Source organism: Ranitomeya variabilis, chromosome 3, assembly GCF_051348905.1.
Source record: "Ranitomeya variabilis isolate aRanVar5 chromosome 3, aRanVar5.hap1, whole genome shotgun sequence".
NCBI classification, from domain to species: domain Eukaryota; kingdom Metazoa; phylum Chordata; class Amphibia; order Anura; family Dendrobatidae; genus Ranitomeya; species Ranitomeya variabilis.
This window is the reverse complement of record NC_135234.1, coordinates 694,835,113-694,907,201: the sequence shown is the minus strand read 5'-3', so window position 1 is coordinate 694,907,201 and position 72,089 is coordinate 694,835,113.

Here is a 72,089-nt window from a genome sequence, read left to right as displayed (position 1 = left end):
CTTGTGTTACATTCATCTTGGCCAAAAAGAGCACTGCTGTTCACCCTGCTAGACCTATGCTACAAGGAGAACTTTGCATCTCTTCTTCATGAGGTGGAGAGGTTTTCTAAAATGGTGCTATACCAAAAGGCCATTGTGGACAACATATAGAAAAAAATCCCATCAGACAATGCTAGCGGCAGGAATCAAGCTTCCCTGCCCAACCAAGGAGGAGAGGCAAGGGAAACACACACCTGATACAGTAGAGCCAAGGGTACACTGTTAAACGACTGTGCTAATTTCATTACACCCTCCCAGCATCCATACCCTGATGGCTGGGTATTTTTGACAAGGAGAGAAAGTTTTTAAAGATGGTGAAGATATGCCTGGCCGACGAAGCCATAATTCCTCTGTGACCTTCAGTTATTGTAGTTGTTGTGTTGCCCTGCCACTTGTGTCTTGTCTAAGAGGGTTCTTAGTGCTACCGGGGGGTCATAGCAGACAGGCGTTTTCACCTGTAAACAGAAAGTGTTGACTGGTTTACTCTGATAACAATGAATAAAGTCGGGATTAGACCTGACTTTTCCATACCACCAGATGAAAGCAGAACATAAAGTGTTTTTAATGTTCAATATGTGAATGAGGCCCAACAATTGTTGCCTTTTAGGGTCTATGGATAACTGGATGATCCTACTTATAAAATGTGTCCTGACTTTGCACTTTATGCAAAGCCTTTATGAGTGTAGAAATATGTCAGCTACACTTTCTTAATTTTTTAATGAGGCACTCGAGTTGGTGCCTTCAAGAGTGTAATGAAATAATTATTGGCAAGCTTTGCAGTATGCACATAGCTTTTATGAGTGTAAGAATAACACAACTACACTTTGTTCACAATATTTGAATAAAGTACTACAGTTGGTGCCCTCAAGGGTGTATAGATGACTCTGCTTGTAATTTTTGGTAGGATTTGTACTTAGTGTATAGTGTGATGCCCCAGGGTCCAGGCCGTCACAGTGGCATTGCTTTCCCCACGGGGAGAGTGGTGTCACGCTTGGAGGCGATGAAGGATATCTTTCACCAGGTAAACACTACATACAACACGTTCACACTCCAGACCAGAAGAGGGAGCTCTGAATCCGGATTCAGGGTGAACTTCCCTTGATAGATTCTGGTTTTGGAGGGAAAGTAGGCAGTTCGTCCCAGACAGCAGACAGTGCAGACTGTCAGGGGACCTGAAGAGATCAGATGGGCTGTGAGTGCCAGAAAGTCTGAAGGGGCCGTGTAGTCCAAGGTACTACAGTTCCTGGAGGAAGAAAGAAACAGAAAGGAAGAAACAGCTTGTAGAAAGCGTGCAGGATGGAGAAAGCACAGGAGTACAACACCAGTGGAGCAGAGCTGAGAAGTGGCTACCTCCCTGGCTAGTGCCTATTCCGGGAGCAGGAAGACCGTGGCCGTGCTGAACTCTATAGTGGCATAGCTGAAACTGGCAGGACAGCTGGATTGTACATCACCTATCTGCATTGATACCCAGGAGACACAGTGATATCTATAGGGTCCGGGTCATGATAGAGACCCTGTAGAAAGTCCCAGTTCACCTGTCATACGGGTTGTGTCCTAACCTTTATGGGGGACAGAGAGGAACTGTGAGGACCTTATTGGAAGCCTTAGGAAGTAAGGGACTACAACACCACCACACTTGGAGGAAGGCTTTGATCTCCCCCTGGTAAGTGAGACTCTGGATTTGCTTCCAAGCCGGCCAGACCCTGCCTGTACCTGTTGTCTGGTGCCTTGGACTGCGGTTGCCTGAAGCCTACAGTAAACCAGGTAAAGATATTGCAAACCTGTGTCCTCGTTCTTCATCGCACCACCCACCATACACCGGGAGCCCTGGGGACCTACTTCACCTGTGGGAAGTTATACCATCTAGCTGCCATACCATCACCCCAGAGGACCCCTTTAAGCAGCGTTGGTCCCTACTGACCAAATACCACAGGTGGCGTCACGAGCTTTATTCATTAAACCCCTAAAAGACTTTTCCTTTAATTGGGCGCCCAGGGCCACGGACCAGGTCGCAGCCACCGTGACATCCCCTTTAAATACTGGACCCGGAACCGAGTACCCCACTGCCCAGGCGGGCGACTCATATAGCATTTATGAGTCTAGGAGTAGCACTACATTACAATTTGAACAAAATGTAATGAGGCCTTCCTTTATGTCTAATACAGGGTGTATCTGAGTCCCTCTGAGTCCCTAATTTTTGGCAGTCCTTGCTTCATAAAATGACACTGAAATTTCCAAATTTTTAATAAAAAATTTAATTTTGGTTTGCTTAAATTATATTTTTGTAAAAAAAATGTTTAAAGTTTGATTTATGTACAAGTCATTATACAGGAAAGAAATGGTTTCATAACATATTTTTCCTGCAAACTCCAATTTCTCGTTGATTTTGAATGTTTTATTGTCAGTCCTTAAAGTGACGTAAAAGTGTGATCAGAGATGCCTCCAGGGGTCTTCCTCATCCTGTTCTCATTCCATTCAGCACTTTTTCCATCCAGTTCAACATTTTTATTGCCTCATAAGACCTATCCTTTCAGGGTCTGCTGGAAAAATGCTTTGATTTCCCTTTGACTCCCATTATACTCGTTACGCAAAAGGAGAAATTGCTCAGTTAGAGTAACGAGCATCCGAGCATTTCAGTGCTCTCTCTTCTCTATTAATTTTCTCATGTCTAAATGCGGATGATTGTCCAGAAATCTGGAACAGGTTATAGTTCCAATCACACTCAAACATCACATCACAGCATAATTAATTTTTCTAGAGGTTTTCATCTGCAGGATATAAGTAAGAAACAAAGTATATGTGTAAGCAGGTGGTCAGAATGTAACAGCGGTGATGCCATGCTGGCAAGCAATTATTTTGTTTACTTAACAGAATTATAGGAGGGAATCACACAGATACACTATTCACAAATTTACTGGAAAACAATTATATAAACTGAGATATGTTAATTAATGCACAATAAAGAGATTCTATAATAGCACACGGTCCAACTTAGTTCAAGCTGAGAGGGGAACAAACTTGACGGTGACAGTCTGTAGGAACTTCAGCAGCTTTTGGCTCCATCAGCCTCACGTTTGTCACATCCTCACCAGGATGGCTATATGGGGGCCATGATAGATATATGGGGGAGGGGACAGCATGGATATATGGGGCACCAGGACAAAAGACCAAGATGGATCTATGGGGGAGCCAGTACAGATATATGGGCGGCAGGGTGGATATATGGGGGGCAGGGTGGATATATGGAGGGGCAAGATCATATATGGGAGGGCCGAGATGGATATATGGGGGGTCAAGATGGATATGTGGCGGAGACAGGATGGATATATGAGGGAGCATGGATGGATATATGGGGGAGCCAGGATGGATATATGGGGTGGTTAGGATGGATATATAGGTAGCCAGGATGGATATATGGGGGGACCAGGACAAGGAACCAGGATGGGTATATGGGGGAACCAGGATGGATATATGGAGGAGCCAGGATGTATGTATGGGGACAGGACAAGGGGCAAATGGGGGCCAGGATGAATATATGCGAGGGCCTGGACAAGTGACATATGAGGACCAGGATGGATCTATGGGGGGCAGGATGAACATATGGGGGACAGGCTAGACAAGGGACATAGGGGGCCAGGCTGTGGAATATTATTAAATAAAGGGGGACAAGCTAGATGAGATTATTAAATAAAAGGGGCCAGGATGAGGGACTTAATTACTGTTTGGAGTCCGGAATGAGGAACATGCTATATTAGTTTATGGTGCCAAGTGAGGAACATAATTTCTTTATGGTCCAATTAGGGAATTTATTGCTACTGTATTATAATTTACTTTTTAGGAAACTATTTTCCATGGATGGAACAAAAGGGGGCTCCTGTTACTGTGCAGGCCAGCACCACGTCGCCTTTTCTCTTCATCTAATTTAGTGTAGAAGTCAGAGAAAAAGTAGGGAAAGTGCTCTGGAAGTGATCAGCTGTTGATGACTGTGTGTTATTTTCTGAAGAAACAAGTCCTGGCTGGAAGATGTGATGGTGGTCTGTGCCAGATAAAGAAAAAAGCAAAGATGAAGGACTTCAACTACAGACATCACTGGTGAGTCAGTGTATTACATGTACATGCACACTATACACTACATGCTATATACAGAGCTCCTATATACAATTTCACTGGTGATTCTTGTATTACCTGTACACTATACACTATATACAGAGGTCCTGTGTGTAATGTCACTGGTGAACACTGTATTACCTGTACACTATACACTATATTCAGAGCTCCTGTGTATAATGTCACTGGTGATCACTGTATTATCTACACCCAATATATAGAGCTACTGTGTATAATGTCACTGGTGATCACTGTATTACCTATACACTATATGCAGAGCTCCTGTGTAAAATGTCACTAGTAATCACTGTATTACATGTACACTTATCTTACACTATACACTGTGTACTATATATAGAGCTCTTGTGTATAATGTCACTGATGGTAATAACAGTGTTGTTAGTATTGTTGTTTTGTATTCATGATCAGTATTGTAGTGTTCGGTCACTATGTGTTGGTAAATTGTGGTCTGGTCATGGTATGGCTGTATTTGTCCCTTGTATGTGGTATTATTCAGTCACTATGTGGTGGAATAGGTAGACCAGTCATGGTAGGGCAGTATTTATCCTTGTATGTGGTATTATTTGGTGACTATGTGGTGGTAATTTGTGGTTTGGTCATGGTGTGGCGGAAATTGTACCTTGCTTGTGGTCTTATTCGGTCACTATTCGGTCACTATGTGGTGGAAGAGGTAGTCCAGTCATAGTGTGGTGGTATTTCTCTTTGTATGTGGTATTTTTCAGTCATTATGTGGTAGTAATATGTGGTCTGGTCATGGAGTGGCAGTATTTGTCCTATGTAAGTGGTATTATTTAGTCACTATGTGGTCTGGTCATGGTGTGGTGGTATATGTTCCTTGTATGGGGTATTATTCACTCACTACGTGGTCTGTTCATGGTATGGTGGTATTTGTTCCCTGCATGTGGTAGTATTGGTCTTGGTATAGTGGATTGTGTTGTTTATGGTGGTCAATTGTTCTCTCTGATATTAATTAGGAGAAGATTCTTTATTTCCATTAGAGATTAAATACTTGGGTTCTCCTGTCAAAAAAGTAATCACCTCTCCACAGGATAAGTGATAACGTATTGATTGGTGGGGATCTGATTGCTTGGGCCGAATTGGCAGAATGTGGAGCTTTTATTCCCATTAGACTGGAGTAACATGTGCAACTTGACGAATGATCCATTAATTCTTTCAGTGACTGATCACTCCACTTATTTTTTCTTTGGAAGCCCCAAAGAGAATATGTGCATCTGCGGATCCCACCTGCCGCTGCATTTTCGATTGTGAATAAGTGTTGTATCAGGGATAAAACTTCCCCTTCTTCTGATCAGTGCAGTTTCTAATCATCGGACCTAAACGATCACCTATCCTGTGGATCCCATAGATTGGTGATAACTAGGGTTGAGCAACTTTCATTTTTTTAAGATCGAGTCGGGTTTTGCGAAACCCGACTTTGTCCAAAGTCGAGTCGAGTGAAGTCGGCCGATTATCGCGAAAAGTCGGGGATCGACCGAAACATGAAGCCCAATGCAAGTCAATGGGGAAGCATAGTCGGCAGTGAGTGGAGGCCAGGAAAACACCTACAGTGCCCATTTTAATGCCAAAAACATCCATTCTTGTTTCTGAAGCTTGTCAATCTTAATTAACTTTATAATAATAGTTGGGCATTGGAAATTGGGGGTCATTTGGCAAAAGTTGTGGGGGGTAGGGCTGGTTCAAGGTTTTAGTGGGCCCAGGAAACGTGGACTACGTCACAGCGGTGGAGCAGTGAGAGGTAAGTATTTCAACTTTGCAAGTGCTGTGATCCTGAGCAAGCAGGGAGGCCCACTCGTTCGCATTGGCACTGGCACAGGGCCCCTCAAAGTACGGCGGTGTGTTTGCACGGCGGGGGCCCCTCCCACCGGCAGCGACACTTTTGCGTACTCTGAGGGGCCCTGTGCCTGTGACGTCGCCAACGAGTATGCCCCCCTACCTGTTGAAGAAACCTGCACTTTCATCTGCACCTTCCTCTTTGTCCCTGTGTAAGGTGGTATAGTATGCGGGAAGGGTAACCTGACTTTCAGCAGGGTCAGATTGTGGCTGTGTAGCATGCAAGGGGAATGTAGTGGTCTGGGTCAAAGTACCACAAGACTCATCTATCACCGGCTGGGCAATGGGCAGGATGAGAACGAAACACTGATATAGGCCCAAATAATAAAGTTGGTAAAATGCAGTTCAAAATTGGTAACAGGACTGTTATGATCCTTAGTGGCTGAGTATCACAGAATGAACTAGCTAAGTTACTGAACATAGAACGAGCTCTAGGGAGGTGGTAACTGGACTGACCGCAAAACCTGATCCTAACCAAACACACTGAAGGTAGCCGGTGAACGTGCCTAAATTCCTGGACGTCTCGACGCAGCCTGAGAAACTTGCTACCCCTATAGAGAAAGTAAGACCTCACTTGCCTCAGAGAAATGACCCCAAATATATAGTAAGCCCCCAACAAATATTAACGGTGAGGTAAGGGGAAAATACAAAACGTAGAAATGAAAACAGATTCAGCAAATGAGGCCCACTAATACTAGATAGCAGAAGACAGGCAGGGAACTATGCAAAATATCCACGCTGAGAATACAAGAACCCCCACACCAACTAACGGTGTGAGGGGAGAAACTCAGCCCCCTAGAGCTACCAGCAAGCAAGGAAATCACATATTAGCAAGCTGGACAAGGACAAGTAAATAACCAAGAAAATATTGAACACTAATGAGCAAAAAATAACCAAACAGAAAACTTAGCTTCTCTTGGAGAGACTGATAGCGAAGGAATTCAGGAGGATCAAGATAGCACTGAATACATCGACAGCAGGCAAACACTGAAAGTCCAGGTGAGCTAAATAGGAAACCAGCTAACAGATAACGAGACAGCTGATCCACCTCAGACCTGCAGAAAGACACAAAGAGCCACCAGAGAGAGCCCAAAGACAGCACTCACACAGTACCACTTGTGACCACAAGAGGGAGCCCAAAAACAGAGTTCACAACACAGGACTAACCAGGTGGCATTGCTTAGTTCAGTGGAGTAGAAAACCCAGGAGCGGCAGACACCGTTAGTAGGGCCGAACCACACTAGTAGGCCCTATGCAGTTTAATATTACAAATGAAGGCCGAAAGCCTGAAGATTAAAGGTCAGGAAAATAACACAGGACAACACCAAGGTGCAGCACACACCGTTACTAGGCCCCAACCACCAATTTTTACCAACAAATACTTAATGAGAGCCAGAAGGTTGAAGCTCAGACAAGGAAACCTGGAGGAGAACACCCAGGAGGAGGAGAACACCCAGGAGGAGGAGAACACCAGGGTGCGTCAGACACCGTTAGTAGGCCCCAACCACCAATTTTTACAAACAAATACTTAATGAGAGCCTGAAGGTTGAAGCTCAGACAAGGAAACCTGGAGGAGAACACCAAGGAGGAGGAGAACACCAGGGAGCGGCAGACACCGTTAGTAGGCCCCAACCACCAATTTTTACAAACAAATACTTAATGAGAGCCTGAAGGTTGAAGCTCAGCTTTATACAGTGGAGGACAACACCAGGGAGCGGCACACACCGTTACTAGGCCCCAACCACCAATTTTTACCAACAAATACTTAATGAGAGCCAGAAGGTTGAAGCTCAGACAAGGAAACCTGGAGGAGAACACCCAGGAGGAGGAGAACACCAGGGAGCGGCAGACACCGTTACTAGGCCCCAACCCAGGTAGCAGGGCAACTGCAGTGTTACATTTAAAAATACTTAATGAGAGCCAGAGGGTTGAAGTTCAGACAAGGAAACCAGGAGGAGAACACCCAGGAGGAGGAGAACACCCAGGAGGAGGAGAACATCCAGGAGCGTCAGACACCGTTAGTAGGCCCCAACCACCAATTTTTACAAACAAATACTTAATGAGAGCCTGAAGGTTGAAGCTCAGACAAGGAAACCTGGAGGAGAACACCAAGGAGGAGGAGAACACCAGGGAGCGGCAGACACCGTTAGTAGGCCCCAACCACCAATTTTTACAAACAAATACTTAATGAGAGCCTGAAGGTTGAAGCTCAGCTTTATACAGTGGAGGACAACACCAGGGAGCGGCACACGCCGTTAGTAGGGCCCAACCAAAGTTGAAGGCCAAATGCAGTTTAATATCTGCTACTATAGGCCGAAAGCCTAAAGGTTGAAGCTCAGCTTTATACAGTGGAGGACAACACCAGGGAGCGGCACACACCGTTACTAGGCCCCAACCATCAATTTTTACCAACAAATACTTAATGAGAGCCAGAAGGTTGAAGCTCAGACAAGGAAACCTGGAGGAGAACACCCAGGAGGAGGAGAACACCAGGGAGCGTCAGACACCGTTAGTAGGCCCCAACCACCAATTTTTACAAACAAATACTTAATGAGAGCCTGAAGGTTGAAGCTCAGACAAGGAAACCTGGAGGAGAACACCAAGGAGGAGGAGAACACCAGGGAGCGGCAGACACCGTTAGTAGGCCCCAACCACCAATTTTTACAAACAAATACTTGATGAGAGCCTGAAGGTTGAAGCTCAGCTTTATACAGTGGAGTACAACACCAGGGAGCGGCACACACCGTTAGTAGGGCCCAACCAAAGTTGAAGGCCAAATGCAGTTTAATATCTGCTACTATAGGCCGAAAGCCTAAAGGTTGAAGCTCAGCTTTATACAGTGGAGGACAACACCAGGGAGTGGCACACACCGTTACTAGGCCCCAAACACCAATTTTTACCAACAAATACTTAATGAGAGCCAGAAGGTTGAAGCTCAGACAAGGAAACCAGGAGGAGAACACCCAGGAGGAGGAGAACACCAGGGAGTAATTTGAAATCCAGGAGTGGTTTATTTTAATTAAGGTTAGATCATCAACATTTTGGGTAGCCAGACGAGTCCTTTTTTCGGTTAATATTGAACCAGCAGCACTGAATACTCTTTCTGATAGCACACTAGCTGCTGGGCAAGCAAGCTCCTGCAATGCATATTCTGCCAATTCTGGCCAGGTGTCTAATTTTGATGCCCAGTAATCAAATGGGAATGAGGGTTGAGGGAGAACATCGATAAGGGATGAAAAATAGTTAGTAACCATAGTGGACAAATGTTGTCTCCTGTCACTTTGAATAGATGCTGCAGTACCTGTCCTGTCTGCGGTCATTGCGAAATCACTCCACAACCTGGTCAGAAAACCCCTCTGTCCAACGCCACTTCTGATTTGTGCACCTCTAACACCTCTGCCCTGTAGCCCCCTGCAGCTCGTGTGAGAACCATCACCGGCGCTGTGTGCTGGGAATGCCTGAATCAAACGGTCTACAAGAGTTGCTTGTTTGGTTACTAATATTTGTTCGAGGTTCTCATGTGGCATAATATTTTGCAATTTGCCTTTATAGCGAGGATCAAAGAGGCAGGCCAACCAGTAATCGTCATCGGTCATCATTTTAATAATGCGTGGGTCCCTTTTGAGGATACGTAAGGCATAATCCGCCATTTGGGCCAAAGTTCCAGTAGTCAAATCTGCGGTTGTGCTGGTTTGAGGGGCAGTCACAGGCAAATCTACGTCACTTGTCTCCCTCAAAAAACCTGAACAAGGCCTTGCCACACCAGCAATTTCCATTGGCCCAGGAGAAGCTTCCTCATTTAAAAAATACTCATCCCCATCATCCTCCTCGTCCTCCTCCTCTTCGCCCGTTACCTCATCCTGTAGACTGCCCTGACCAGACAATGGCTGACTGTCATCAAGGCTTTCCTCTTCCTCGGCTGCAGACGCCTGCTCTTTTATGTGCGTCAAACTTTGCATCAGCAGACGCATTAGGGGGATGCTCATGCTTATTATGGCGTTGTCTGCACTAACCAGCCGTGTGCATTCCTCAAAACACGGGTATGTGTATCCTCCCATAAATACATAACAGCACGCCGCTGTTCGCACAGTCTCTGAAGCATGTGCAGTGTTGAGTTCCACCTTGTTGCAACATCGATGATTAAGCGATGCTGGGGAAGGTTCAAAGAGCGCTGATAGTTCTGCATACGGCTGGAGTGTATGGGCGAACGGCGGATATGAGAGCAAAGTCTGCGCACTTTGAGGAGCAGGTCGGGTAACCCCGGATAACTTTTCAGGAGGCACTGCACCACCAGGTTTAAGGTGTGAGCCAGGCAAGGAATGTGTTTCAGTTGGGAAAGGACTATGGCAGCCATGAAATTCCTTCCGTTATCACTCACTACCTTGCCTGCCTTAAGATGTACAGTGCCCAGCCATGACTGGGTTTTTTTCTGCAAGAACTCGGACAGAACTTCTGCGGTGTGTCTGTTGTCGCCCAAACACTTCATTGCCAATACAGCCTGCTGACGCTTGCCACTAGCTGTCCCATAATGGCACACCTGGTGTGCAACAGTGGCAGCTGCGGATGGAGTGGATGTGCGACTGCGGTCTGTGTACGAGCTCTCGCTTCTGCAGGAGGAGGAGGGGGGGCGAACACCTACAGCCAACTAAACCGAAAACGCCCTCTCAGCCAGCAGAGGGCCTACCTCTAAGCCGCAACATATAAACCTATAAAAAACACCTGCTAGGTTGCAAAATCAAAAACCCAAATGTGAATGAAAATTCACAACCACACAGAAGAGGTAACAAAGAACAAAATGATTTTATTAAGATGACATATACATAATAATACAATACTAAATATGGACAAAAATGGTGAAGGGAGGACATGCCACTAATACCACCAGCAAAAAGAGATGTTGATGGGTTGCTGGGGGTGGACACAACACGTTCAGGCACCCTGACTCCACAACCACGCTGGGGAGTGCCCAAGAAAAAGACCAATGGCAGGCAGTGATATACTTAAATAGTTAAAACCTCCAAATGGATAAAGTGAAAATAGTTCAGGTTAAAATAACCCATAAATCCATGGAATGGATCCATTAAGGATGGTATACAACCATATGTGTAGTATTAAATGACAAAATCACTGCACCAGGTCAAAGACAGGACAAGAAGATGTAACTAGCACCGGTAACTCCAAGTCTGAGGGAGAATGTATGCATGCTAAAGATGGTAAAGGACATTACCTTGAGACATGGTAGCAACCGGGCACCGGCGTGGTGTGGGCAGGAGGAGACCTCGACGTACGTTTCGCCTTAAGGGGCTTCGTCAGGAGGCGTGCTTTCTTTTTTTTTTTTTTTTTTTTAAAAAACCGACATCTAATGGATTTATGTGCTCAAATGTTCGTTAAAACATATATACAGTATATATATGTCATTGAGACACATATATATATATTCTGTATTTATATTTAATTCTGCGCGATATATGTGAAAAGCCGGTAATTCAATTGCCGGCTTTTCATTTCTCCTTCCCAAACCCGACAGGATATGAGACATGGTTTACATACAGTAAACCATCTCATATCCCCTTTTTTTTGCATATTCCACACTACTAATGTTAGTAGTGTGTATGTGCAAAATTTGGGCGCTGTAGCTGCTGAAATAAAGGGTTAAATGGCGGAAAAAATTGGCGTGGGCTCCCGCACAATTTTCTCCGCCAGAGCGGTAAAGCCAGTGACTGAGGGCAGATATTAATAGCCTAGAAACACCTAAACCGAAAACGCCCTCTCAGCCAGCAGAGGGCCTACCTCTAAGCCGCAACATATAAACCTATAAAAAACACCTGCTAGGTTGCAAAATCAAAAACCCAAATGTGAATGAAAATTCACAACCACACAGAAGAGGTAACAAAGAACAAAATGATTTTATTAAGATGACATATACATAATAATACAATACTAAATATGGACAAAAATGGTGAAGGGAGGACATGCCACTAATACCACCAGCAAAAAGAGATGTTGATGGGTTGCTGGGGGTGGACACAACACGTTCAGGCACCCTGACTCCACAACCACGCTGGGGAGTGCCCAAGAAAAAGACCAATGGCAGGCAGTGATATACTTAAATAGTTAAAACCTCCAAATGGATAAAGTGAAAATAGTTCAGGTTAAAATAACCCATAAATCCATGGAATGGATCCATTAAGGATGGTATACAACCATATGTGTAGTATTAAATGACAAAATCACTGCGCCAGGTCAAAGACAGGACAAGAAGATGTAACTAGCACCGGTAACTCCAAGTCTGAGGGAGAATGTATGCATGCTAAAGATGGTAAAGGACATTACCTTGAGACATGGTAGCAACCGGGCACCGGCGTGGTGTGGGCAGGAGGAGACCTCGACGTACGTTTCGCCTTAAGGGGCTTCGTCAGGAGGCGTGGCTAAATGCTGGGTAAGTTGGGGATTATATAGGAGTGAAAGATAATACAACATCCAATCGGCGCGCACCCATCATGATGCGGAAGTCCCCGGCCGGCGGATGCAGCGGCGCACCATGGGGTGTGGGCGGGAGGACGAACGTCATCTCCGCCCATCCCCATGGCAACGCCGAAAACACCCGACCCGGCCGGGGGCGCCGCAGCGCATGCGTGGGGCGCGCTCAGGATAGAAAAACCGATGCCGCCACTATAATGATGCAGCGGACTAGGTGGGAAGAGGTGGAGAGGATGGGGGAAGGTATGATGTCAGCTCGGCGCACATCCATCATGATGTGGAAATCCCCGGTCGGCGGATGCAGCAGCGCACCATGGGGCATGGGCGGGAGGACTGACGTCATCTCCGCCCATCCCCACGGCAACGCCGCAAACACCCGACCCCGCCGGGGGCACCACAGCGCATGCGTGGGGCGCGCCGAGGGTAAAGAGCCGATACCACCACTGAAATGCAGCGGGCTAGGTTGGAAGAAGTAAAGGGAGTGGCATACTATCAGATCCATCATGGTGTGGAAAAACCTCGGCCGGTGGATGCAGCAGCGCACCATGGGGCGTGGGCGGGAGAGCAACGTCATCTCCGCCCATCCCCACGGCAACGCCGCAAACACCCAACACAGCCGGGGGCGCCACAGCACATGCGTGGAGCGTGCTCCAGACCGAGAGATAGATAAATAAGGCTAACACCATAAATAATGAAGCGAGCTATACGGGCAAAGAAGATACACAGACACGCCACTACCGAGTGGCAATTAATGGACCCACAAGGTGAAATATATTGCAATTACAAAATGATAATATACTTAAGGTATGCCCTGCCTAACACGGGATTGCAGAGTGTGAACAAAATATGAAAACCAATAAAAAATGAAGATAGAAATAGTGCCAAAATTTTTACACTCTGCAGAGCCGTGCATCACAGTATCAAAAAACTGTAACAAAAATAAACTAAAATGCAGAAAATACAAAACATTAGTGTACTACTAAATAGGTGGCATACAAAACAGCATAATGATACTGATGGTAATGGCACCACTAATTATAACCCGATTAGTAAGTTAAATAAAGTCCGTAATAAATCATGAACCATTAGAATAGAATGGGACCAAGACGATAGTTGATAAGAGGTAATAGTCCCAAATGGAATTCTTCTTTTTCCAATAGGTACGGCATCCCACTCGACAAAATCCACCACGAAATCCCACCGTATAGAGCAGATCACGAACAGAGAACAGGTAAGTGTCTAAATAAATATAAAAATGTAACACTCAATACCAGTATAAGACACACAAAAATAGCTTCAAAAGAGCAAACATAAAAAAACACATAAAAAAACCCAACACATATGAAAGAAAATAAAATTGAGATTAAAAACAGCCAACTGTTTCCTAGACCGTGGGCTAGGCAGAACTGTCCCAATATTGCTGTCCCCTGTGGACCCTGCATCTACCACATTCACCCAGTGTGCCGTGATGGACACATAACGTCCCTGGCCATGCCTACTGGTCCATGCATATGTTGTCAGGTGCACCATTGTAGTCACAGATTGCCTGAGTGCATGGACGATGCGCTCTTTAACATGGTGGTGGAGGGCTGGGATGGCTTTTCTGGAAAAGAAGTGTCGACTGGGTAACTCGTAGCGTGGTACAGCGTAGTCCATCAGGGCTTTGAAAGCTTCGCTTTCAACTAACCGGTAGGGCATCATCTCTAACGAGATTAGTCTAGCAATGTGGGCGTTCAAACCCTGTGTACGTGGATGCGAGGATGAGTACTTCCTTTTTCTAACGAGAGTCTCATGTAGGGTGAGCTGGACTGGAGAGCTGGAGATCGTGGATCTAGCGGGGGTGCCGGTGGACATGGCCGGTGCCCTACATGCAGTGTTTCCTACTACGAACCTGGTGATTCCCTGACTGCTTTGGCCTAGCGACGAAACCTGCACAGATACTGCAGGTGGTGCGGGAAATGGTGGGCTTACAGTGACGGAAGGGATGTAGCGTTGCTGACTAGCTTCATTCGCCGAGGGTGCTACAACCTTAAGGGACGTTTGGTAGTTAGTCCAGGCTTGCAAATGCATGGTGGTTAAATGTCTATGCATGCAACTTGTATTTAGACTTTATAGATTATGACCTCTGCTTAAGGTAGTTGAACATTTTATACAGATTACTTTGCGCTGATCATTTGGATGTTGTTTAAAAAAATGCCAGACTGCACTCTTTCTACTATGGGATACCTTTTCAGGCATTGCAGACTGAGCTTCTTTAACCGGATGGCCACGCTGTCCTACAACTGGTTTTGCCTTTGCCACGCGTTTTTGGCCAGATACGGGCACGGCAGATGGAACCTGTTGCGATGTTGATGCCTGCTGCGTCTCCTCCTCCTCCGCTTCAGAACTACTGCCGCCTGCACCCTGTTCCCCCAATGGCTGCCAATCGGGGTCAACAACTGGGTAATCTATGACCTCCTCTTCTATGTTGTGTGCAACTTCGTCTGTGTCACCGTGTAAGCCGGTGGTATAGCGTTCGTGACGGGGCACCATAGTCTCCGCTGGGTTTGATTCTGGCTCAGTACACTGCGAGGGCAATGTTCTGGTCTGAGTCAAAGGAACAGCATAGTAATCTGGCTGTGGCTGTGCATCTGTGCACTCCATGTCCGATTCAACTTCTAATGGGCATGGCCTGTTAACTGTTTCACTGTCTAACCCAGGAACGGTATGTGTAAAGAGCTCCATGGAGTAACCCGTTGTGTCGCCTGACGCATCCTTCTTTCTTGTTCTGGGTGAAGAAGACAAGGAAGCGACTTGTCCCTGACCGTGAACATCCACTAACGACGCACTGCTTTTACATTTAGCACTTTCAGAAGAGGAGGCAAAAGAGCTAGAGGCTGAGTCAGCAAGGAAAGCCAAAACTTGTTCTTGCTGCTCCGGCTTTAAAAGCGGTTTTCCTACTCCCAGAAAAGGGAGCGTTCGAGGCCTTGTGTAGCCAGACGATGAACCTGGCTCAACAACTCGAGACTTAGGTGCTGTACTGCTTTTACCATGACCACCTGATGCTCCACCACCACTACCATCATTACCAGCTGACATTGACCGCCCACGGCTACAACCTCTTCCACCAGACTTCCTCATTGTTTGCAAAACGTAACCAAAGTAACGGTATTTGTTACTGTAAAACAACTTATAAGGTGAACTCAAAAAAATGGCCCAGTATTACACACTAGGTTTTCTGTGGCACACAATGAGAGACAGATGCCACACACAGCACTGGCACAGAGGCAGACTTGCCAATCTTTATCTCCCACTATTTATTTTTTTTTTTCAGGGAGAATTAAAAAAAAAAAAATGGCCCAGTATTACACACTAGGATTTCTGTGGCACACAATGAGAGACAGATGCCACACACAGCACTGGCACTCAAGCAGAAATGCCAATCTTAATCTCCCACAATTTTTTTTTTCAGGGAGAATTTAAAAAAAATAAAAAAATTAACAGTATGACACACTAGGTTTTCTGTGCACCAATAATTTGAGACAGATGGCACACACAGGACCGGCACTCAAGCAGAAATGCCAATCTTAATCTCCCACTATTTTTTTTTTTTCAGGGAGAATTAAAAAAAAAAAAAAATGGCCCAGTATTACACACTAGGTTTTCGGTGGCACACAATGAGAGACAGATGCCACACACAGCACTGGCACAGAGGCAGACTTGCCAATCTTTATCTCCCACTATTTATTTATTTTTTTTCAGGGAGAATTAAAAAAAAAATAAAATGGCCCAGTATTACACACTAGGTTTTCTGTGGCACACAATGAGAGACAGATGCCACACACAGCACTGGCACAGAGGCAGACTTGCCAATCTTTATCTACCACTATTTATTTATTTTTTTCAGGGAGAATTAAAAAAAAAAAAAATGGCCCAGTATTACACACTAGGTTTTCTGTGGCACACAATGAGAGACAGATGCCACACACAGCACTGGCACAGAGGCAGACTTGCCAATCTTTATCTCCCTGCAGTAATCTCAGAAAAGTATGGCAGGCAGCTATAAAAAGGACAGCTGCACACAAAAGTGTGGACATACAAACAAGATAGCTGTGCAGAAAGGAAGGAACAACAGGATTTGTGCTTTGAAAAAAGCAGTTGGTTTGCACAGCGGCGTACACACACAGCAACGCAGCTATCAGGGAGCCTTCTAGGGCAGCCCAATGAGCTACAGCGCTGAGGAAAAAAAAATGTAGCTTCCACTGTCCCTGCAAACAAAAGGTGGTGTTGGACAGTGGAAATCGCTACAGCACAAGCGGTTTGGGGGTGAATGTACCCTGCCTAACACTATCCCTGCTTCTGACGAAGCGGCAGCAACCTCTCCCTACGCTCAGATCAGCAGCAGTAAGATGGCGGTCGGCGGGAACGCCCCTTTATAGCCCCTGTGACGCCGCAGAAAGCAAGCCAATCACTGCAATGCCCTTCTCTAAGATGGTGGGGACTGAGATCTATGTCATCACGCTGCCCACACTCTGCGTCCACCTTCATTGGCTGAGAAATGGCGCTTTTAGCGTAATTGAAACGCGACTTTGGCGTGAAAGTCGCGTACCGCATGGCCTACCCCACACAGGGATCGGGTCGGGTTTCATGAAATCCGACTTTGCCAAAAGTCGGCGACTTATGAAAATGACCGATCCGTTTTGCTCAACCCTAGTGATAACTTGTTTTTGCCAAAGATCTCCTTTAATGCAAACTACCGTAAATGTACATCCTGTTATGTTGGTGCACAGTCGTTGTGCTGGTGTTGCCTATGATTTACAGTTGATGCACCACAATAATGGGAATAATGGCTAACAGGTATTTGCATATAGCTGTGGGGAGGGCTGCTAAGTTCGATTCCTCATGTGGGCCCCAGACACCCCAGTCTGACCCTGGTGCAATCTATATGATTTTGGGAAGCCTTTTTGTTAGTGGTGGTGCAGTGGTGATTCTTGGCAAGTCTGGTAGAGAGCAGTAAACATAGAAGTGACTCTCTAACAGCGTCTAACATAAGCCACAAGGATGCCAAAAGAATTTCTTTAGCCTTTTAGCAAACCTGGCCTTTGCACTCCCTTGTCAAGTCTCTGCGAGTCATAATGGCCTATGGACCCACTTTACAAGGTCTAGAAGGCATATGCTTACATTCAAATATGGGATAGATGTGGGAGGTGCGACCATCAGTGGCACTCCTGGAAAAATCCCGAAAAAAAGAATTACTGCACCATCAAACAGTAATAGCTTAGCTATGTAAAGGGGTGCATAATTGGCACTGTAAGTTATCTTTTAGAGCTGTGCTTTTAGTGCTGTACCAAACTTTTTTCTGTCATCTCCAGACTAATTCATGTCTAATTTCCATTGTCATACCTGTGAGTTAATTTAGTTTAACCTAATCATTTCTTCCCTTTTCATGTACTCTTTCAAGGCTCACATCTGGTATTTTTCCAGTCAGTTGTGGCATTACTGACTAATTGTTCCAGTATATAATCATATAACAAAAATGTCATCTGAAACACAATGTAATGCCAAACATCTTAATTTAAATTATTGGGTAGTGTGTCAACCAAGTTATGAATTTGCCAAATTTTGTAATGACATTGTTAGGTAAGGTTTACCACATATTTAAGGAGAAGTAAATTAAAATTCAGCATTCAGTTACAGACATATTTGCTCATGGGTTACAGTGGAGAAAATAAGTATTTGATCCCTTGCTGATTTTGTAAGTTTGCCCACTGACAATGACATGAGCAGTCTATAATTTTACGGGTGGGTTATTTTTAACATTGAGAGATAGAATATCAAAAATAAAATCCAGAAAATCACATTGTATAAATTATATAAATGTATTTGCATTTTGCAGTGGGAAATAAGTATTTGATCGCTCTGGCAACAAAGACTTAATACTTGGTGGCAAAACCCTTGTTAGCAAGCACAGCAGTCAGATGTTTTTTGTAGTTGATGAGGTTTGCGCACATGTCAGGAGGAATTTTTTTCCACTCCTCTTTGCAGATCATCTCTAAGGCTACGTTCACATTAGCGTTAAGCTAATGTGCGTCGGGTTTGCGTCGGCGACGCAGCGGCGACGCATGCGTCATGCGCCCCTATACTTAACATGGGGGACGCATGCGTTTTTTTTGTTGCGTTGTGTGACACATGCGTCTTTTTTGCCGCAAGCGTCGGACCAAGAAAACGCAACAAGTTGCATTTTTCTTGCGTCCGATTTTCGGCAAAAACCGACGCATGCGTTGCAAAACGCAGCGTTTTTGCGTGCGTTTTGACGCGTTTTTGCGTGCGTTGTGCGTTGCGTCGCCAACGCAATGGCGCACAACGCTAGTGTGAACATAGCCTAAATCATTAAGATTTTGATGCTGTCGCTTGGCAACTCGGAGCTTCAACTCCCTCCATAAGTTTTCTATGGGATTAAGGTCTGGAAACTGTCTGGGCTACTCCATGACCTTAACATGCTTCTTTTTGAGACACTCCTTTGTTGCCTTGGCTGAAAGTTTTGGGTTATTGTCTTGCTGGAAGGCCCAGCCACGACCCATTTTTAATGTCCTGATGGAGGGAAGGAGGTTGTCATTCAGGATTTTATGGCATATGGCTCCATCCATTGTTCCATTGATGCGGTGAAGTAGTCCTGTGCCCTTAGCAGAGAAACAGGCCCAAAACAGAATGTTTCCACCTCCATGCTTGATAGTGGGACAGTGTTCTTTGGGTCATAGACAGCATTTCTCTTCCTCCAAACAAGGCGGGTTGAGTTACTGCCAAAGACCTCAATTTTTGTCTCATCTGACCACAGCACCTTCTCCCAATCAGTCACAGTATCATCCAGGTGTTCATCGGCAAACTTCAGACAGACCTGCACATGTGCCTTCTTGAGCAGGGGGACCTTGCAGGCACTGCAGGATTTTAAACCTTTATGGCATAATGTGTTACCAATGGTTTTCTTGATGACTGTGGCCCTAGCTGCATGGAGATCATTAACAAGTTCCCCCATGTAGTTTTAGGCTGATCTCTCACCTTCCTCATGATCAAGGATACCCCACGAGGTGAAATTTTGCATGGTGCCCCAGATCAATGTCGATTAACAGCCATTTTGTATTTCTTCCATTTTCTTACTATTGCATCAACAGTTGTCTCTTTCGCACCCAGCGTCTTATGTATAGTTTTGGAGCCCATTCCATCTTTGTGCAGGTCTATGATTTTGTCCCTGACATCCTTAGTAAGCTCTCTGGTCTTGCCCATGTTGTAGAGGTTAGAGTCTGACTGATTAATTGAATCTGTGGACATTAGTGTTTTATAAAGGTGACTATGTAAGACAGTTGTCTTTAACCCCTTAGTGATAGAGCCAATTTGCTGCTTAATGACCAAGCAATTTTTACAATTCTTTCCACTGTCACTTTATGTGGTTATAACTCTGGAATGCTTCAATGGATCCCACTGATTCTGAGACTGTTTTTTTCGTGACATATTGTACTTCATATTAGTGCTAAAAAAAATTTGATAAGACTTACATTTATTTATGAAAAAAATGGAAATATGGCCAAAATTTTTAAAATTTTGCAATTTTCAAACTTTTAATCTTTATGCCCTTAAATCAGAGTGTGTCACACAAAATACTTAATGAATTACATTTTCCACATGTCTACTTTACATCAGCACAATTTTGGAACCAAATTTTTTTTTGTTAGGAAGTTATAAGGGTTAAAAGTTGACCAGCGATTTCTCATTTTTCCAACAAAATTTACAAAACCATTTTTTTTAGGGACCACCTCACATTTAAAGTGACTTTGGGGGTCAATATAACAGAAAATACTCAAAAGTGACAACATTCTAAAAACTGCACCCCTCAAGGTGCGCAAAACCACATTCAAGAAGTTTATTAACTCTTCAAGTGCTTAACGAGAACTAAAGCAATGTGGAAGGAAAAAATGAATATTTTACTTTTTTCACAAAAAATTTATTTTGGAACCAATTTTTTTATTTTCACAGGGGTATCAGGAGAAAATGAACCAGAACCTTTGTTGTGCAATTTCTTCTGAGTATGCCGATACCCCATATGTGGGGGAAAGCCACTGTTTGGGTGCATGGCAGAGCTCAGAAGGGAGGGAGCACTGTTTGACTTTTTGAATGCAAAATTGGCTGATCTACCTAAACAGTGGAAACCCCCAAACCCTAACTCTAAAACACCCTTAACCCTTATAGCAACCCTAACCATAACCCTAACCACAAACCTAACCCCAACACACCCCTAACCCCAATTCCAAACCTAACCCTAACCCTAAACCTAGCCCTAACCCTAACCCTAGCCCTAACTTTAGCCCAACTCACTTTAGCCCAACTCTAACCCTAATTGAAAAATGGAAATATATTTATTATTTCATTATTTTTCCATAACTAAGAGGGTGATAAAAGGGGGATTTATTAACTTTTTTTTATTTTGATCACTGTGATAGTATCTATCACAGTGATCAAAATGAATCAGTAGGAAAATTTTCCTATTGTTGCTGGTTGCCAGCCGGCAGATCTCAGTGGGTGCACTGCGAATGCGCCCTCCATTTTCTCTAGGAAGAAGAGGCCAACGGCCCGGGGGACTTCACGGGGGGATGCCTGGACACCACAGGTACCGAGGGATGATTGGGTCTACAAGCGGACCCAATTTCTCTCTCCTCTGATGTGCGATCACATCAAAGGACAGAGAAATTAAATGCAAAATCTGACTTTTTTTGTGGTTGCCGTTGTACCATTAATAACAGCGATCGCAGCACTGGGGCGGTAAAAACCAACCCGAACCATGTTCTCTGGCGTCTCAGCTATCCCCAGCAGCCGAGACCTTGGAGAAATTCCAACTCTGGGGGCACTATACAATTTTTCCATAGCGTGGTTAATTAACAGTGCTGTGGTTTAAGTACCCTTAACTGCCGCCGTTAAAAGGCGTATCAGCAGTCGTTAAGGGGTTATTGGAGCACCCCATAGGACTGTGGGGTACTCGGGCCAAGTCCGGTGGTACCAAAAGGGGTGGTCATGGAAGCAATGACCCGGTCCGTGGCCTTGGGCATCCAATTAAAGGGGATGAAGTGTAGTGGGAAATAAAGTCTATGGAGAAATGTTCGTGACGCCACCTGTGGTACTCGGCCAGGGATGGCCGACGCTGCTTAAAGGGGATGACTGGGGCTGATGGTGTTGCAGCAGAGTTGGTATAGCTCCCCACAGTTACAGCTTAGTCCCAAGGGCTACCCCTGTTGTGAACTCTGTTCTGGAACTCCCTCCTGTGGTCAGGAATGGTATTTCTGTGAGTTCTGTCCGTGGGTTCCCTCTGGTGGCTGAAAGTGGAGCTGCTGGTCTGGAGGTGGCTTCCTCAGCTGCATCGTTTAAGACTGGGCTGGTTCCTCTATTTAACTCTGCTCAGATCGTTACCTGATGCCAGTTGTCAATGTATCTGTACTGGTTCAGATCTCACTTGGATCTCCTGATGACCTGTCTACTTCAGCAGAAGCTAAGTCCCTGTTAAGCTCATTTGTTGTTCATTTGTGTGCTGAATATATTTCTGAGTACCTGCTAAGTTTTGTCCAGCTGGCTATCATGATATTGTCTCGCTAGCTGGAAGCTCTGGGTTGCAGAGTGGCACCTACCGCGCCGTGAGTCGGCGCGGGGGGTTTCTTGCTCACTCTGCGTGGCTTTTTGTAGTTTTTTGTGCTGACCGCAAAGATCCCTTTATCTATCTTCTGTCTATCTAGTAAGTCGGGCCTCCTTTGCTGAAACCTGTCTCATTCCTATGTTTGTGCCTTCCTCTTAACTCACAGTCAATATATGTGGGGGGCTGCTCTTTTCCTTTGGGGAATTTCTCTGAGGCAAGGTGAGGCTATATTTCTCTTTAGGGGAAGTTACCTCTCAGGCTGTGAAGAGTCGTCTAGGCAGAGTCAGGTACGATCCACGGCTAATTCTAGTGTGTGTGATAATAGATTAGGGCTGCGGTCAGCAGAGCTCCCACTTCCCAGAGCTCGCTCTATTTTGCAGTTTTGACTATCAGGTCATTCCCGGTGCTCCTAACCACCAGGTCCAGCCATAACATACCCCTTCAGTTGGTATGGGATGATAGCTGGTGGGGTGCAGGACTGAGCGTGCAGGAAATAATTGACGAACACAGTCTCCTTTACCTTTTATTGGTGAATTTCAGGTGCAGTCCAGGGCACAGGTTACAGGTGTAGATGGGGTCCAGGTGGCCTGGGAGTAACTTGGGTTCCACTAAGCCAGGTGGGTTTGGAGGCGTTCCTTCTGCGCTGAATTCTCTGTCCCTTGCTGCTTGAAGCTTTATACAAGTTCCTCTCAGTGTCTGTTACTCCTAACCCGTATGGTTAACAGCATGAGGCTTTCATGGGCACTCTCTTCTCATTGGCAGCCCCAGGCTCCTGACTTGCTGTGGTGCTTCCAGGTATTAGATGGGCCAGGAGACCTGCAATCTCCTGCTCTCCTGTTCAAGTTGCTGGGCCTTTAGTACCCGTGCAACCACGGACTCCGGTGTCCGGTTTTTTTTGCGCTTTATCCTGGGAAGAGCTCAGTTACAGCTCCATTCCCAGTCTCCTTCCTCACGTTTTTCCTCTCCCTTCACTGTCTCACACTACTCTGACTAACCTCGCCTCCAGACCAGAACTTATAGGGAAGTTCCCTTGAAACCGGGTTTAGAGCTCCCCTTCTGGTCTGGAGTCAGGAAGGTGTTGTGTGTTTGTGTGACCTACCAAGGGGATCCCTCCTTACTCCCAGGCATGACATTACCCCCCATCCCCCGTGAGGAAGGCAATGTCATTGTGGCCACTGGGCTCCTGGGGTGCCACAGTTAATGCAGGTAACTAGTTGATTAGAAATGTCTAACTGGTCTGTAGGAGCCAGAACTCTTAATGGTTGGTAGGGTATCAAATACTTATTTCTCATTGCAAAATGAAAAAAAAATTATATAATTTATACAATGTGATTTTCTGGATTTTTGATATTCTATGTCTCAATGTTAAAATTAACCTACCCTTAAAATTATAGACTGTTCATGTCTTTGTCAGTGGCCAAACTTACAAAATCAGCAAGGGATCAAATACTTATTTTCCCCACTGTAGATATATATATTTTATTCCTACTTTACTTGTAAAATGTAAGCGTGCACACTGTATACCCAAGGACACTCCTATTGGCATTTCTCGTGAGCTCTGAGCAATATTGTCTATTTAATAGGCAAGACACATCTGCTTCTCTGAATGGAGTCATTGCCAGCACTGTACAGATATGACTGACTATGTATAACTTTATTATATTTATTTATATATAGCTACATTTGTAGCATACATTTTGCACAAATTGGCCTTCTCCAGAATATGAATAACTTTGATGAGCATAAAACCTGGAGAACTGTCTCAATGGCTTTATTATATAATCATAGCCATGCTTTGCTTTCCTCTGTCGATTTCTTGTCAGTTATTTTTTGTATTTTTTGTGTATTTTTTGTTAATTGGAAGGAAATATTCAGAGATTTGAACAAAATCTTTGCAGACCATTGGTCTCAAGCAGGGACGGACTGGGACTGAAATTCAACCCTAGCATTTGAAATCACACAGGCCCATGCTGTCCCCATCCCCAAGCACCAGATGGGGATATATTACTAATATTACAATGGATGGAGGAAATCTACTACAAGACCAATATTTTTAACTATACCAATAATATTGCTATATAAGATTAAATAATTATATCAAAATAATAATATTTCAATATTACAGACAAATACCAACAAACCATAACCAAATATTACCAGCATATGCAGTGTGAATAATACCACCATACTGATCGTTAAAGGGGTTGAGGTTAAAGTCTATGTAACTTCAGACTTCCAGCGCACACTGTAAGGATTCTCCGGTGTCGGCATTGGGAGCAAGCTGTGTCCACAAGTATGCGATTTTCTCACCTCTAGCTACATTCCTAATAATTGTACTCAACTTTGCTAATTTCACTTAAGAGATTTTGCTTTGGGGCCCATGCTGTTCAAGTTACGCCAATGCACATGATCACCATCTCCCATTGCTGGCACTGGAGAATCCTGACAGCGTGCAAGCTCTGTGAGGATTCAGAAGTCTGCAGTCACATAGAGTCACATAGAGTCACTGCAGACTTTAACCTCAACCTTGGACAACTACTTTAACCAAAATCACTGTACTAAGACTGGTATTATCACCATTAGAGATGAGCGAATTTGATCTGGTCCCTGCTAATTCGGCAAGCTATAGCACTTACCGAATAAGCAGCAGAGGGAACCTGGCTACCTGGATCGCTCCGCCTGATCAGCTGTTCGGCTCCGAAGCTGCATGTGTTGCGGCTGTGTCACTGTCACGACACATGCAGCTGCGGAGCTGATCAGCCGGCGTGCTCCATGTATCCGGATTCCTTCTGCAGCTTTTTCGGTAAGTGCTATAGCTTGCCGAATAAGCAGGGACCCGATCAAATTCGCTCATCTCAAATCACCATACAGTGACCATTTAATGGTAATATCTTTTCTACACAAGTGCTCTGCAGACCATTTATGTGTATATTGTGCAGATTCTCACTTGTTACGTTCTCGCTGATTGTTGTCATTCATTTTTCCATTTCCTTTGCATTCATTCCAGACCACCATGACCTCTTTATCCCTCCATAATTCGTCCCTGCAAAATGTCACACACAGACATCTTCACTTTACTGATTTTCCAGGACCATCCTCGCATTCTACCACCTATACACAAACCACATCTTGTGGTACCTTATAATAATTCCCCTGTGCCTCTTTTAATAATGCTCCCCCTTGATCTCTTATAATAATGACCCTGTGTCTCCTTATAATAAAAATATTCCCTTTGCTTTCTAATATTAATAATTATAATGACTACTTTCTTCCCCTAAAAATGATAACAATCCCCCATAGATAGTGCCTCTTTATAATAATGACCCTCAGTGCCTCTTAATTGTAATAAAGCTCCTGAGCAGGGGCGCACATAGAAATAAAAGGCGCTCCATAGAAAAAGTCCTGTCACATCTGCAAAGAAGAGCATATCTCTCAACATTTTAAGAAACGGAGAAGGAAATGTATTGCAGCACTTTGTTATTTTGCCATTACTGAAGCCCATAAGTGGTCTCACTCACTATGATACCCCTCTCATGTCCCCCATAGAGTATTATTCTCCCAGAAAGCAAGATGACCCTACACAGTATAATTGCCCCACAAAGCTTACACAAAGTATGATGCCTCACAGCACCCCACACAGTAAGATTGTCATCAGAGCCTCTCATACAGTATGGCATCCACCACAGCCACCACACAGTATGATGCCCACCACAGACCCCTATATGAAATGTGATATCCACCAAAGACCCCCATACAGTATGATGACATGCAGCCCCATACGATATGATGTCCCCCATAACAATCCCATACAGTATGATGGTCACCTCAGCCCCCAGCATAGTATTACATACCCCATAGACCTACACACAGTATGATGTCCACCAAGATCACCCTACACAATAAGATGGTCCCCCACAGTCACAAACACAGTATGATAGATCCTCCATAAACTATAAAGGTCCCTCATAGCCACAATACTGTATGACGGTCCCCCCCCCACAGCCCTGTATATAGTATGATGGTCCACTTCACTGCCCCCCAAACAGAATGGTTGTCCCTCCAACAGCCCCCTATATAGTATGATGGTCCCAACACCTTCATATAGTATGATGGTCTGCCCCACAGCTCCTTATATACTAGGTTGGTACCCTCAACAGCCCCCCATATAGTATGATGCTTCTCCTCATAGCCCCCTACATAGAATGACTGTCCACCTCATAGTCCCCCATATAGCATGATGGTCCCCCCAAGAGCCTCTTGTGTAGAATGATGGTCTCTCCGACAGTACACTATATAGTGTGGTGGTCCACCCCACAGCCTCTTATATACTATGATGGTCCAACTCACAGGACCCTATTTGGTGTGATGGATCCCCCTCAAATAAAACAAATCTCTATACTCACCTAATGTAGACTGCTCATCCTCCACAGTGTCTGGTTCCTCTTCTATCCATTTGCAGTGGATGCTGGCGGCACAATGCAGTGACGTCATTGCACCGCTTATGCCCCATGCTTGGTGCTGGCCTCCAGCAGGCCACAGACAGACATAAAAGAGCCAGCGACTTTGTGCTCTGTCCCAACTATTAACAGCATGAGCCTCTTGAGCACACTGACTCTGTTAACAATGTAGCAGACAAGGTGGCCCATGACTAGACAGGCCCTTCTGGCATTTGCCAGAATTGTCAAATGGCCAGTCCGGCCCTGGTCTCAAGCTTCACAAACCAATGATACACAATAAACATTATTAATGTATTTCTCAGTTCTTTGTTACATGTTTTTTACTTTTCCATTAATTGGCCCTTTTACGGATGAGTTATATTTTATGGATGAGTTATATTTTATTTGGTCTTTATAACAAAACTTTACATTGTGGGTGATTATGAATGCGACAATATCATATGTGTAGTTTTTAGGGTTTTTTTTTTTTTTTTTAATACTATAACACATTTTATGGAAAGAAAAGGTGTATTTAAGTAGATTTTTAAATTAAACTTTGAGCTTTGTTAAATCCCTGAAACCCATTATAAACTAAGGCCACTGATCGGTCTCTTTTAGACCCCTGGGAGCCATGGTAACACATTGGCACCCCATGATTGTATCTAACTACTCATATGTCATGGTTGCTATTTGCTTTAGCATCTAGGGGATGAAAAATTTGTTAGTAATTCAGTTCTGATGCCGGAACAGCCTTGTGATTTCTGCTGTGTAGTAGGAGTTGTAGAGGAGGTGTAACATGAGCAGCAAACTGCTGTATACAAATCATTGGACTTGAGAGAGGTGGCTAGATATTCATAAGTTAACTGCTCAGCCTAGAATGTAATTGATATGCACACTTGGCTGGGCTCAGGTGGCCATGCTCCATTAAAACCAGCTGTACACTATGCAAGATAAAAGATTTCATTGCAGGAGAACCACAATAGATAGAAAAAACAAGTAAATTGCAAACTTAATCTAAAATGTACTATCTGCGCTGGATGCGGATTTTAACCCCATATGAGGGCCAAAGATTGGGAAAATAACAATTAAAATGCCAGAAACACTGACTACAATATGTAAAATAAAATAAAATGATTAATGAGCGTTTCTTATAAGTACTCAGCTACTGGTATGGTAACAATCAGCAAAGTGCTAACCCGCAGCCTGAAAATAGTGCAGCCGATATTGAGGGAAATGACAAAAACGTCCAGTAGCAATTACCAATCTTTGGCCCTCGTATGGGGTTAAAATCCGCATCCAGCGCAGATAGTACATTTTAGATTATATTTATAGACATTTATACAGAGGGTGGTACTGTATTAATATCTGCTACAGGACACACTCGGTCTGAAGTGCTACTGGCATCCATATACTTATTTTGTAGTAAAAATATTTATACCACCTTTTCCAGCAAGCAGCATCACACCATCCCCCAATATGAGAGACCTTTGCTCTGATAGGAATAGAAGAATTCATACTATACAAAAGTTTTTTAACCGGGCCAATTCAGAGACTTCTAATAAAATAAATAATGAGGATGTCATCAAAGCGATAGAATCCCTGAAAAATCTGGAACACCACTTAATTAAGGAAATGAGAGATTTGTGGGAGATCGCCACATTAGACAGATATCTGTCGTTTAATTGCATACCTAAAGGCTTAATAGTATATAAACCAATATCGGGCGACATTGGAGATCTGGAAACAGTAAAAGAATGGGAGGCGATGTTTAATGATTTTTCGGTCAGGACAGTCTCCTTTATAATTGAAAAAAGGAGACAACACCTAACTGTATTAAAGAGGAATATTTCTAAACTATTTGATGAGATAAATCCATTTGAACAGCATCCGGATATTGTTAAACTATCAAAGAGCATCCGAATTAGGATTCTGGCAAAAGAAAGAGAAATCCTAGAGAAGAAACAGTCCAAATTCGGTAGAGATATGATCCCAAATTGGGTCGTGGATGCCCCATCTACATCATCCATCCAGGACTACAGTTCTTGCAATCCTAGCAATGAGGTGGCACATAGGGAGGAACATCATCATGAGTCCAATATTAATCAATTTGTAACATTGGACGAAACATCAAACAGCTACACATCTGATGATAGATTTTCAATATATCCTACTGTTGTTGTTGCAAACATGGAACATCCAGTAACCTCAAATATATTAGAAGCAAGTATTATATCTGCGGAATCCTGGCCCTCTGTCCATGACATCTCCATATATACACCTATATCCTCACATGCGTTCCAGAATAGATTTCAAGTCCTGGATAATGGGGCAGATCGCCCATCCACTAGTGGAATGGAGACCCTGCATCAAAATAGCGAAACTAATACTCCCATCAGAAAATCCTCCAGAAAATGTTCAAAAAAATGTTTAAAAAAACTTTCAAAACCAACCATTTATACTCACCCCACAGAGCAAATTCAACAAAAAAAAACAAAGAAAATCATCATCCTTTTTTTCAATTAAGTAAAAAAAGACAAGAAAAAGGGGCTGTAGGGGCGGGAAATTTACCCAAAAAAAGAGGAAACAAAACAACAAAGAGGAACTAGAGACAGGAGAAGATAATCAACAACAACAAATATTTAATTTAAGTAGACATACATTGGATAAGAAAGAAATCTCTTTATTAAATAAAGGATTAAAATATGCTCCCAACATCAAATTTTATAAGTTCCAGGCTTTTTTTGGCATTAAACTTTTTATGAAACAATTAGCTGTAAAAAACTATTTCTTAAAAAATAAATGCATAACAACCACAGGAACTAGTTCGCCTCCAAAAACCAATCCCTTTATACATACCTCACTTAGAGCTAAACCTAATTTTAATCCGGCCCAGGAATATTCAGAATCTTTTGAAGCCTTTCAAAAAAACGTTATACGAGACATCACAAAAATTCCGAATAAAAGGTGCTCAAAATTTAAAAACAACTTGACTTATGAAGAACAAAAAGCCATAAAACAAATCCAAACTAATAAGGCTATAATAATCAGACCAGCAGATAAAGGGGGAGGCATAGTCATTCTAAACTCTGAAGACTATACTAAGGAATCACTACGCCTACTAGGAGACCAACATACATATAGTCTCCTACCAGAAGATCCATCTGAGATATTTATTCAAGAAATGAAGGTTCTGATTAAAAAAGGCTTTGAACAAGGTATCCTTACCAAACGTGAGTTTGATTTCATCAACACAGAGGATCCAAAAATATCACATTTTTACTATCTACCCAAAATTCATAAAGATCTAATTAACCCCCCCCCCCGGAAGACCTATCATATCCGGGGTAGAGTGTTTAACAGCTAATTTGTCAAAATATGTAGACTGTCATTTACAAAAATTGGTTCCTAAGCTCCCATCACATCTGAAGGACAGTACACATTGTTACGGCTAGCGGAACGCACCGAATAAATAGAGATGTTTTTATTGATATTGGTGCGTTCGCAGCCCGGGGTCCACCGTGCAGGAGTACCTGCTGCTAGCAACGGCGGCACGATATGGCGGTATGGACTAACTCAGTTACTTCACCGAGTAGTCGTGAAAGAAAAGCACTGTGCCCTGTTAGGCTTCACAGAGGCACAGGCTAACTGCCCACACAGAGAGCAGTCAGTGGTCACGCATGCACACAAAACTCCTCGCCGGAGGTGCCAGCATTCCAGGGGCTTATTTCAGCCAGGTCCCTGAACACATTCAAACACAAACTCCTCGCCGGAGGTGCCAGCATTCTAGGGGATTATTTCAGCCGGGTCCCTGAACACATACTCTCGTGACCACACTGGCGCAAAGCACTTAACAAAGAACAATACTAGCGCATGGCCGTGCGGTCATGCAAACCTTAAATAGCTGCAGCACATACAGGACCTTCCTAGAAGGACCAATGAGAAGCTACACCAAAGCGTGAGCACCTACAGGACCTTCCTGAAGGAGCCAATGACCTTAGCTGCAGTATCAGATCATGTGACCCTCGATCTCCACTGAGAGATCTTACTCTGGGCATGCTCAGAATGAGCAAAGCAGGACTTAGACCCAGTAGCATCTGCTCGCCGCTGCCAGCACCGACTTCAATGGCAGAAGCAGGAAAAGCAGCAGTAACTCTTAGCACAGAGTCAGACTGAACGAGACGCTGGGACCGACGTCTCCGCTGAGCAGGCTCCACTGCGGCAGGAGAAGAATGGGAGACCGCAGCGGAGATGGACCGAGATTCCCCCTGTGCAGAGGAGGAAACTCGACCCCTAACATTACTCCCCCTCCTAGAGCCCCCCCTCCTTGGGCCTCGCTACGTTCGAAGGCAGCAATGAGCTGCGGAGCCCGAATGCGCTCAGCAGGCTCTCAGGACCGCAACCCTTCCAGTCCACCAAATAAATTTTTTTGCCACAAACCACATTGTACCCCAAAATAGCGTTCACCTCGTAATCGTCCGTAGACGAACTCGATGTCCCGGCAGATGACTCAGAAAACCGGGACATGTATACAGGCTTAAGGAGGGACACATGAAAGGTGTCGGTGATACCTAGGCGTGGAGGAAGAGCTAGACGGTAGACCACAGGATTAACCTGTTCGAGGACCTTGAAGGGACCCAAGTAGCGTGGAGCAAACTTAGTGGACTCAACACCTGATGTTACGGGCGGAGAGCCACACTAAATCGCCGGGAGCAAAGGTCGGAGCGGGGCGCCGATGTGCATCGGCGGAAGACGTCATTCTCTCCTTGGAGGCCCGAATGGCATCCTGAGTGCGGTCCCAAATGTCCCATGCCTCCACAGCCCAGTCTGCCACCCTGGAGTTGGCGGAAGACATGGGCATGGGCACAGGTACCCGCGGATGCTGACCATAATTAAGGAGGAATGGCGTCTGTCCAGTGGAGTCGGCTACGGCGTTGTTCAGTGCAAACTCTGCCCATGATAGCAAGGATGCCCAGTCATCCTGCCTGGCTGAGACAAAATGTCGCAGATATGTGACCAAGGTCTGGTTGGCCCTCTCTACCAACCCATTCGTCTCGGGATGATAAGCAGAAGAGAGATTTAACTCAATACTGCGAAGATGACAAAGCTCTCTCCAGAACTGGACACAAACTGGGGACCCCGGTCACTGACAATTTTGTCTGGCATACCGTGTAGGCGGAAGATGTGTTTAATAAACAACGCTGCCAAGGCCCGTGCAGAAGGTAGCCGTGGAAGCGGCACCAAGTGCACCATTTTAGAAAAATGATCGGTGATAACCCAAATGACGGTACAGCCATGAGACTTCGGCAAACCCACCACAAAGTCCATCCCGACCATCTCCCAGGGCCTATCTGCCACCGGCAGAGGATATAATAACCCAGCTGGCCGTTGTCAAGGAGACTTATTTTTGGTGCAGGAGACACACGCCCGAACATAGTCTGCGACATCACGAGCCATATGCGGCCACCAGTATGTCCTCGCCAGTAACTCAGATGTCCTTTTTGAACCAAAATGTCCACCCACCCTGGACGAGTGTGCCCAAGAGAAAACCTCCGGTCGCAAACCGCATGGTACAAAAGTCTTGCCCCGAGGCACAGACTCTAGCGAATCCGGGGCCACAGTTCTCAGGCTCTCGGTGGGGACAATAAGCCGAGGCTCCTCTTCCTCCTCCACAGATGACACAACGGAGCGAGAGAGAGCGTCGGCACGAATCTTCTCCCCAGAAAGGAAATGGAGGGTGAAATGAAACCGGGAGAAGAACAATGACCATCTCACCTGGCGAGAATTTAACCGGTGGGCTGTCTGCAGGTACACCAAATTTTTGTGATCTGTGTAGACTTGGAAGGGAAAACGAGCTCCCTCCAAGAGATGTCTCCACTCCAAGAACGCCAACTTCATGGCTAGCAACTCCCTGTCCCCGATGGAATAATTCCTCTCTGCTGATGAGAAGGTCTTAGAAAAGAAGAAGCAAGGATGTTTCCAACCTTGAGCATCCTTTTGGAAGAGGAATGCTCCAGCACCAACAGATGAGGCATCCACCTCCATGATAAATGGGCTATCTACATCGGGGCGATGTAGGATGGGAGCGCTACCGAAGTGAGACTTTATGGAGTTAAAGGCCTTGGAGACCTCCACAGACCACAATTTGGGATTTGCTCCCTTCTTGGTGAGGGCAACCAAGGGAGCTACCAAAGTCGAGAAGTGCGGAATAAACTGACGATAATAATTTATGAACCCCATAAAGCGCTGCACCGATTTAAGAGAATGGGGTTCCTGCCAGTCCATCACACCCTGTAGTTTGGCAGGATCCATGGCCAATCCCTGGGCGGAGATGATATAGCCCAGGAAAGGTAAGGACTCCTGCTCAAACACACACTTCTCCAACTTGGCATAGAGGAAGTTTGCCCATAGGAGGTCGAAGACTTTGCAAACATCTCTCCGGTGGGAGTCAATATCTGGAGAGTAGATGAGAATATCATCCAGATAGACTACGACCGAGGTGGTGAGCATATCCCGGAAAATGTCGTTCACAAAGTCTTGGAAAATGGCTGGGGCATTACAGAGCCCGAAGGGCATCACCAGATATTCATAGTGCCCATCCCTGGTGTTAAAAGCCGTCTTCCATTTGTCCCCCTCACGGATGCGAATCAGGTTGTAAGCACCCCACAGATCTAGTTTAGTAAACACCCTTGCTCCCCGAAGCCTATCAAAGAGCTCAGATATCAAGGGCAAAGGGTACTTATTCTTAACGGTGATGGCGTTAAGACCTCTATAGTCTATGCATGGACGCAGTTCCCCATTCTTCTTCTGCACGAAGAAGAACCCAGCCCCAGCAGGTGACACTGACTTCCTGATGAACCCTCTTGCCAGATTCTCTTGAATGTACTGAGACATTGCCTCTGTCTCCGGGAGAGATAATGGATAAACTCCACCCCGAGGAGGCTCAGCACCAGGCAAGAGATCAATAGGACAGTCATAGGGGCGATGGAGCGGAAGGGTCTCCACCGCCTTTTTGGAGAATACGTCTGCATAAGACCAATACTGCTTGGGGAGAGAGGATAGATCTGCGGGTACCTCTGTAGTAGCAACCTGAATGCACTCCATCTGACACCTACCCCCACAAGATTCACCCCATCCCAAAATTCTGCCTGAGGACCACACAATATGAGGAGAGTGGTACCGTAACCAAGGTATCCCCAACAGGACCTCATCAATTCCCTCAGGAATGCCGAGCAGAGATATAATCTCCTGATGGGATAGCGACATGGACAGAGTAAAAGGGATGGTCTGGTGTGTTATCTGTGAGGGCAGTGTTGACCCATTCACCACTCGTACCGTCACTGGTTGAGCAAGCATAACCAGGGGTATTGCATGACGTTGGGCGAAGGCAGAAGACATACAATTGACCTCTGCCCCAGAATCCACGCAGAGCTCTACCGAGTGGGAGGATGAGGCAATAATAATTGTCCCCTTAAAGGACAATTTGGAGGCAAATGTCGCCGTGTCTAGTGTACCTCCACCTACTACCACTAGATGCTGACGTTTCCTCGACCGCTGAGAACATCTGGTGGCAAGATGTCCTGTCTGCTGGCAAACATGACAAACCTGGAGTACACGAGCAGTCCGGGACTTAGAACCCGCTCGTGACACTTCCATGGCCTCATGTGACTCAGGTACCATGACCGGAGATTCGAGAGGTTTGGCGAAGGTGGGAGCCAGCCGAAACCTCTGCCTACACTGGGCTCGCTTTAACCTCCGCTCATTAAAACAGAGGTCAATTCGAGTAGAGACCGATATTAACTCCTCCAGTGTGGCAGGAATCTCCCTAGTGGCTAGAGCGTCCTTAACGTGATCAGCCAGGCCCCTCCAAAATATGGGGATAAAGGCTTTATCCGACCACTCCAGCTCAGAAGCCAGAGTCCGAAATCGGATGGCAAAATGGCTGACCATGGACTCACCCTGAGTTAATGCCAGCAGTTGGAGCGCCGTGTCATGGGTGACTTGAGGTCCTAAAAAGACCTGTTTCAGAGTGCTCAGGAACCACGGAGCACTCTGCACCACATGATCGCCACACTCCCACAGTGGTGTAGCCCACTCCAACGCCCTGTCCGACAAGAGAGACAGAATAAATCCCACCTTAGCCCGCTCAGTAGGGAAACGTGCAGCCAGGAGCTCGAGATGAATAGAGCACTGACTCACGAAACCCCTACAAGATTTGCTGTCTCCAGAAAAATTTTCTGGCAGCGGGAGGCGAGATAATGTCGGAACAGGGGTGGCAGTGGACAAAGTAGCTGCAGCCACGCTAGCAGCCTGTACAGCAACTGCGGTAACATCCACAGCTGGGGTTGAGCTCTCGAGAGCCGCCAACCTACCCTCCAGCTGCCAGATATACCGCAAAGTATGCTGAATGTCCGCCATTTACTAGCCAGACCCTGGCACTAGTATTATGTTATGGCTAGCGGAAAGCACCGAATAAATAGAGATGTTTTTATTGATATTGGTGTGTTCGCAGCCCGGGGTCCACCGTGCAGGAGTACCTGCTGCTAGCAACGACGGCACGATATGGCGGTATGGACTAACTCAGTTACTTCACCGAGTAGTCGTGAAAGAAAAGCACTGTGCCCTGTTAGGCTTCACAGGGGCACAGGCTAACTGCCCACACAGAGAGCAGTCAGTGGTCACGCATGCACACAAAACTCCTCGCCGGAGGTGCCAGCATTCTAGAGGCTTATTTCAGCCGGGTCCCTGAACACATTCAAACACAAACTCCTCGCTGGAGGTGCCAGCATTCTAGGGGCTTATTTCAGCCGGGTCCCTAAAAACATACTCTCGTGACCACACTGGCGCAAAGCACTTAACAAAGAACAATACTAGCACATGGCCGTGCGGTCATGCGAACCTTAAATAGCTGCAGCACGTACAGAACCTTCCTAGAAGGATCAATGAGAAGCTACACCAGAGTGTGAGCACTTACAGGACCTTCCTGAAGGAGCCAATGACCTTAGCTGCATTATCAGATCATGTGACCCTCGATCTCCACTGAGAGCTCTTACTCTGGGCATGCTCAGAACGAGCAAAGCAGGACTTAGACCTAGAAGCATCTGCTCGCCGCTGCCCAGCACCGACTTCAATGGCAGAAGCAGGAAAGGCAGCAGTAACTCTTAGCACAGAGTCAGACTGAGCGACACGCTGGGACCGATGTCTCCGCTGAGCAGGCTCCACTGCGGCAGGAGAAGAATGGGAGACCGCAGCGGAGATGGACCGAGATTCCCCCTGTGCAGAGGAGGAAACTCGACCCCTAACACACATATCTTTAGAATTTTGGAAAAGATTGAATGGAAAGATCATTATATTATGGGCACATTAGATATTAGTTCCCTCTATACTGTTATACAACATGAAAAAGGCTGTGAAGCGGCAAAATTCTTTTTAGAAAAACAGGGAACACTCCCAGACATACAAATTTCTTTTATGTTAGAGTGTATGCGTTTTATATTGACTCACAATTATTTTAAATATGAGGCGCACTATTACTCCCAGCAATGGGGTACTGCTATGGGTACCAGGTTCCCACCAAGCTATGCCAACTTATACATTGGTAAATGGGAGCACGATGCCATCTATGACGTTGCTTCCTGGGGTGCGAATCTGGTACTCTGGCAAAGATTTATAGATGATATTGTTTTTATTTGGTCTGGTGGTCCCGACTAGAGTTGAGCGACTTTCATTTTTTTAAGATCGAGTAGGGTTTTGGGAAACCCGATTTTGTCCAGAGTCGAGTCGAGTGCAGTCGGCCGATTGTCGCTAAAAGTCGGGGATCGACCGAAACACGAAACCCAATGCAAGTCAATGGGGAAGCATAGTCGGCAGTGAGTGGAGGCCAGGAAAACACCTACAGTGCCCATTTTAATGCCAAAAACATCCATTCTTGTTTCTGAAGCTTGTCAATCTTAATTAACTTTATAATAATAGTTGGGCATAGGAAATTGGGGGTCATTTGGCAAAAGTTGTGGGGGGAGTAGGGCTGGCTCAAGTTTTTTGTGGGCCCAGGAAATGCGGACTACGTCATGGCGGTGTTGCAGGGAGAGGTAAGTATTTCAACGTTGCAAGTGCTGTGATCCTGAGCAAGCAGGGGGGGCCCACTCGTTCGCATTGGCACTGGCACAGGGCCCCTCAAAGTACGGCGGTGTGTTTGCATGGCGGGGGCGCCTCCCACCAGCAGCGAGACTTTTGCTTACTCTGAGTGGCCCTGTGCCAGTGACGTCGCCAACGAGTATGCCCCCCGCACCTGATGAAGGAACCTGCACTTTCATCTGCACCTTCCTCTTTGTCCCTGTGTAAGGTGGTATAACATGCGGGAAGGGGAACCTTACTTTCAGCAGGGTCAGATTCTGGCTGTGTAGAGTACAAGGGGAATGTAGTGGTCTAGGTCAATGTACCAGCAGACTCATCTACCAGTGGCTGGGCAATGGGCAGGATGAGGAGGAAACAGATATAGGGCCAAAGAATAAAGTAGGCTAAATGCAGATCAAAATTGGTAACAGGACTAAACAGGCGGCATTGCTTTGTTCAGTGGAGTAGCAAACCCAAGAGCAGCAGACACTGTTTCAAGGGCCTAACCACACTAGTAGGCGAAATGCAGTTTAATATCTGATAGTATAGGCCGAAAGCCAGAATGTGGAAGCTCAGCTTTGTTCAGTTGAGGACAACACCAGGGAGGGGCAGACACCGTTAGTAGGCCGGAACAGCCAATTTCATTTTAAAAAATCGTAATTTGGAACAGAAGGTTGAAGCACAGCTTTATTCAGTTGAGGACAACACCAGGCAGGGGCAGACACCTTTAGTAGGCCGGAACAGCCAATTTCATTTTAAAAAATCGTAATTTGGAACAGAAGGTTGAAGCACAGCTTTATTCAGTTGAGGACAACACCAGGCAGGGGCAGACACCTTTAGTAGGCCGGAACAGCCAATTTTTTAAAAAAACAGCAGTTAATAAGAGGCAGAAGGTAGAAGCTCAGCTTTATTCAGTTGAGGACAACACCAGGCAGGGGCAGACACCTTTAGTAGGCCGGAACAGCCAATTTTTTTTTAAAAAAAGCAGTTAATAAGAGGCAGAAGGTAGAAGCTCAGCTTTATTCAGTTGCAGCTTCTTGGCAATAATATAAAGAAGACGCGACAGGACAACACTCGGTGGATGCCATATCTGTGTTTTCAATGGAAAAAAACCTTTCAGTTAACTACTTGCAGGAGAAAGTTTTTGTAGCTGGTGGCCAATTTTTGTACTGTACCAGTTTTTTGTTGTATGTGTTTTTGTTTTTAATGTTAAAATGTCTGCATTTGATATGTCTCCAGTATTTTCTTTTTTATAAGCAAAATACTGCAGTTTTACATCGGTTACATGGATACACAGGCAGCATTGTTGTCAGCGGGGGAGTATTTAAAGTAGGGACCGCAGACAGGCTATCAAAGGCCTAAAATAACAAACAATAGGCTCATGGCAGTTTTACATCGGTTACATGGATACACAGGCAGCTTGGTGGTCAGTGGAGGAGTATTTAAAGTAGGGACCGCAGACAGGCTATCAAAGGCCTAAAATAACAAACAATAGGCTCATGGCAGTTTTACATCGGTTACATGGATACACAGGCAGCTTGGTGGTCAGTGGAGGAGTATTTAAAGTAGGGACCGCAGACAGGCTATCAAAGGCCTAAAATAACAAACAATAGGCTCATGGCAGTTTTACATCGGTTACATGGATACACAGGCAGCTTGGTGGTCAGTGGAGGAGTATTTAAAGTAGGGACCGCAGACAGGCTATCAAAGGCCTAAAATAACAAACAATAGGCTCAAGGCAGTTTTACATCGGTTACATGGATACACAGGCAGCTTGGTGGTCAGTGGAGGAGTATTTAAAGTAGGGACCGCAGACAGGCTATCAAAGGCCTAAAATAACAAACAATAGGCTCATGGCAGTTTTACATCGGTTACATGGATACACAGGCAGCTTGGTGGTCAGTGGAGGAGTATTTAAAGTAGGGACCGCAGACAGGCTATCAAAGGCCTAAAATAACAAACAATAGGCTCATGGCAGTTTTACATCGGTTACATGGATACACAGGCAGCTTGGTGGTCAGTGGAGGAGTATTTAAAGTAGGGACCGCAGACAGGCTATCAAAGGCCTAAAATAACAAACAATAGGCTCATGGCAGTTTTACATCGGTTACATGGATACACAGGCAGCTTGGTGGTCAGTGGAGGAGTATTTAAAGTAGGGACCGCAGACAGGCTATCAAAGGCCTAAAATAACAAACAATAGGCTCATGGCAGTTTTACATCGGTTACATGGATACACAGGCAGGCAGCTTGGTGGTCAGTGGAGGAGTATTGCAAGGAGTGTCTGTCCCAGTACTCCCAAAATATAAATAGATGTTAATGTCTCGCAAAACAACCAAAAAAAAAAAAAAAAAAGGTGGCATACTTAGGTACAGGGGTGGGCTCATCTGCTGAGTTTCTGACATAGTAATTTGGCAGTAACTATTTAATGGTGCCAATATAGGACACAGACACAGACTACTTTAAGTTGCATCATAGATGTCTACAAATTTGTATTGTCAGTGCCAGACATTGAATGATGTCAGCGAATAGACTAAAGATTGGTGGAGCTGTGCGACATAATTTTGCACGTGGTAGAGCACAGTTTGAGCTGGGGGAGGGGGGAACTCTCTTGAGGCCGGCGGGACCGCCCCAGGGCCCCTCATGTTACAACGGTGTGTCTGACGTTGGGTGCGCACCACCACCGCCAGAGACACTACATTGTACTATGAGGGACTCAGTGGCAGTGCCGTCGACCAAAAGCGAGCACACCCACCTCTTCAGACAAACAGCAGTCTCACGGGTGCTTGCGCCAAGTCGCGATACCACGGCCCCGTGTGGGGAGTTTGGCCATTTAGGGAGGTGTAAACATGTCCTATGCTGGACAATCAGCTGCAGCAAATTATACATTAGAAAAGTAATTCACAGTAGTCCACAGGCAAGAGCTTTTCATAGGAAAGCTAGGTGTCGGCCGGGCAAGGTGGGGCAAAAGATTTCGAAATCCAGTTGTGGTTCATTTTAATGAATGTTAGATCGTCAACATTTTGGGTAGCCAGACGAGTCCTTTTTTCGGTTAATATTGAACCTGCAGCACTGAATACTCTTTCTGATAGGACACTTGCTGCCGGGCAAGCAAGCTCCTGCAATGCATATTCTGCCAATTCTGGCCAGGTGTCTAATTTTGATGCCCAGTAATCAAATGGGAATGACAGTTGAGGGAGAACATCGATAAGGGATGAAAAATAGTTAGTAACCATACTGGACAAATGTTGTCTCCTGTCACTTTCAATTGATGCAGCAGTACCTGTCCTGTCTGCGGTCATAGCAAAATCACTCCACAACCTGGTCAGAAAACCCCTCTGTCCAACGCCACTTCTGATGTGTGCACCCCTAACACTCCTAGTCTGCTGCCCCCTGGAGCTCGTGTGAGAACGATCACGTGCGCTGTGTGCTGGGAATGCCTGAAGCAAACGGTCAACAAGAGTTGATTGTTTGGTTGCTAATATTAGTTCCAAGTTCTCATGTGGCATAATATTTTGCAATTAGCCTTTATAGCATGGATCAAGGAGGCAGGCCAACCAGTAATCGTCATCGTTCATCATTTTTGTAATGCGTGTGTCCCTTTTTAGGATACGTAAGGCATAATCCGCCATGTGGGCCAAAGTTCCAGTTGTCAAATCTCCGGTTGTGATTGGTTGAGGGGCAGTTTCAGGCAAATCTACGTCACTTGTGTCCCTCAAAAAACCAGAACCCGGCCTTGCCACGCAACCAATTTCCAGTGCCCCCGGGAAAGCTTCCGCATTAAAAATATACTCATCCCCATCATCCTCCTCGTCCTCCACCTCCTCTTCGCCCGCTACCTCATCCTGTACACTGCCCTGACCAGACAATGGCTGACTGTCATCAAGGCTTTCCTCTTCCTCTGGTGCAGACGCCTGCTCCTTTATGTGCGTCAAACTTTGCATCAGCAGACGCATTAGGGGGATGCTCATGCTTATTACGGCGTTGTCTGCACTAACCAGCCGTGTGCATTCCTCAAAACACTGAAGGACTTGACACATGTCTTGTATCTTGGACCACTGCACACCTGACAACTCCATGTCTGCCATCCTACTGCCTGCCCGTGTATGTGTATCCTCCCACAAAAACATAACAGCCCGCCTCTGTTGGCACAGTCTCTGAAGCATGTGCAGTGTTGAGTTCCACCTTGTTGCAACGTCTATGATTAGGCGATGCTGGGGAAGGTTCAAAGACCGCTGATAGGTCTGCATACGGCTGGCGTGTACAGGCGAACGTCGGATATGTGAGCAAAGTCCACGCACTTTGAGGAGCAGGTCGGAGAACCCAGGATAAGTTTTCAATAAGCACTGCACCACCAGGTTTAAGGTGTGAGCCAGGCAAGGAATGTGTTTCAGTTGGGAAAGGGAGATGGCAGCCATGAAATTCCTTCCGTTATCACTCACTACCTTGCCTGCCTCAAGATCTACTGTGCCCAGCCACGACTGCGTTTCTTGTTGCAAGAATTCGGACAGAACTTCCGCGGTGTGTCTGTTGTCGCCCAAACACTTCATAGCCAATACAGCCTGCTGATGCTTGTCAGTAGCTGGCCCATAATGGGACAACTGGTGTGCAACAGTGTCATCTGCCGATGGAGTGGTTGGCCGACTGCGGTCTGTGGAAGAGCTGTAGCTTCTGCAGGAGGACGAGGAGGAGGAGGAGGAGGGGGTGCGAACGCCTACAGCCAACTGTTTCCTAGACCGTGGGCTAGGCACAACTGTCCCGAAATTGATGTCCCCTGTGGACCCTGCATCCAACACATTCACCCAGTGTGCCGTGATGGACACATAACGTCCCTGGCCATGCCTACTGGTCCATGCATCTGTAGTCAGGTGCACCTTTGTACTCACAGATTGCCTGAGTGCATGGACGATGCGCTGTTTAACATGCTGGTGCAGGGCTGAGATGGCTTTTCTTGAAAAAAGTGTCGACTGGGTAGCTCGTATCGTGGTTCAGCGTACTCCATCAGGGCTTTGAAAGCTTCGCTTTCAACTAACCGGTAGGGCATCATCTCTAACGAGATTAGTCTAGCTATGTGGGCGTTAAAACCCTGTGTACGCGGATGCGAGGATAAGTACTTCCTTTTTCTAACCAGAGTCTCATGTAGTGTGAGCTGAACTGGAGAGATGGAGATCGTGGAACTTGCGGGTGTGCCGGTGGACATGGCAGACTGAGAGACGGTTGGAGACGGTATTGTTTCCGCCGGTGCCCTAGATGCAATATTTCCTCCTACAAAACTGGTGATTCCCTGACCCTGACTGCTTTTGGCTGTCAAAGAAACCTGCACAGATACTGCCGGTGGTGCGGAAATTGGTGGCCTTACAGTGACGGAAGGGATGTTGCGTTGCTGACTAGCTTCATTGGCCGAGGGTGCTACAACCTTAAGGGACGTTTGGTAGTTAGTCCAGGCTTGAAAATGCATGGTGATTAAGTGTCTATGCATGCAACTAGTATTGAGACTTTTCAGATTCTGACCTCTGCTTAAGCTAGTTAAACATTTTTGACAGATGACTTTGCGCTGATCAATTGGATGTTGTTTAAAAAAATGCCAGGGATTGCAGACTGAGCTTTAACCGGATGGCCACGCTGTCCTCCAACAGGTTTTGGCTTTGACATGCGTTTTGGGCCAGATACCTGTTGCGATGTTGATGCCTGCTGCGGCCCCTCCTCCACCTCCGCTTCTGAACTACTGCCGCCTGCACCCTGTTCCCCCAATGGCTGCCAATCGGGGTCAACAACTGGGTCATCTATGACCTCCTCTTCGAGCTCGTGTGCAACTAGGGTTGAGCGACTTTCATTTTTTTAAGATCGAGTAGGGTTTTGGGAAACCCGATTTTGTCCAGAGTCGAGTCGAGTGCAGTCGGCCGATTATCGCTAAAAGTCGGGGATCGACCGAAACACGAAACCCAATGCAAGTCAATGGGGAAGCATAGTCGGCAGTGAGTGGAGGCCAGGAAAACACCTACAGTGCCCATTTTAATGCCAAAAACATCCATTCTTGTTTCTGAAGCTTGCCAATCTTAATTAACTGTATAATAATAGTTGGGCATAGGGAATTGGGTGAAAGTTGTGGGGGGAGTAGGGCTGGCTCAAGTTTTTCGTGGGCCCAGGAAATGCGGACTACGTCACGGCGGTGTTGCAGGGAAAGGTAAGTATTTAAAAGTTGCAAGTGCTGTGATCCTGAGCAAGCAGGGGGGGGGCCCACTCGTTCGCATTGCCACTGGCACAGGGCCCCTCAAAGTACGGCGGTGTGTTTGCATGGCGGGGGCGCCTCCCACCAGCAGCGACACTTTTGCGTACTCTGAGGGGCCCTGTGCCAGTGACGTCGCCAACGAGTATGCCCCCCCACCTGATGAAGGAACCTGCACTTTCATCTGCACCTTCCTCTTTGTCCCTGTGTAAGGTGGTATAACATGCGGGAAGGGGAACCTTACTTTCAGCAGGGACAGATTCTGGCTGTGTAGAGTACAAGGGGAATGTAGTGGTCTAGGTCAATGTACCAGCAGACTCATTTAGCAGTGGCTGGGCAATGGGCAGGATGAGGAGGAAACAGATATAGGGCCAAAGAATAAAGTAGGCTACATGCAGTTCAAAATTGGTAACAGGACTAAACAGGCGGCATTGCTTTGTTCAGTGGAGTAGCAAACCCAAGAGCAGCAGACACTGTTTCAAGGGCCTAACCACACTAGTAGGCCAAATGCAGTTTAATATCTGATAGTATAGGGCGAAAGCCAGAATGTGGAAGCTCAGCTTTGTTCAGTTGAGGACAACACCAGGGAGGGGCAGACACCTTTAGTAGGCCGGAAAAGCCTATTGCATTTTTTAAAATGGTAATTTGGAGCAGAAGGTTGAAGCTCAGCTTTATTTACTTGAGGGCAACACCAGGGAGGGGCAGAAGCCGTTAGTAGGCCCTAACCACCATTTTTTTTTTTTAAACCACATAATGAGAGCCGGAAGGTTGAAGCTCAGCTTTATTTAGTTGAGGACAACACCAGGGAGGGGCACACAGACAGACACCTTTAGTAGGCCTGAAAAGCCTATTGCATTTTTCAAAATGGTAATTTGGAGCAGAAGGTTGAAGCTCAGCTTTATTTAGTTGAGGGCAACACCAGGGAGGGGCAGAAGCCGTTAGTAGGCCCTAACCACCATTTTTTTTTTAAAACCACATAATGAGAGCCGGAAGGTTGAAGCTCAGCTTTATTTAGTTGAGGACAACACCAGGGAGGGGCAGAAGCCGTTAGTAGGCCCTAACCACCATTTTTTTTTTTTAAACCACATAATGAGAGCCGGAAGGTTGAAGCTCAGCTTTATTTAGTTGAGGACAACACCAGGGAGGGGCACACAGACAGACACCTTTAGTAGGCCTGAAAAGCCTATTGCATTTTTCAAAATGGTAATTTGGAGCAGAAGGTTGAAGCTCAGCTTTATTTAGTTGAGGGCAACACCAGGGAGGGGCAGAAGCCGTTAGTAGGCCCTAACCACCATTTTTTTTTTAAAACCACATAATGAGAGCCGGAAGGTTGAAGCTCAGCTTTATTTAGTTGAGGACAACACCAGGGAGGGGCAGAAGCCGTTAGTAGGCCCTAACCACCATTTTTTTTTTTTAAACCACATAATGAGAGCCGGAAGGTTGAAGCTCAGCTTTATTTAGTTGAGGACAACACCAGGGAGGGGCAGAAGCCGTTAGTAGGCCCTAACCACCATTTTTTTTTTTAAAACCACATAATGAGAGCCGGAAGGTTGAAGCTCAGCTTTATTTAGTTGAGGACAACACCAGGGAGGGGCACACAGACAGACACCTTTTGTAGGCCTGAAAAGCCTATTGCATTTTTCAAAATGGTAATTTGGAGCAGAAGGTTGAAGCTCAGCTTTATTTAGTTGAGGGCAACACCAGGGAGGGGCAGAAGCCGTTAGTAGGCCCTAACCACCATTTTTTTTTTAAAACCACATAATGAGAGCCGGAAGGTTGAAGCTCAGCTTTATTTAGTTGAGGACAACACCAGGGAGGGGCAGAAGCCGTTAGTAGGCCCTAACCACCATTTTTTTTTTTAAAACCACATAATGAGAGCCGGAAGGTTGAAGCTCAGCTTTATTTAGTTGAGGACAACACCAGGGAGGGGCAGAAGCCGTTAGTAGGCCCTAACCACCATTTTTTTTTTAAAACCACATAATGAGAGCCGGAAGGTTGAAGCTCAGCTTTATTTAGTTGAGGACAACACCAGGGAGGGGCAGAAGCCGTTAGTAGGCCCTAACCACCATTTTTTTTTTTAAAACCACATAATGAGAGCCGGAAGGTTGAAGCTCAGCTTTATTTAGTTGAGGACAACACCAGGGAGGGGCAGAAGCCGTTAGTAGGCCCTAACCACAATTTTTTTTTTTAAAACCACATAATGAGAGCCGGAAGGTTGAAGCTCAGCTTTATTTAGTTGAGGACAACACCAGGGAGGGGCAGAAGCCGTTAGTAGGCCCTAACCACCATTTTTTTTTTAAAACCACATAATGAGAGCCGGAAGGTTGAAGCTCAGCTTTATTTAGTTGAGGACAACACCAGGGAGGGGCAGAAGCCGTTAGTAGGCCCTAACCACCATTTTTTTTTTTAAAACCACATAATGAGAGCCGGAAGGTTGAAGCTCAGCTTTATTTAGTTGAGGACAACACCAGGGAGGGGCAGAAGCCGTTAGTAGGCCCTAACCACCATTTTTTTTTTTAAAACCACATAATGAGAGCCGGAAGGTTGAAGCTCAGCTTTATTTAGTTGAGGACAACACCAGGGAGGGGCACACAGACAGACACCTTTTGTAGGCCTGAAAAGCCTATTGCATTTTTCAAAATGGTAATTTGGAGCAGAAGGTTGAAGCTCAGCTTTATTTAGTTGAGGGCAACACCAGGGAGGGGCAGAAGCCGTTAGTAGGCCCTAACCACCATTTTTTTTTTAAAACCACATAATGAGAGCCGGAAGGTTGAAGCTCAGCTTTATTTAGTTGAGGACAACACCAGGGAGGGGCAGAAGCCGTTAGTAGGCCCTAACCACCATTTTTTTTTTTAAAACCACATAATGAGAGCCGGAAGGTTGAAGCTCAGCTTTATTTAGTTGAGGACAACACCAGGGAGGGGCAGAAGCCGTTAGTAGGCCCTAACCACCATTTTTTTTTTTAAAACCACATAATGAGAGCCGGAAGGTTGAAGCTCAGCTTTATTTAGTTGAGGACAACACCAGGGAGGGGCACACAGACAGACACCTTTAGTAGGCCTGAAAAGCCTATTGCATTTTTTAAAATGGTAATTTGGAGCAGAAGGTTGAAGCTCAGCTTTATTTAGTTGAGGGCAACACCAGGGAGGGGCAGAAGCCGTTAGTAGGCCCTAACCACCATTTTTTTTTTTTAAACCACATAATGAGAGCCGGAAGGTTGAAGCTCAGCTTTATTTAGTTGAGGGCAACACCAGGGAGGGGCAGAAGCCGTTAGTAGGCCCTAACCACCATTTTTTTTTTTTAAACCACATAATGAGAGCCGGAAGGTTGAAGCTCAGCTTTATTTAGTTGAGGGCAACACCAGGGAGGGGCAGAAGCCGTTAGTAGGCCCTAACCAAAGTTGAAGGCCAAATGCAGTTTAATTTCTGATACTATAGGCCGAAAGCCAGAAGGTGGAAGTTCCGATTTAGACAGTGGAGGACAATTTGAATTAGGGACTGCAGACAGACTTAGTAGGCTGTCCCCTGTGGACCATGCATCCACCACATTAACCCATTGCGCCGTAATGGACACGTAATCTTCCGTGGCCATGCCTACAGGTCCATGCGTCTGTTGTCAGGTGCACCTTTGTACTCACAGATTGCCAGAGTGCATGGACAATGCGGTCTTCTACATGCTGGTGGAGGGTTGGGATGGCTTTTCTCGCAAAAGAAGTGTCGACTGGTTAGCTTGTAGCGTGGTACAGCGTAGTCCATCATGGCCTTATTAATAGTAAATAAAATATATAACTAGGCTCTATGAACTTTTAAATAGGTTCCAGGGGTACACGGGCAGCATTGGTGTGGTCAGTGGAGGAGTATTGCAAGTAGGGGCTGCAGACAGGCTATCAAAGGCCTAAAATAACAAACAGTAGGCAGTCATGGCAGTTTTACATCGGTTACATGGATACACAGGCAGGCACTCCAGGCAGCATTGTGGTCAGTGGAGGAGTATTGCAAGTAGGGGCCGCAGACAGGCTATCAAAGGCCTAAAATAACAAACAATAGGCTCATGGCAGTTTTACAGCGGTTACATGGATACACGGGCAGGCAGCTTGGTGGTCAGTGGAGGAGTATTTAAAGTAGGGACCGCAGACAGGCTTCAAAGGCCTAACATAAGAAAATGGGCTGGCTGTAGGCACTTTATAATTGGTTCCAGGGGTACACGGGCAGCAGTGGTCTGGTCAGTGGAGGAGTATTTAAAGTAGGGACCGCAGACAGGCTATCAAAGGCCTAACATAACAAACAATAGGCTCATGGCAGTTTCACAGCGGTTACATGGATACACGGGCAGGCAGCTTGGTGGTCAGTGGAGGAGTATTGCAAGTAGGGGCTGCAGACAGGCTATCAAAGGCCTAAAATAACAAACAGTAGGCAGTCATGGCAGTTTTACATCGGTTACATGGATACACAGGCAGGCACTCCAGGCAGCATTGTGGTCAGTGGAGGAGTATTGCAAGTAGGGACCGCAGACAGGCTTCAAAGGCCTAACATAAAAAAATGGGCTGGCTGTAGGCACTTTATAATTGGTTCCAGGGGTACACGGGCAGCAGTGGTCTGGTCAGTGGAGGAGTATTTAAAGTAGGGACCGCAGACAGGCTATCAAAGGCCTAAAATAACAAACAATAGGCTCATGGCAGTTTCACAGCGGTTACATGGATACACGGGCAGGCAGCTTGGTGGTCAGTGGAGGAGTATTGCAAGTAGGGGCCGCAGACAGGCTATCAAAGGCCTAAAATAACAAACAATAGGCTCATGGCAGTTTTACAGCGGTTACATGGATACACAGGCAGCTTGGTGGTGAGTGGAGGAGTAGTGCAAGGAGTGTCTGTCCCAGTACTCCCAAAATATAAATAGATGTTAATGTCTCGCAAAACAACCAAAACAAAAAAAAAAGGTGGCATACTTAGGTACAGGGGTGGGCTCATCTACTGAGTTTCTGACATAGTAATTTGGCAGTAACTATTTAATGGTGCCAATATAGGACACAGACACAGACTACTTTAAGTTGCATCATAGATGTCTACAAATTTGTATTGTCAGTGCCAGACATTGAATGATGTCAGCGAATAGACTAAAGATTGGTGGAGCTGTGCGACATAATTTTGCACGTGGTAGAGCACATTTTGAGCTGGGGTAGGGGGGAACTCTCTTGAGGCCGGCGGGACCGCCCCAGGGCCCCTCATGTTACAACGGTGTGTCTGACGTTGGGTGCGCACCACCACCGCCAGAGACACTACATTGTACTATGAGGGACCCAGTAGCAATGCCGTCAACCAAAAGCGAGCACACCCACCTCTTCAGACAAACAGCAGTCTCACGGGTGCTTGCGCCAAGTCGCGATACCACGGCCCCGTGTGGGGAGTTTTGCCATTTAGGGAGGTGTAAACATGTCGTATGCTGTACAATCAGCTGCAGCAAATTAGACATTAGAAAAGTAATTCACAGGCAAGAGCTTTTCATAGGAAAGCTAGGTGTCGGCCGGGCAAGGTGGGGCAAAAGATTTCGAAATCCAGTTGTGGTTCATTTTAATGAATGTTAGATCGTCAACATTTTGGGTAGCCAGACGAGTCCTTTTTTCGGTTAATATTGAACCTGCAGCACTGAATACTCTTTCTGATAGGACACTTGCTGCCGGGCAAGCAAGCTCCTGCAATGCATATTCTGCCAATTCTGGCCAGGTGTCTAATTTGGAGGCCCAGTAATCAAATGGGAATGACGGTTGAGGGAGAACATCGATAAGGGATGAAAAATAGTTAGTAACCATACTGGACAAATGTTGTCTCCTGTCACTTTCAATTGATGCAGCAGTACCTGTCCTGTCTGCGGTCATAGCAAAATCACTCCACAACCTGGTCAGAAAACCCCTCTGTCCAATGCCACTTCTGATGTGTGCACCCCTAACACTCCTAGTCTGCTGCCCCCTGGAGCTCGTGTGAGAACGATCACGTGCGCTGTGTGCTGGGAATGCCTGAAGCAAACGGTCAACAAGAGTTGATTGTTTGGTTGCTAATATTAGTTCCAAGTTCTCATGTGGCATAATATTTTGCAATTTGCCTTTATAGCGTGGATCAAGGAGGCAGGCCAACCAGTAATCGTCATCGTTCATCATTTTCGTAATGCGTGTGTCCCTTTTTAGGATACGTAAGGCATAATCCGCCATGTGGGCCAAAGTTCCAGTTGTCAAATCTCCGGTTGTGATTGGTTGAGGGGCAGTTGCAGGCAAATCTACGTCACTTGTGTCCCTCAAAAAACCAGAACCCGGCCGTGACACGCAACCAAATTCCTGTGCCCCCGGGAAAGGTTCGGCATTAAAAATATACTCATCCCCATCATCCTCCTCGTCCTCCACCTCCTCTTCGCCCGCTACCTCGTCCTGTACACTGCCCTGACCAGACAATGGCTGACTGTCATCAAGGCTTTCCTCTTCCTCTGGTGCAGACGCCTGCTCCTTTATGTGCGTCAAACTTTGCATCAGCAGACGCATTAGGGGGATGCTCATGCTTATTACGGCGTTGTCTGCACTAACCAGCCGTGTGCATTCCTCAAAGCACTGAAGGACTTGACACATGTCTTGTATCTTAGACCACTGCACACCTGACAACTCCATGTCTGCCATCCTACTGCCTGCCCGTGTATCCTCCCACAAATAAATAACAGCACGCCTCTGTTCGCACAGTCTCTGAAGCATGTGCAGTGTTGAGTTCCACCTTGTTGCAACGTCTATGATTAGGCGATGCTGGGGAAGGTTCAAAGACCGCTGATAGGTCTGCATACGGCTGGCGTGTACAGGCGAACGTCGGATATGTGAGCAAAGTGCACGCACTTTGAGGAGCAGGTCGGAGAACCCAGGATAAGTTTTCAATAAGCACTGCACCACCAGGTTTAAGGTGTGAGCCAGGCAAGGAATGTGTTTCAGTTGGGAAAGGGAGATGGCAGCCATGAAATTCCTTCCGTTATCACTCACTACCTTGCCTGCCTCAAGATCTACTGTGCCCAGCCACGACTGCGTTTCTTGTTGCAAGAACTCGGACAGAACTTCCGCGGTGTGTCTATTGTCGCCCAAGCACTTCATAGCCAATACAGCCTGCTGACGCTTGGCAGTAGCTGGCCCATAATGGGACAACTGGTGTGCAACAGTGTCATCTGCCGATGGAGTGGTTGGCAGACTGCGTTCTGTGGAAGAGCTGTAGCTTCTGCAGGAGGACGAGGAGGAGGAGGAGGAGGGGGTGCGAACGCCTACAGCCAACTGTTTCCTAGACCGTGGGCTAGGCACAACTGTCCCTAAATTGATGTCGCCTGTGGACCCTGCATCCACCACATTCACCCAGTGTGCCGTGATGGACACATAACGTCCCTGGCCATGCCTACTGGTCCATGCATCTGTAGTCAGGTGCACCTTTGTACTCACAGATTGCCTGAGTGCATGGACGATGCGCTGTTTAACATGCTGGTGCAGGGCTGGGATGGCTTTTCTGGAAAAAAAGTGTCGACTGGGTAGCTCGTATCGTGGTTCAGCGTACTCCATCAGGGCTTTGAAAGCTTCGCTTTCAACTAACCGGTAGGGCATCATCTCTAACGAGATTAGTCTAGCTATGTGGGCGTTAAAACCCTGTGTACGCGGATGCGAGGATAAGTACTTCCTTTTTCTAACCAGAGTCTCATGTAGGGTGAGCTGGACTGGAGAGCTGGAGATCGTGGAACTTTCGGGTGTGCCGGTGTACATGGCAGACTGAGAGACGGTTGGAGACGGTATTGTTTCCGCCGGTGCCCTAGATGCAATATTTCCTCCTACAAAACTGGTGATTCCCTGACCCTGACTGCTTTTGGCTGGCAAAGAAACCTGCACAGATACTGCCTGTGGTGCGGAAAATGGTGGCCTTACAGTGACGGAAGGGATGTTGCGTTGCTGACTAGCTTCATTGGCCGAGGGTGCTACAACCTTGAGGGACGTTTGGTAGTTAGTCCAGGCTTGAAAATGCATGGTGGTTAAGTGTCTATGCATGCAACTAGTATTTAGACTTTTCAGATTCTGACCTCTGCTTAAGCTAGTTGAACATTTTTGACAGATGACTTTGCGCTGATCAGTTGGATGTTGTTTAAAAAAATGCCAGACTGCACTCTTCCTAGACTCGGATCCCTTTTCAGGGATTGCAGACTGAGCTTTAACCGGATGGCAACGCTGTGCTCCAACAGGTTTTGGCTTTGACACGCGTTTTGGGCCAGATACGGGCCCGGCAGATGTAACCTGTTGCGATGTTGATGCCTGCTGCGGCCCCTCCTCCACCTCCGCTTCTGAACTACTGCCGCCTGCACCCTGTTCCCCCAATGGCTGCCAATCGGGGTCAATAACTGGGTCATCTATTACCTCCTCTTCGAGCTCGTGTGCAACTTCGTCTGTGTCACTGTGTCGGTCGGTGGTATAGCGTTCGTGGCGGGGCAACATAGTCTCATCAGGGTCTGATTGTGGATCTGTACCCTGAGAGGGCAATGTGGTGGTCTGAGTCAAAGGAGCAGCATAGTACTCTGGCTGTGGCTGTGCATCAGTGCACTCCATGTCAGAATATACTTGTAATGGGCATGGCCTGTTAAATGTTTCACTTTCTAAGCCAGGGACGGTATGTGTAAAGAGCTCCATGGAGTGACCCGTTGTGTCGCCTGCTGCATCCTTCTCTCTTGTTGTAGTTTTTGCTGAGGAGGACAAGGAAGCGACTTGTCCCTGACCGTGAACATCCACAAGCGACGCGCTGCTTTTACATTTACCAGTTTCGGAAGAGGAGGCAAAAGAGCTAGAGGCTGAGTCTGCAATGTAAGCCAAAACTTGCTGTTGCTGCTCCGCCTTTAAAAGCGGTTTTCCTACTCCCAGAAAAGAGAGCGTTCGAGGCCTTGTGTAGCCTGACGACGAAACTGGCTCCACAGCTCCAGACTTAGGTGGAATATTTTTATCCCCACGACCACCTGATGCTCCTCTACCACTACCATCATTACCAGCTGACAATGAACGCCCACGACGACCTCTTGCACCAGACTTCCTCATTGTTTTAAAATCTTAACCAAAGTAACTTTATTTGTTGCTGTCAAACAACTTACACGGTGAGCTATAACTTCAGTATGATTTCAATATCCCTTAACAGGTTGGTGAGACCACAAGGAAAATCAGGCACAATGTTACACACTCTGTTTTCTGTGGCACAAAATCACAGAGATGACACACACGCAGGACTGTCACTCAAGCACTAATGTCAATATTAATCTCCCACCTAATTTATTTATTTTTTTTTCTCAGGGAGACTTTAGAAACCAAATAATATTAAAAAAAAAAAAAAAAAAGGCTTTCTATGGCCCACAATTAGAGAGAGAGAGGTGGCACACCCAGGAGTCAAGACTGGCACACAAGCTGAGAGGGCAATATTACTCTCCCACTGTTTTTTTATGTATTTTTTGTTTTTTCAGGGAGACTTTAGAAACCCAATAATATTTTAAAAAAAAAATAAATAGGCTTTCTATGGCCCACTGAATGAGAGGGAGAGAGGTGGCACACCCAGGAGTCAAGACTGGCACACAAGCTGAAAGGGCAATATTACTCTCCCACTGTTTTTTTAGGTTTTTTTTTTTTTTCAGGGAGACTTTAGAAACCCAATAATATTTTAAAAAAAAAATAAATAGGCTTTCTATGGCCCACTGAATGAAAGGGAGAGAGGTGGCACACCCAGGAGTCAAGACTGGCACACAAGCTGAAAGGGCAATATTACTCTCCCACTGTTTTTTTATGTATTTTTTGTTTTTTCAGGGAGACTTTAGAAACCCAATAATATTTAAAAAAAAAAATAAATAGGCTTTCTATGGCCCACTGAATGAGAGGGAGAGAGGTGGCACACCCAGGAGTCAAGACTGGCACACAAGCTGAAAGGGCAATATTACTCTCCCACTGTTTTTTTAGGTTTTTTTTTTTTTTTCAGGGAGACTTTAGAAACCAAATAATATAAAAAAAAAAAAAAAAAAAAAATAGGCTTGCTATAGCCCACTGAATGAGAGATAGCACACACAGCAGTGGCACACAAGCCCTGACTGAGGCCAATATTTTTCTCCCACTGATTGATGTAGTGTTTTTGTGTTGAGGTAGAATTTAGAACACAAATCACGGAAAAAATAAATAGGCTTTCTATGGCCCACTGAATGAAAGGGAGAGAGGTGGCACACCCAGGAGTCAAGACTGGCACACAAGCTGAAAGGGCAATATTACTCTCCCACTGTTTTTTTATGTATTTTTTGTTTTTTCAGGGAGACTTTAGAAACCCAATAATATTTTTTAAAAAAAATAAATAGGCTTTCTATGGCCCACTGAATGAGAGGGAGAGAGGTGGCACACCCAGGAGTCAAGACTGGCACACAAGCTGAAAGGGCAATATTACTCTCCCACTGTTTTTTTAGGTTTTTTTTTTTTTTCAGGGAGACTTTAGAAACCAAATAATATTAAAAAAAAAAAAAAAAAATAGGCTTGCTATAGCCCACTGAATGAGAGATAGCACACACAGCAGTGGCACACAAGCCCTGACTGAGGCCAATATTTTTCTCCCACTGATTGATGTAGTGTTTTTGTGTTGAGGTAGATTTTAGAACACAAATCACGGAAAAAATAAATAGGCTTTCTATGGCCCACTCAGTGAGAGATGGCACACACAGGGATGGCACTGTAGCAGAAATGCCAATCTTAATCTCCCACAAAAAAAAAAAAAAAAAAAAAAAAAAACTGTCCTACAATTACTATCTCCCTGCAGTAATGTAAGCCAGGTATGGCAGGCAGCAATAGGAGTGGACTGATGCACAAATTAAATAAAAAGTGTGGACAAACAAAAAAGATAGCTGTGCAGAAAGGAAGGAACAAGAGGATATGTGCTTTGAAAAAAGCAGTTGGTTTCCACAGTGGCGTACACACAGCAATACAGCTATCACGGAGCCTTCTAGGGCAGCCCAATGAGCTACAGCGCTGAGGGGAAAAAAAAAAAAAAAATAGCTTCCACAGTCCCTGCACACCGAAGGTGGTGTTGGACAGTGGAAATCGCTGCAGCACAAGCGGTTTGGTGGTTAGTGGACCCTGCCTAACGCTCTCCCTGCTTCTGACGAAGCGGCAGCAACCTCTCCCTAAGCTCAGATCAGCAGCAGTAAGATGGCGGTCGGCGGGAACGCCCCTTTATAGCCCCTGTGACGCCGCAGACAGCAAGCCAATCACTGCAATGCCCTTCTCTAAGATGGTGGGGACCAGGATCTATGTCATCACGCTGCCCACACTCTGCGTTCACCTTCATTGGCTGAGAAATGGCGCTTTTCGCGTCATTGAAACGCGACTTTGGCGCGAAAGTCGCGTACCGCATGGCCGACAAGCACAGGGGTCGGATCGGGTTTCATGAGACGCCGACTTAGCCAAAAGTCGGCGACTTTTGAAAATGATCGACCCGTTTCGCTCAACCCTATGTGCAACTTCGTCTGTGTCACTGTGTCGGTCGGTGGTATAGCGTTCGTGGCGGGGCAACATAGTCTCATCAGGGTCTGATTGCGGATCAGTACCCTGAGAGGGCAATGTTGTGGTCTCAGTCAAAGGAGCAGCATAGTACTCTGGCTGTGGCTGTGCATCAGTGCACTCCATGTCAGAATCTACTTGTAATGGGCATGGCCTGTTAAGTGTTTCACTTTCTAAGCCAGAAACGGTATGTGTAAAGAGCTCCATGGAGTAACCCGTTGTGTCGCCTGCTGCATCCTTCTCTCTTGTTGTTGTTTTTGCTGAGGAGGACGAGGAAGCGACTTGTCCCTGACTGTGAACATCCACAAGCGACGCGCTGCTTTTACATTTACCAGTTTCAGAAGAGGAGGCAAAAGAGCTAGAGGCTGAGTCTGCAATGTAAGCCAAAACTTGCTGTTGCTGCTCCGGCTTTAAAAGCGGTTTTCCTACTCCCAGAAAAGAAAGCTTTCGAGGCCTTGTGTAGCCAGATGACGAAACAGGCTCCACAGCTCCAGACTTAGGTGGAATATTTTTATCCCCACGACCACCTGATGCTCCACTACCATCATTACCAGCTGACAATGAACGCCCACGGCCACGACCTCTTGCACCAGACTTCCTCATTGTTTGAAAAACTTAACCAAATTAACTTTATTTGTTGCTGTCAAACAACTTACACGGTGAGCTATAACTTCAGTATGATTTCAATATCCCTTAACAGGTTGGTGAGACCACAAGGAAAATCAGGCACAATGTTACACACTCTGTTTTCTGTGGCACCAAATCACAGAGATGACACACACGCAGGACTGTCACTCAAGCACAAATGTCAATATTAATCTCCCACCTATTTTTTTTTTTTTCTCAGGGAGACTTTAGAAACCAAATAAGATAAAATGTTTTTTTCAGGGACAATTTAGAAACCAAATAATAAAAAAAGGCTTTCTATGGCCCACTGAATGAGAGATGGCACACACAGGAGTGGCACACAAGCCCTGACTGAGGCCAATATTTTTCTCCCACTGATTGATGGAGTTTTTTTTTTTAAGGTAGATTTTAGAACCCAAATCAAGCAAAAAAATAAATAGGCTTTCTATGGCCCACTGAGTGAGAGATGGCACATACAGGAGTGGCACACAAGCCCTGACTGAGGCCAATATTTTTCTCCCACTGATTGATGTAGTGTTTTTTTGTTAAGGTAGATTTTTGAACCCAAATCAAGGAAAAAAATAAATAGGCTTTCTATGGCCCACTGAGTGAGAGATGGCACACACAGGAGTGGCACACAAGCCCTGACTGAGGCCAATATTTTTCTCCCACTGATTGATGTAGTGTTTTTTTTTAAGGTAGATTTTAGAACCCAAATCAAGCAAAAAAATAAATAGGCTTTCTATGGCCCACTGAGTGAGAGATGGCACACACAGGAGTGGCACACAAGCCCTGACTGAGGCCAATATTTTTCTCCCACTGATTGATGTAGTGTTTTTTTTTAAGGTAGATTTTAGAACCCAAATCAAGGAAAAAAATAAATAGGCTTTCTATGGCCCACAATTTGAGAGAGAGAGGTGGCACACCCAGGAGTCAAGACTGGCACACAAGCTGAAAGGGCAATATTAATCTCCCACTGTTTTTTTTTTTTTTTTTTTCAGGGAGACTTTAGAAACCAAATAATAAAATAAAAAAATAAATAAATAGGCTTTCTATGGCGCAATGAATGAGAGATGGCACACACAGGAGTGGCACACAAGCCCTGACTGAGGCCAATATTTTTCTCCCACTGATTGATGTAGTGTTTTTTTGTTAAGGTAGATTTTCGAACCCAAATCAAGGAAAAAAATAAATAGGCTTTCTATGGCCCACTGAGTGAGAGATGGCACACACAGGAGTGGCACACAAGCCCTGACTGAGGCCAATATTTTTCTCCCACTGATTGATGTAGTGTTTTTTTTTAAGGTAGATTTTAGAACCCAAATCAAGCAAAAAAATAAATAGGCTTTCTATGGCCCACTGAGTGAGAGATGGCACACACAGGAGTGGCACACAAGCCCTGACTGAGGCCAATATTTTTCTCCCACTGATTGATGTAGTGTTTTTTTTTTAAGGTAGATTTTAGAACCCAAATCAAGCAAAAAAATAAATAGGCTTTCTATGGCCCACTGAGTGAGAGATGGCACACACAGGACTGGCACACAAGCCCTGACTGAGGCCAATATTTTTCTCCCACTGATTGATGGAGTTTTTTTTTTAAGGTAGATTTTAGAACCCAAATCAAGCAAAAAAATAACTAGGCTTTCTATGGCCCACTGAGTGAGAGATGGCACACACAGGAGTGGCACACAAGCCCTGACTGAGGCCAATATTTTTCTCCCACTGATTGATGTAGTGTTTTTTTTTAAGGTAGATTTTAGAACCCAAATCAAGCAAAAAAATAAATAGGCTTTCTATGGCCCACTGAGTGAGAGATGGCACACACAGGAGTGGCACACAAGCCCTGACTGAGGCCAATATTTTTCTCCCACTGATTGATGTAGTGTTTTTTTTAAGGTAGATTTTAGAACCCAAATCAAGCAAAAAAATAACTAGGCTTTCTATGGCCCACTGAGTGAGAGATGGCACACACAGGAGTGGCACACAAGCCCTGACTGAGGCCAATATTTTTCTCCCACTGAATGATGTAGTGTTTTTTTTTAAGGTAGATTTTAGAACCCAAATCAAGCAAAAAAATAAATAGGCTTTCTATGGCCCACTGAGTGAGAGATGGCACACACAGGAGTGGCACACAAGCCCTGACTGAGGCCAATATTTTTCTCCCACTGATTGGTGGAGTTTTTTTTTTTAAGGTAGATTTTAGAACCCAAATCAAGCAAAAAAATAAATAGGCTTTCTATGGCCCACTGAGTGAGAGATGGCACACACAGGAGTGGCACACAAGCCCTGACTGAGGCCAATATTTTTCTCCCACTGATTGATGTAGTGTTTTTTTTAAGGTAGATTTTAGAACCCAAATCAAGCAAAAAAATAAATAGGCTTTCTATGGCCCACTGAGTGAGAGATGGCACACACAGGAGTGGCACACAAGCCCTGACTGAGGCCAATATTTTTCTCCCACTGATTGATGGAGTTTTTTTTTTTTAAGGTAGATTTTCGAACCCAAATCAAGGAAAAAAATAAATAGGCTTTCTATGGCCCACAATTTGAGAGAGAGAGGTGGCACACCCAGGAGTCAAGACTGGCACACAAGCTGAAAGGGCAATATTAATCTCCCACTGTTTTTTTTTATTTTTTTTTTTCAGGGAGACTTTAGAAACCAAATAATAAAATAAAAAAATAAATAAATAGGCTTTCTATGGCCCAATGAATGAGAGATGGCACACACAGGAGTGGCACACAAGCCCTGACTGAGGCCAATATTTTTCTCCCACTGATTGATGTAGTGTTTTTTTGTTAAGGTAGATTTTCGAACCCAAATCAAGGAAAAAAATAAATAGGCTTTCTATGGCCCACTGAGTGAGAGATGGCACACACAGGAGTGGCACACAAGCCCTGACTGAGGCCAATATTTTTCTCCCACTGATTGATGTAGTGTTTTTTTTAAGGTAGATTTTAGAACCCAAATCAAGCAAAAAAATAAATAGGCTTTCTATGGCCCACTGAGTGAGATATGGCACACACAGGAGTGACACACAAGCCCTGACTGAGGCCAATATTTTTCTCCCACTGAATGATGGAGTTTTTTTTTTTAAGGTAGATTTTCGAACCCAAATCAAGGAAAAAAATAAATAGGCTTTCTATGGCCCACAATTTGAGAGAGAGAGGTGGCACACCCAGGAGTCAAGACTGGCACACAAGCTGAAAGGGCAATATTAATCTCCCACTGTTTTTTTATTTATTTTTTTTTTTCAGAGAGACTTTAGAAACCAAATAATAAAATAAAAAAAAGGCTTTCTATGGCCCACTGAATGAGAGATGGCACACACAGGAGTGGCACACAAGCCCTGACTGAGGCCAATATTTTTCTCCCACTGATTGATGTAGTGTTTTTTTGTTAAGGTAGATTTTAAAACCCAAATCAAGGAAAAAAATAAATAGGCTTTCTATGGCCCACTCAGTGAGAGATGGCACACACAGGGATGGCACTCTAGCAAAAATGCCAATCTTAATCTCCCACAAAAAAAAAGAAAAAAAAACAGGGACTGTCCTACAATTACTATCTCCCTGCAGTAATCTCAGCCAGGTATGGCAGGCAGCAATAGGAGTGGACTGATGCACAAATTAAATAAAAAGTGTGGACAAACAAAAAAGATAGCTGTGCAGAAAGGAAGGAACAAGAGGATATGTGCTTTGAAAAAAGCAGTTGGTTTCCACAGTGGCGTACACACAGCAATACAGCTATCAGGGAGCCTTCTAGGGCAGCCCAATGAGCTACAGCGCTGAGAGAAAAAAAAAATGTAGCTTCCACTGTCCCTGCACACCGAAGGTGGTGTTGGACAGTGGAAATCGCTACAGCACAAGCGGTTTGGTGGTTAGTGGACCCTGCCTAACGCTATCCCTGCTTCTGACGAAGCGGCAGCAACCTCTCCCTAAGCTCAGATCAGCAGCAGTGAGATGGCAGTCGGCGGGAACGCCCCTTTATAGCCCCTGTGGCGCCGCAGACAGCAAGCCAATCACTGCAATGCCCTTCTCTAAGATGGTGGGGACCAGGACCTATGTCATCACGCTGCCCACACTCTGCGTTCACCTTCATTGGCTGAGAAATGGCGCTTTTCGCGTCATTGAAACGCGACTTTGGCGCGAAAGTCGCGTACCGCATGGCCGATGCAACGCTGGGATCGGCTCGGTTTCATACGACGTCGACTTTGCCAAAAGTCGGCGACTTTTGAAAATGAACGACCCGTTTCGCTCAACCCTAGTCCCGACTCATTGTCTAATTTTATTACTAATTTAAATAAAAATGAATACTTTTTAAATTTTTCGGGAACCACCAGTACTGTATCCATTAATTTTTTGGATCTCAATATTTTTATTAAAAATGGTGGAATTCACACCAAAACTTTTTATAAACCTACGGATGCCAACAATTACATTGCTTTAGATAGCTGCCACCTCCCTAGTTGGTGAACATAAATTCCTATAAAACTGAATTTTATTCATAGATAATTAAAAATCACCTACCCAGTGTAAACATAACAGGCTAGATACCACAAATAAATGACCAAAATTCGCCTACAAAGGGGTCATTTTTCTATTGTGTTCATCCGGACCCGGTCAGCATCTATGGCATCTATTTACCTCCTGATGAACCGCAGATTGCGGGGAAACGCGTTGGGGTATATCCGGATCAGATAAGTTTGACTCCCAGTATAACTTGATTCTTTCCACTGTGACATTTGTCAATGCGATATTGTCTCAGCAGATCGCTCTGTTATGCCCCCAGGTGTAGCAGTATTAAAGCCTAGTGGGACATCTACATTATATATACTATCATTGCGGGAATTTACATGATATGTACCATTACTGTGGAAAGTGTGTTTTGTGTTTTTTTGTTGGGAGCAATATCTATGGCTGATCATGGATATTTTTGTTGCTTAATTTTGCTATACAATACCCCTGCTGAATTTGGTCTATTAAATGTATATATCTAAAAAGACTCTCTTCATCCCTATTCTATCTGCATATTGTTTTCCAACCTTGTGGCTTAGGGTTGTGATAGGGTAGTTAGGGTCAGACTACGTTGAGTGAGGGCGCCAAATCGCTCTTTAGGGTGCCAACCCCCACAGACAGGTAGGTTATCAGCTAGGCCAATTGCAGGGGCTTTGTAGGCGAATTTTGGTCATTTATTTGTGGTATCTAGCCTGTTATGTTTACACTGGGTAGGTGATTTTTAATTATCTATGAATAAAATTCAGTTTTATAGGAATTTATGTTCACTAAGTTTAATTTGATTCCTTAATAGATTTATTTCTTGTTTATGACCTCCCTAGTTGGTACTTAATGTCCCTAAGGAGCCAGTTTATTTGGGTACATAGAAACTGCTCCCAAGTTCAAGATTTCAACCAGGAAGCGGAAATTCTAATGAACAAATTTGCTAATAAGGGTTACTCTCATAGCTCCCTGATAACAACAAAGCATCTAGTTGAAAAGTTACCCAGATCACATCTTCTCCAAGATATAGAGAAAACCAACAGGAAGCCATTATTGGAAACGGTCCCTATTATTACAAGGTTTAACGCCAATACCCATCTTTTGAGAAAGATAGTAAACAGGCATTGGGATATCCTAAAAGAAGACAAAATTATCGAGGAGAAACTTCCGGAACGCCCACTGTTCATCTACAAAAAGGCTATGAATCTGGGGAATACTATAGCCCCCACGGTTCCACACCCTAAGGTTCCAACAGAACATTCTTTTAAATCTAAACACCCCGGCTTTTATGCTTGTCGAAAATGCAAATCTTGCAAATTATTAAAAACAAAAAAACAATCCGTATTTTCTAATGGGAATTTAGATTGGCAAATTAAAGATTTTATATCTTGTAACACAAAAGTGGTCATCTATTCTATCAAGTGCCCCTGTGACAAGATATATATAGGGAGAACCAAGTGACCTCTCCAAATTAGGATAAACGAACATATAAGGAATATTCAAAAAAAATTCCAAGGCCATCCGCTTTCAAAGCATTTTTTGACCCACCATGAGGGTTCAATTAAGGGCACTATTATCACAGCCCTAAAAGTAGTGTATCAAAGTTGGAGAAGAGGTAATTTCATTCAACAAATGTCTAGAGAAGAAACCAAAATGATCTTTGAATTTGATACTCTGGCTCCAAAAGGCTTGAATAGTGAAATTGAGCTATTTGCCTTCAACACATAATGTGGTCATGTGATCGCTGTAGGTTATATAGGTGTATCTCACCTATGGATCATCCCTGAAGAAGGAACACGTCTGTTTCCGAAACGCGTAGGATTTGATCCATCGCACCTTCCATAGCCAAGTCACGTGAGTAATCACGTGACCGTGACATCACGTAAGGTCCTGCAGATGCAGAGAACCTAACGGCTCAAACCAGCAGCGCTATCTCACTCCACAGAGGAAGCGAGTGCAGGGCATTCTGCCGCCGGCCGGGGCAATGCCCAGAACTCTCTCCTCAGAAGGCATCACACAAGACTTACTGCGGTGAGATTCAGTTGCAATACTGACGGACTGAACAACAAAGGACCTTGCACTATCATTCCATCTGCACCAGGTAATTGCTACTGGACGTTTTTGTCATTTCCCTCAATATCGGCTGCACTATTTTCAGGCTGCGGGTTAGCACTTTGCTGATTGTCACCATACAAGTAGCTGAGTACTTATAAGAAACGCTCATTAATCGTTTTATTTTATTTTACATATTGTGGTCAGTGTTTCTGGCATTTTAATTGTTATTTCCCCAATCTTTGGCCCTCGTATGGGGTTAAAATCTGCATCCAGCGCAGATAGTACATTTTAGATTATATTTATAGACATTTATACAGAGGGTGGTACTGTATTAATATCTGCTGCAGGACGCACTCGGTCTGAAGCGCTACTGGCATCCATATACTTAAATTGCAAACTTGTTTATTTTCATTCTGTCTAACTAAAGCAATTTAGTAACATGAGAATAACCCTTTTAACATCTTTACAGAGTTTTATTAGACATTTTAGTTGGTCTGAATGGACGGCTCAAGCTTTTTTTGAGGGTATTACATATTCAGAAATTCTGGGCACATCTGTCCACTAGAGATACTAGTGTATTGTCAAATTGTCATGTATTAAAAGTAATAAAGCTTTTCATCTTGCTATGTGGAAAAGTTCCCCATGGAAACAAGGTAATGAGCTCAAAAGGGCCCATAATTGTTCTATTGCCATTGGCTTCTATTCATTTGCTTTACTCCCGAGCACCATTCATGTAATATTAGGCTTTGCCTCATTCTAAACCACCTACTTTTTATTACTTGTATTGGCTGGCAAGCAAAGCAACAAGCCCTGTACTGCAACAGCCAGGATCACACTGAGCTTTATAAGGAGGTTAACAGTGTGACTGCAAATTTCAGGTTTTGTTTTTTCTTCAGAAATACTTCTCTTGCTTTAGGACATTTGGACAGTCTATTACAAATGCATATGTGGAAAATGTAAAAATATTTAATTGTTATGTAGTGCAATATAGTCAGTTTGTATATCTACATTAAATTGCCATAGTACAGTAAATAACGCTATGAAAAAACAACATTTAACATTAATGCTAATTATTATATGATTGATAATTGCACTTTTGTTATTCTGAATAAGAGAAAATAAATATTTTTATTACGTTTTTATAAATTGAAAAAATTAATTCTTTGTACAGTTAACTTATCAAGTGCTGCACTCCTTCTGCACTCCTTTAGCATTCTGCACACTTCTTTTATATTCTTAGGCTACTTTCACACTAGCGTTAACTGCAATACGTCGCAAATGCATCGTTTTGCCGAAACTACGCATCCAGCAAAAGTTCTTGCTGGATACGTTTTTTCGTCATAGACTAACATTAGCGACGCATTTGCGACGCATTGCCAAACGGTGCGTCCGTTTTGCGACGCTTGGGCGTGTGGTAGCGGACCATCGGGAGAAAAAAACGTTACATGTAACGTTTTTTGCTCCCGACGGTCCGCTTTTTCCGACCGCGCATGCGCGGCCGGAACTCCGCCCCCACCTCCCCGCACTTCCCCGCACCTCACAATGGGGCAGCGGATGCGTGGGAAAAATGCATCCGCTGCCCCCGTTGTGCGGCGGAGACCACGCTAGCGTCGGGAACGTCGGCCCGACGCACGGCGACGGGTTGTTCCCGACGCTAGTGTGAAAGTAGCCTTAGGCTGGGTTTATATTGCCACTGCATGCCCAGCTATACGCCATGTTATGTTTGTAGATCTTAAGGCTACCCTTCCCCTCTGGTAAATACACTCCCCTGAAAATGTGTCTGGAGGGATTTTCTGTAGGGGTATTGTCATACATTCTTAGGATATACATTCGGCTGCTGTCCTTGTAAGGGCGGGAGCTACGCGGGGCACAACAGTGACCATATGGCAAATATTCATGATTTGTGTGATTTCGTCTTATCCTTCGGAGAATAGTGCATAATGGAGAAGACTTAGGTCATACCGAACCTTTCTCCTATGGTACTGTTATCATTCAGCACCTTATTAATAATAATTTTGTTATGTACATATTTTTGTGTGAATATATGTTGTATGTCTTGAGCTTAGTTCCTTTAAACTGTTCTAAGTACAAATTTTAACTATATCTATTAAAAGTTATATTTTATTTAAAATCTATAGATATTCTTCTGCTTTATATTTAAAATGGTATGGACCCCCACATAAAAACTACCATATCTACTGAAAAATAAAACAAGTATATCTCTTGAAAGGGAGAGAGGAAATAATCAAAAACGGTGAGGCACCCACTAAAAATCTATCACCCAAGGATATGTATAAAGCAGGGGCTAGCTTTTGTTTTAGGTAGACTCCTCAACATTGAAATGACCAAGAAGGAAAAGTAGTGTAATTATGGAAATCACAGGATGGATAGACATGTCAATGAGAGGCACGTGATGAAAAAAAAATGGAAACAAAATTTTCAAAACATCTCAATTTATTCAGTATTGAGTATGAGCACCACGTGAAGAAATACACACACTTACACACCTTGGCTGCTATCAACGATGTTATTAATGGTTGTCAGAGGAGTGTTCTGCCATGCTGAATGCACTTGGGCAAATCATCAAGATCCACTGCTGGCAGATCCCTTTACAACTCAAGACCAATGATGAGCCAGATGTGCTCAATGGGAGACAAGTACAGACATGTTGTAGGACATGATAGCATGTTTATTCCACTCTGGCTGCTCACAGGAACACGAGCAACAAACAACCTGGAGTTGTCGTGTTGAAAACAGGTCCTTGGACCCATTGGAGAGATGGCTGTTCCACTTTTTCCACTACCAAATCAATGAAACACCGAGTTCTTAGTGTACTTGGAGTAAAAATAAGAGGGGTCCAACAACCATACAATATGCTACCCCACACCAATAAGGAGGAGTTTGTATGTATTGCAAAATGTACCATGTATATGTTAGGGGTCAGGTTCCCACCTCTGCACAGGGGGAATGTCGAACCAGCTCCGCTGTGGTCTCCCATTCTTCTCCAGCCACAGTGGAGCCTGCTCAGCGAAGACGTCGGTCCCAGCGTCTGGCTCAGCCTGATACTGTGTGGATGGTTACTGCTGCCTTTCCATGCTTAGCCATTGTAGCCAGTACTGGTCAGCGGTGAGCAGACATCTCTAGGACTAAGTGCCGCTTTTCCCCTTCTGAGCATGCCCAAGGTAAGACCTCTCATTGGAGGTCGGGGGTCACATGCTCAGGTACTGTAGCAGCTCCCATTGGTTCTTTAGGAAGGTCCTGAAGTTGCTCAGGTACTGTAGCAGCTCCCATTGGTCCTCTAGGAAGGTCCTGAAGTTGCTGCAGCTGTAAAAGGTTTGCATGGCCGCATGGCCATGCGCTAGTATCAACCTATGTTATGAGCTCAGCGTCATTGTGGTCATGTTTGTGTGTGGTCAGGGTTTGGCTGAAATAAGCCCCTAGAATACTGGCACCTCCGGTGAGGAGTTTGTGTATGTGAATTCAGGGCTGGCGTATAGCCATTAGAATTCCGGCTCCACCGGAGAGGAGTTGCTTGTGTGCTATGCTGACTGCATGACCACTCTTTGCTCAATTAGGTAGCTGTGCCTCTGTGAGGTTAACAGGGCACAGCATCTTCATTTCTCTGCGACTCTGTGAAGTAACAGAGTTCGCTTATACCGCCATATAGTGCCGCCATTTCTAGCAGCAGGTGGACCCCGGGTTGCGAACGCACCTACTACTTCTAATATACACTGAGGCAAAAAAGTATTTAGTCAGTCAGCAATAGTGCAAGTTCCACCACTTAAAAAGATGAGAGGCGTCTGTAATTTACATCATAGGTAGACCTCAACTATGGGAGACAAACTGAGACAAAAAAATCCAGAAAATCACATTGTCTGTTTTTTTATCATTTTATTTGCATATTATGGTGGAAAATAAGTATTTGGTCAGAAACAAAATTTCATCTCAATACTTTGTAATAAATCCTTTGTTGGCAATGACAGAGGTCAAACGTTTTCTGTAAGTCTTCACAAGGTTGCCACACACTGTTGTTGGTATGTTGGCCCATTCCTCCATGCAGATCTCCTCTAGAGCAGTGATGTTTTTGGCTTTTCGCTTGGCAACATGGACTTTCAACTCCCTCCAAAGGTTTTCTATAGGGTTGAGATCTGGAGACTGGCTAGGCCACTCCAGGACCTTGAAATGCTTCTTACGAAGCCACTCCTTCGTTGCCCTGGCAGTGTGCTTTGGATCATTGTCATGTTGAAAGACCCAGCCACGTTTCATCTTCAATGCCCTTGCTGATGGAAGGAGGTTTGCACTCAAAATCTCACGATACATGGCCCCATTCATTCTTTCATGTACCCGGATCAGTCATCCTGGCCCCTTTGCAGAGAAGCAGCCCCAAAGCATGATGTTTCCACCACCATGCTTTACAGTAGGTATGGTGTTTGATGGATGCAACTCAGTATTCTTTTTCATCCAAACACGACAAGTTGTGTTTCTACCAAACAGTTCCAGTTTGGTTTCATCAGACCATAGGACATTCTCCCAAAACTCCTCTGGATCATCCAAATGCTCTCTAGCAAACTTCAGACGGGCCCGGACATGTACTGGCTTAAGCAGTGGGACACATCTGGCACTGCAGGATCTGAGTCCATGGTGGCGTAGTGTGTTACTTATGGTAGGCCTTGTTACATTGGTCCCAGCTCTCTGCAGTTCATTCACTAGGTCCCCCCGCGTGGTTCTGGGATTTTTGCTCACCGTTCTTGTGATCATTCTGACCCCACGGGGTGGGATTTTGCGTGGAGCCCCAGATCGAGGGAGATTATCAGTGGTCTTGAATGTCTTCCATTTTCTAATTATTGCTCCCACTGTTGATTTCTTCACTCCAAGCTGGTTGGCTATTGCAGATTCAGTCTTCCCAGCCTGGTGCAGGGCTACAATTTTATTTCTGGTGTCCTTTGACAGCTCTTTGGTCTTCACCATAGTGGAGTTTGGAGTCAGACTGTTTGAGGGTGTGCACAGGTGTCTTTTTATACTGATAACAAGTTTAAACAGGTGCCATTACTACAGGTAATGAGTGGAGGAAAGAGGAGACTCTTAAAGAAGAAGTTACAGGTCTGTGAGAGCCAGAAATCTTGATTGTTTGTTTCTGACCAAATACTTATTTTCCACCATAATATGCAAATAAAATGATAAAAAAACAGACAATGTGATTTTCTGGATTTTTTTTTCTCAGTTTGTCTCCCATAGTTGAGGTCTACCTATGATGTAAATTACAGACGCCTCTCATCTTTTTAAGTGGTGGAACTTGCACTATTGCTGACTGACTAAATACTTTTTTGCCCCACTGTATATATATATTCGGTGCGTTCCACCAACCCTAACAGTATATACAGTAAATAGGCAGATGCTGTAGAAGGCACTTATATATAGAAGATTGCACTTGACATATGAAAACAATCAATGTCCTTTATATTGTGTTATAGTTTTCATACTTATTGAAACAACTATTGAGATGATAATCTAAAGCAGTTATCGTGCCACACTAATAAATGAAGCCAAAGCTTTTATTGTACAAAAGTTTTCTTCTGAAATTTGAAATTAATTCCAAAAAGAAGGAGCGATGTTAAATGTTAATTATACGCTTTATTTTACTGTATTGTTGCGCTTGATCACAAAGGATTGTGCTCTTTGATTGTGTATGAAAAATTTGCATGAAATAACGTTGCTTCTCAATAGCTATGGAAAAGAAGCCACATAGGGAGGAAGCAGCGGGATGATTGCAATACAGAAAATGTCAAGATCTTGTCCATGACAAAAGGATCCCTTAATTGAAGGTATTCTCAAATTAGTCATGTACTTTCCAGATAATGATTTAAATTTGCCATGGAATACAAATCCATTAATTCATTATACCACTAGTTCTGAAGTGCCATCAAAGGCTTCCCATCCATGAAAGGGTGAGCTGAAATTCTTTTAAGATGAATCAAATATGTATCGATTGCTACCATCTATTTAACATTTATTTTATAGTAGAATAGTAATTAAAAGAGGGTAAGCATCAAGGGAAGTAGTAAAGTGGTACTGTTCTAATGGTAAAAAACTTCAATATCTCTAAAATCCACCAAGTATAGAATTTTGTTTGTTAGCTCTAAATGTAAGGCCCCAGATCTCTGTTTATCACATGTGTAACATACATATTTTTACTAATAGAACACATACCTAGTATAACCTAAGGAAATGTTCATATGTCCATGTACAGTGACATGACTGTTTTTGATTTGAGTCACCCATACAAGTTTATGTATTCGTGAAAGTCAGAGACAGCACATGAATGCTGTGTGCTGTCCAGTTTTAGCATTGTAGGAATGGGCAAGAGAAATGTTAGCATTTTTTTAGCATATGAAAAAATCACTAATTGCAAAAACAATCAAACACTAATAAGAATTGGACTGTCTTTTTTATGAATGTAAAAAAATTAACATCTGAGGCCTAAAGTCTAGTGATGGGCGAATCCATGGATGTTCGGGTCTGGCTGGTTTGGCCAATCATTTAAAAAAGTTCGGTTCAGGTACCAGAACAGTACCCGAACTCGAACTCGAACCCAGACCACATTCAGATGAATAGGGGGCTTGAACATCCATTGTTTGCCCCACTGTCATCTGCATGACAGCGTGGCACACATAGGCTCTAATCGGCGGTACTATCATTACCGCCTGTCAGAGTGCTGTGGTTCCCATGCTGTCAAATGACAGCGTGTGAGCCAGTAACTGACCAGCGGTAAAAAGGCTACTGATGGTTACAGGTGTCGGCTGATGAGAGAGGAGGCGAGAGGAGGCTTATGATGGTGAGAGTATTCATTAGCTGGCTCCTGTGCTCTAGATAAATAATTCAAAAATGACATGGGGCCTCTTCTATTCTCACTAACCAGTGCAGGCAAAACTGACAGCTTTGGGCTGCAGCCCTCAGTTGTTAGCTTTATTATGGCTGGTTATCAAGAATAGAGGAGTGCCACGCCAGTTTTTGAAATTATTTAAATAAATAGTTTAAATAAACAGTGTGGGATGCCCCATTTTTGACAACCAGCCAAGCTAAAGTAGACAGCAGGGAGCTGGTATTCTCACACTGGTAAAGAGCCATGGATATTCCCACCATTTTAAAAAGAGCAGCCCATGGTGGCAATTCTGGCACTTTGCATGGATCTTCCCACTTGCCCTGCTGCGGTGGCAAGTTGGGTAACAGATTTGAGGTTGATGTCAGCTGTTTTATGGCCGCTGATATCAAACTCTGGGGTTAGTAATGGAGAGGCATCAATAAGACATTACTGTTACTAACCCCATAGTTAGATTGCAAAAAAGACAAAAAGCAAGAAAAGTCCTTCAATTGAAATAAAGACACTGACACCTTTATTTGAAATAAAAATAAAAAGCATAGTTATATTCATCTGTAAAAGAATAATAAACCACCATATTCCTCAACAGTCCAATGTGAAGATAATCCCCTGATGTCCATGTCCACTGTAAAAAAGCAAAAAAAAAGAACAACCATATACCTCATCTGTCCCATGAAGATCCAGATGATTTGAATAGCGGTTATATCAGTGATGTAACCTCTATCCATGTCAGCAAGCTAACAGTGAGACAGAAGCAAAATCATGCTCCTGCAGTGTGAAGCACTGAGCTGCTGTGAGAAAGTTTTCACGCAGCCCTCTGTGCCATAAGTGAGGTGACCAGGGGTTCATCAGCTATGAACCCCGGAGACCTTTCTCACTGCAGCTCACTGTTACACATTGCAGGAGCTTAGCTCCGGTGTCAGTGTGATCCAGCAGGCGTTGATAGCGGTTGGTTGCATCACTGATGTGACTGCTATCCAAATTATCCGGATCTTTGTGGGACAGATATGGATTATCTTCTCGTTGGACAGGTGAGTAATATGGTTGTTTATTTATTTTATTTTTTTTCACAGGGGACATGGGCATTAGATATTATCTTCATCTTGGAAAGGTGCGGAATATGGTGGTTTATTATATTTATTCGTTTACAGTTGACATGGGCTTCAGTGGATTAGGGTTAATGGTGTGTATAACTTTCCTTTTTTTCAAATAAAGGTGTCAGTATCTTTACTTCATTTACAGGACTATATTCTGGCTGGTATTTTTACAATCTAACTAAGGGGTTAGTAATTTGGGCGTCTTATAGACTTCTCTCCATTACTAACTTCTGGGCTTGATGTCAGCGGACATAAAACAGCTGACATCAACCCCAGACTTATTACCCTACTTGCCATCACACCAGGGCAACAGGTAAGAGCCGGACAAAGTGCCAAAATGGGCACATCTAATAGATACTCCTATTCTGGGGCGGCTGCGGGCTGTTATTTTTTATGCTGGAGTGGGCGACATCCATGGTTCCTTACCAGTCTGAGAATACCAGCCACCAGCTATTTGCTTTATCTTGGCAGGTTTGTAAAAATTTAAAATATATATGAATAATTTAAAAAAAATGCTTGCGACACCTCTGTTCTTGATAACCAGCCATGATAAAGATGACAGCTGAGGGTTGCAGCCCGCAGTTGTCAAGTTAGCCTGCACTGGTTGTCAAAAATAGAATAGGCCCAAGTAATCTTTAAATTTTTTTAATTTACTTATTTATAGCACAGGTGCCGGTTGATGAATACTCCCATCAGCGGCGCCTGCTCTCTGTTGTGAATTCCGCTCTTGGGCTCCCTCCGGTGGTTATAAGTAGCATTTTTGTGAATTCTGCTCTTGGGCTCCCTCCTGTGGTTTTGAGTGGTATGGCTGCTTCTTGGATTTAGCATCAGCAGCTGTTCTCACTGATCGTCTTTCCGGCTCGGCTATATTAGTCTGGCCTTATCCCTAATTCAATGCCAGTTGTCAATTGTTGAGCTTGGAATCATGGCTCTCTGAGGATTTCCCTGCCACTCTGACCATTTCAGCAAAGCTAAGTCCTTGCTTGTCTTTTTGCAGTTCACTTGTTGTGGACTTTGTTGTTTGCCATTTTCTATGTTTTGCTCATTTGTCCAGCTTATCAGTATGGATCTATTTAGCTAAGCTGGAAGCTCTGGGCAGCAGAGTTTGCCCTCCGCACCTTTAGTCAGGTGTGGAGATTTTTGCATTTCTCTGCGGTGGACTTTTTCTAGTTTTTATTACTGACCGCACAGTTTTCTGTTCTGTACTAATTCTGTCTAGCTAGTTGTGGCCTCCTTTGCTAAATCTTGTTTCATACTACGTATGTCATTTCCTTCTCCTCTCACAGTCATTATTTGTGGGGGGCTGTCCTATCCTTTGGGGATTTTCTCTGAGGCAAGATAGCTTTCCTGTTTCTACCTTTAGGGGTAGCTAGATCTCCGGCTGTGACGAGGTGTCTAGGGAGTGACAGGAACATCCCACGGCTACTGCTAGTGTCTGTGTTAAGATTAGGAACTGCGGTCGGTCGGTTACCACCTGCTCAGAGCTAGTCGCATGTCGCTCCTTAATCACCAGACCATAACAGCTCTCTCTGTTATCAGTGACAGAAGGAGTATGCTGATGAGAATAGTGCTCTTTCATCAGCCGACGCGTGTGACCGGTGGTAAGCTTGTTACCACCCTTTACAGTTGCTGTCTCACAGTGTCATCTGACAGCATGTGAACCACAGATCTCTAACCAGCGGTAATGATCTTACTACCAATCAGAGCCCTATTTGCGGTGCTGTCATGCAGATAGAAATGTGGAAAACAAAGGATGTTCGGGCCCCCCATTCATCTGATTGGGATCCGGGTTTGGGTTCAGGTACTGGTACCCAAGCCAAACTTTTTTAAGAGGTTTAGCCAAACCCACCGGTCCCAAACATCTATGGGTTCGCCCATCACTAATTACAACTGCAGGAATCTGCAGGCAGGAGTCTTTTAACATCAGACTATTATTTGACCTAAAAAAGACCCGCCATTGTCTACTAAGTATGGTCTTATTATTAGTAAAATATCTGAAATAGTGAGCAAAAATGTAAAGATGAAGTATCACAGATATTGCGACAGATTTCACCTGTTACATGATAATTACTGATGTGCGAGCACTAAAATGCTTGGATGCTCATTACTCAAACTGAACAATTCCTAATGCTCTGATGCTCATGTTGGGTAACAAGTTTAATGGGAGTCAATGGGAAAATCCAATCATTTTTATGTTAGACCTTACAAGGAGGTATGGGATGCAGTGAAAATGTTGAAATGGATTCAAAAAGTGTTGAATGGAAAGAGAATAGCATGGGGAAGATCCCAGGAAGCATCTCTGACTCTCATATCATTGCTGAGAACAAGGGTTTCACACTTTTACTCCACTTTAAGGACTGACAATAAAACATTCTAAATTGACGGAAAAATTGGAGTTTACAAGAGAATGTTCAGAAACATTCTTTCCTGTATAATGAGTTTTATATAAAGCAAAACTTAA